The 72,089-nt window shown below is 37.4% G+C and overlaps 3 protein-coding genes and 1 pseudogene across 3 annotated transcripts; 1 reads left to right on the plus strand and 3 right to left on the minus strand.

The window, feature by feature from the left end:
• The first annotated feature begins 15,054 nt into the window (after nucleotides 1-15,054).
• On the plus strand, nucleotides 15,055-18,592 carry LOC107791101 (protein trichome birefringence). The gene is made up of 5 exons (XM_016613097.2): nucleotides 15,055-16,361; nucleotides 16,705-16,897; nucleotides 17,002-17,195; nucleotides 17,290-17,448; nucleotides 17,641-18,592. The coding sequence occupies exons 1-5, from the start codon at nucleotides 15,316-15,318 to the stop codon at nucleotides 17,990-17,992; spliced, it is 1,944 nt and encodes a 647-aa protein (XP_016468583.1). The 5' UTR covers nucleotides 15,055-15,315; the 3' UTR covers nucleotides 17,993-18,592.
• Nucleotides 18,593-22,753: 4,161 nt separating this feature from the next.
• Nucleotides 22,754-25,466, minus strand: LOC107791100 (homeobox-leucine zipper protein HAT14-like; annotated as a pseudogene).
• Nucleotides 25,467-41,165: 15,699 nt separating this feature from the next.
• On the minus strand, nucleotides 41,166-42,403 carry LOC107791096 (uncharacterized). The gene is made up of 2 exons (XM_075247717.1): nucleotides 42,206-42,403; nucleotides 41,166-41,825 (listed from the first exon to the last, which is right to left on the minus strand). The coding sequence occupies exons 1-2, from the start codon at nucleotides 42,401-42,403 to the stop codon at nucleotides 41,166-41,168; spliced, it is 858 nt and encodes a 285-aa protein (XP_075103818.1).
• A 64-nt stretch (nucleotides 42,404-42,467) lies between these two features.
• LOC142178376 (uncharacterized) lies at nucleotides 42,468-44,172 on the minus strand. Its single transcript, XM_075247718.1, has 4 exons — nucleotides 44,010-44,172; nucleotides 43,267-43,872; nucleotides 42,863-43,222; nucleotides 42,468-42,757 (listed from the first exon to the last, which is right to left on the minus strand). Exons 1-4 carry the CDS (start codon nucleotides 44,170-44,172, stop codon nucleotides 42,468-42,470), a joined length of 1,419 nt encoding a protein of 472 aa, XP_075103819.1.
• Between the last annotated feature and the right edge of the window lie 27,917 nt (nucleotides 44,173-72,089).

Consider the following 72,089-nt stretch of genomic DNA (forward strand, 5'->3'; position numbering starts at 1 on the left):
TGGCAAGATGTGAAGAAACGAATTTGGTGCTAAATTGGGAGAAGTGTAATTTCATGGTCGAGGAAGGCATTGTCCTTGGCCACAAGATCTCTAAGAATGGCATTGAAGTCGACAAAGCAAAGATTGAGGTGATTTCTAAACTTCCACCTCCAACTTCAGTGAAAGGCGTGCGGAGTTTCTTAGGCTATGCGGGGTTTTACTCACGTTTCATCAAGGATTTCTCTAGAGTGGTGAACCCGTTGTGCAAGCTTTTAGAGAAAGATGCTAAGTTTCACTTCAATAATGATTGCATAAGAGCCTTTGAATTGTAAAAGTTCAATTTGACAATCACTCCCATTATCACCGCTCCTAATTGGAGTATCCCTTTTGAGTTCATGTGGGATGCTAGTAATGTAGCGGTTGGAGCTATTTTGGGGCAACGCATCAACAAGAATTTTCATCCGATCTACTATACTAGTAAGACCATGAATGGTTCCCAAGTTAACTACATCGTTACGGAAAAAGAGCTCCTTGCCATTGTGTTCGCAATTGAAAAGTTTCGCCCGTACTTGATGGGTGCGAAAGTTATTGTCCACACGGATCATGTGGCACTTCGCTATCTTATGAGCAAAAAAGATTCCAAAGCTCGGTTAATGAAATGGTTGCTTTTGTTGCAAGAGTTTGATATTAACATCCAAGATAGAAGAGGAAGTGAAAATCAAGTGGCGGACCACTTGTCTCGTTTGGAGGAGGAGAGGCCGCATGATGACCTTGAAATCAATGACTCCTTCCCCGATGAGAAACTCTTGGCTATTTCAATGAAGGATGTGCCATGGTTTGCGGATCTAGCAAATTTCCTTGTGTGTGGAATTATCCCGAATGAGTTCTCTTCAAACCAAAGGAAGAAGCTCAAACGGGATTGTCAAGATTATTATTGGGATGAGCCATACCTTTTTCGGATTTGTACAAATGGGGTAATTAGAAGATGTGTACCGGAAGAAGAGCAAAGTGATATTCTTGGGGCTTGTCATTCTTCGCCATATGGTGGTTACCATGGTGGAGCAAGAACGACGGCCAAAGTGCTAAGTTGCGATTTCTATTGGCCCACCCTTTACAATGATGCAAGTTATTTAGTGAAAAGATGTGATGAATGTCAAAGGGCTGGTGGAATCTCGAAAAAGAATAAAATGCCTCTCACTACTATTTTAGAGATTGATATCTTTAATGTGTGGGGTATTGATTTCATGGGTCCTTTTGTGAGTTCTTGTGGAAACACCTACATCTGGGTCGCGGTTGATTATGTGTTTAAATGGGTTGGGGCTATTTCTCTACCCAACAATGAAGCGAGAAGTGTGGTGGCGTTCTTGAAGAAGAATATTTTCACAAGGTTTGGTAATCCGCGGGCTATCACAAGCGATGGGGGATCGCATTTTTGCAACAAGGCTTTTGACACTTTACTTAGCAAGTATAGTGTTACTCATAAAGTTACGACTCCCTATCATCCACAAGCTAGCGGTCAAGTGGAAGTCTATAATCGAGAGATAAAGAGTATCTTGTCCAAAACAGTGAATGCTAACCAGACGAATTGGTCCAAGAAGCTCGATGATGCATTATGGGCTTATCGGACAGCTTACAAAACACCTATCGGAATGTCTTCATACTGGTTGGTGTTCGGATAAGCTTATCATCTCCCAGTGGAACTTGAGCACAAAGCCATGTGGGCTCTAAAGAAGTTGAATCTTGATTGGGATGTAGCCGCTAATTTGAGGGTTACACATTTGAATGAATTGGATGAGTTCCGAAACCATGCTTATGCAAGTTCGCCCTTGTACAAAGAAAAGATAAAATATCTGCATGACAAATATATTTGAAACAAAGAGTTCAAAGTGGGTGATCTTGTTCTGTTGTTCAACTCACGGTTGAGGATGTTTCCCGGAAAGCTAAAATCTAAATAGAGTGCTCCCTTTGAAATTGTGGGTATGCTTTTGGTGCATTTGACTTGAAGAACAAAACAATGAGGTATTCCAAGTCAATGGTCACCGGGTGAAGCACTATTTGGGAAAAGTTGGTGATGGCCATGTTGTAGCAGTGATTCATTTCAAATGATGGTAATCTGCATCATGCCGCAACGTTAAATCATGCGCTTATTGGGAGGCAACCCATGTTTATTTTTATTTTCTTTTCTTCTTTTGTAGTTATGTGTTATTTTTTGTGCTAACTGGATTTGAAGTGTGTTGCAGGATTGAGTGTACTTTACAGAAATGTTGTCTCGCGGCTGCATTTCAGAATTGTGTGGCTGCAGAATCCCAGCTCCTGCAAGATGAAAAATTTTGTGGACCGCACATGGAATTGCACGGCCGCAGAACCTCCCAAAGGGCGTTTTTGTCTGAAATTTCCAGCCTTGTATAAATAGATGAGTTTCATAAAATTAGGTCAACCTTTGACATCAGCAAGTCCTGTAGCCATTTTTCTTTGCCTCTTTTGGGAATTTTCTATACTTCAGAGTATTTTACTGTAGATTTTATCATTGTAACTTTGCAATATGAGTTTAATTAGTATCTCTTCTTCTATTTCTTCAATTTAAAGGATGAGTAACTAGATTTTTACTAGGGTTGTCACCCAACCCTAGTGTGTAAACCTTATGGGTATCTAATTTAGTGCTTGTTTATGATTGTGTATTTATTATTTAGCTTTATTTATGCTTTAATTTATGGAATTAATGGTTGCAAACATTAGTTCATGCCTATTTCACTTAGTCTCGACTTGAGAAAGAGAGACTTAGTCTAGAAAAACTTGACTAACAATAAATTGGATAAATCGAAAGATTGATTAACCCAATTAAAGGGTTCAGCCTAGAGATAGTAATAACCCGACTTAAGCTTTTATCAACCGTTTTGTGTGATACCCATTTGAACTTGAGAAAGCCAAATTGGACAATACCACTCTCTGACCGAGAGGTATTGAGTGGGTATTTGAGAGTTGATAGCTATAATACACCCCGATCAGCAAAACAAACATTAAGATTTTTATCCCATTAGGCGAACACCTAGGTGATGGTCATAGCCCTAGGCTTTTTACAAATTTGAAAAATAACAAAAATAATCCCTTGCAATTAGAAGATGTATGAAACGGAACTAAACCTTGTTCACCATCATGTTTACTCCCTCCATAGCATTGACTTACCTAGGATTTTGCACTTTTTGAAGTTGAGCCTTTGCTAGTTGATTTATGGTGGTAGTCAATTCGGCTATGACTTGCCCATGGTCATGCAACTTTTTGTGGAGGTGAATCACGTTGGGATCACCTTGTGGAACATTAGCCCGAGATTGCCATGCCGATGATGTGTCCGCCATTTCATCTAAGATCTCACATGCCTCCGCATAAGGTATAGTCATGAAGTTCCCACCGGCAAGTTGATTCACTACACATTGGTTGGTTGTGTTGATCCCACGATAGAAAGTTTGTTGAATCATGTTCTCCGTCATATCGTTGTTGGGACATTCTTTAACCATCGTTCTATATCGTTCCCATATCTCGTTTAGTGGTTCATTGGGCTCTTGCTTGAATGCTAGAATTTCATCTCTAAGTGTAGCCATATGCCCCAGAGAGAAGTACTTAGAAATAAACTTTTTCGCCAATTCATCCCAAGTGTGAATGGAATGGTTCGGTAAACGTTCCAACTAATTTAAAGTTTTTCCCCGTAAAGAGAAGGGAAAAGGCCTTAGCCTCAATGCATCCTTGGAGACATTTGTTTGTTTACTCCCCCAACACGTGTCCACAAACCCCTTCAAATGTTTATATGCATTTTGACCTAGAGCACTGGTGAAGAAGTCTCGTTGCTCTAACAAAGTGAGCATCACATTGGTTATTTGAAAGTTGCCCGCCCTAATACGGGGCAGAACTATTGCACTTGCATATCCTTCATTGGGCAACACCCGGTGTGGAACCGCTCTTGGTGAGGTGGGGGTGGAACGGACATATTGTCGTGAGGCACTCGACCTTATCTATTGGCTTGAGGTTCAAGAGGAACCTCATCCATTTGATCATCATCAATGTTCACATCCCCCAAAGCAATATTTCCGAGCTCATTGTTTGCCATGGTTAAACCTATATTTCCCAACACGTTAGTAACAAGGAAGGAAAAGAAGATATTCCAAAAACACACCCAAATATATAGCTAATACCGTTTGTAACTCCCCGGCACTGGTGCCAAATATTGACTATCACGCACAATGTACACCTCAAAACAAGGTATAAAATGGTCGATTGCAATTATAGTAACCCAACAAAGAGTCGGGATCGAATCCACAGGGAGCTAGATGGGAGTTAGGAGTATATATTCTAGTGCGTGAATTTGAACTATCTTAGTTTGCACTTCCAAAAAATGGTTTTGTTGCTATTTCTATTTTAAAACTAAAGATTGCAAAGTAAAGAAATAAAACTAGGATAATTGTTTTTGTTGTTTTTCAAGTTTGTAAAAAGCTTAGGGCTATGACCATCATCTAAGTGTTCGCCTAATGGGATAAAAACCTTAATACTTGTTTTGCTGATCGGGGTGTATTATAGCTATCAACTCTCAAACACCCACTTAATACCTCTCGGTCAGAGAGTGGTTTTGCCCAATTTGGCTTTCTCGAGTCCAAATGGGTATCACACAAAACGGTTGATAAAAGCTCAAGTCGGGTTATTACTATCTCTAGGTTGAACCCTTTAATTGGGTTAATCAATATTTCGATTGACCCAATTTCTTATTACCCAAGTTTTCCTAGATTAAGTCTCTCTTTATCAAGTAGAGACTAAGTCAAATAGGCATGAACTAATATTTGCAATCATTTAATTCCACAAATTAAAGTATAAACAAGACTAAATAATAAACACTCAATCATAAACAAGCACTAAATTAGATACCCATAAGGTTTACACACTAGGGTTGAGTCACAACCCTAGTAAAATCTAGCTACTCATGCTTGAAATTAAAGAAATAGAAGAAAAAAATACTAATTAAACTCATACTGTAAAGTTACAATAATAAAATCTACAGTAAAATACTCTAAAATTTAGAAAACTTCCAAAATAGGCAAAGAAAAATGGCTACAGGACTTGTTGATGTCAAAAGTTGACCTAATTTTATGAAACTCGTCTATTTATACAAGGCTGGAATTTCGAACAAAAATTTCCTTCGGGAGGTTCTGCGGACGTGCAATTCCACGTGCTGTCCGCAAAATTCTTCATCTTGCAGGAGATGGGATTCTGCAGCCACACAATTCTGAAATGCAATCGCGAGACAACATTTCTATGGTCCGCAGATTTAGAACTTCGGCCGCAATCTAGTCTTCTGCGGTCCGCACTTTTATGTCTGCGGTCGAACAATTCTTTTGCGGTCCGAAATTCTAAGGGACTTGGTACTTGGAAATTTGCACACCCTCTGAAGTTGATCTCAAGGTCTTCTTTGAGACCCTTTTGTTGCCTTGAGCTCGGACTACTCCTTTTTTATTCGAATTTCATATCGGGAGTCCAACTTCCAATATTCCTGCAATTTTGCACTTTGCATTAGTTTTAGGAACAGAGTTTAATGCTTTTAGACTAAAACCAAAGCAAAAAAATGCTAATAAGTAGTCAAAATCCCCACTTATCAGGAAGCCACTGATGAAGGGGCTTCCCTACAAAGGAGACAATGACCTTCATCAGCTCAACAAAATGCACAGTCCGAAGAGCTTATAACCCCTCTTATTTGTTTGATTCCTTTTAGAGTTGGGAATTTTAGAAGTTGGTGATATATTGATGGTACGACCTTCATTTCGTGTAGCCATGGTCTACCAAGAATTATGTTGTAGCCCATGTCGTCGTCTACCATTTTAAATAAGGTAGTCTTCATGACCCCTTTGGTGTTCGTGGGAAGCAAGATCTCCCTTCGGATTGTCACACTTGCTAAGTTGAACCCAGTGGGGAGTTTTGTTGACGGAATAATGCTTACGGTTAGCTTGGCTTGTTCCAACACTCTCCATTGGATTATGTTGGCTGAACTTCCTGGGTCAACCAAAACACGTTTAATCTTGAAATCTTGAACGTTAAGAGAAATTACCAGGGCATCGTTGTGCGGCAGTAGAAGTCCATCAGTGTCACCATCCAAAATCCACTATAGGTCGTGATGGAGCCTAACGCCGCCATCAGGCAAGCCAATAGTGATTGATCAATTTAATTACTCATTTTATTACTTTTAAAATCATAAATTTTAATAAGGAAGGAAGTTTATAATTTTAAATCCATGGGAACGTACAAAAATTGTAGTTTATAAGAGAAATGAAAGGCGATGATAATATACCAAATCGTAAGCATCAGCTAGTATATCTTAAAACCCGGTGTCACAAGTGCATGAGCATTTACTAGGCAGTACAACAATAATAATACAACATTTGTCTGGAATGTAAATAGGACAGAATAAAGTAAATGGTATGATGAAGACTCTGTGGGCTGCGATACGTAGCCTGGAATGCAGCTCACCATAAAGTCTCCTCAGCAGTTACGCCTACGCGCCAAGATGACCACCAAATGAATCTGTCAGATCCTGCACATTTAGTGTAGAAGTGCAACATGAGTACGTAAATCAACGCGTACCTAGTAAGTATCTAGCCTAACCCTAGAGAAGTAGTGACGAGGGATCGGTATCGATACTTACTAGTTGTCTAATAAATCAATATGGTAAATTATGAACAGATAAGAAGCACAATAGTAGTAGTGAGGTAAATTTGTAACTAACACAATCTCCAAAAAAAAATTGAAACGATATCAATTTCTCATCTCGTATTCTATCTCAACAGCTCAGAAAATACCTAGTGCCAATATCAAATAAATAAGAAATACCATATAAAATGCAAGGCATCAGTGGAATAAAAAATCTCGTGAATATTCGGACTGCTAGCGATATAACGCACGATTACGCCGAAGTCGTACGACCAGATTTCAAAAAACTGTCGAGGCGATCGGCCCGATCCCATCATAACGTGTACACTGTCGAGGGTCGAGCGACATGAACCATAGATGCATCTATTATACTGCTGAGGCGAAAAGCCCGCTCCCATAAGAGTGTGGTACATAATCCTGCCAAGGCATTCGGCCCACTCCACAAGAAAGGAAATGAATTATTGAATTATGAGACACGAGCTTACAGTACAGTATATGAACACTAGGTGAGTATAACCTTTACCGTTTCTCAAATAAATTTCCAACAACTCAAGGTAATAAAGCTCGGCCTAATATATATGTATATATTTCTAAATCAAGTTCAATTGTAATTTTAATTAATTAAGCCAGCAGAATGAATTTAAATATTTCAAATATTACATGGTAAAGTCCTAAGTCTACCCGGACATAAACATGCTTTAGTTACGTACGGACTCTCGTCACCTCGTGCGAAAGTAGCACCCACAACTAGTAGCACATAACAATTACATCACCTAGGGGTAGTTTCCCCCTTACAAGGTTAGACAAGAGACTTACCTCACTCCGAAGTTCCATAACCGGCTCCAACGCCTCTCTAACACCTCAACTCAAATCCAAACGTCCCGAAACTAGTCAAAAAACGTGCAAATCAATCAAAATATACTTCAATACTTATAATTAATCAATTTATAACAATTCCCAACTCTGCTCGAAAAGTCAATAAATTCTACTCTCGGCCCACGTCCTCGGATTTCGAAAATTATTGAAAATAAATATTACCCACAACTCATATGGTATATATCCATAAAATCATCCAATTTTGTCCATGAAACGACCCTCAAACAAGGATTTACCATTTCTCAACTTTGGGGCTCAAAATCCCAATTTTTACAATCCAAACACCGATAAAAATAATAACCAAACGAAAATAATCATGGATAAACATCAAAATAAAGTTCATATGCCACGCTCGAATGGACCAAATTCTGGGCGCCCCACTAGTGCTGAAGGGCTCGGACTCAAAGAAGTACACCCAGTTGCCATTCAAACCGAGCGCAGCACCAGAGTTGATTCTGAAGTGGTTCAAAATGCTAGACATACTGAAATATGATGGAACTTTGGACCCCCAGGAGCACATCACCACCTATACAACGACGGTGAAAGGAAATGACTTGGCTCAACATGAGATTGAGTCAGTCTTGTTGAAGAAGTTAGGAGAAATCCTCACGAATGGGGCCTTGACATGGTACTCCCACTTACCCGAACACTCAATAAATTCCTTTGAGATGCTCGTATATTCTTTCATCAAGGCCCATGACGGGGCCAGGAAGGTCCACGCCCATAAGGCGGACATATTCAGAATTTCATAAGGAGAGTTTGAGTTATTGTGTGAGTTCGTGATCAGGTTTTAGAAAGAAAGGATGATGTTACCGGTCGTGCCACATGAATTGGCAGGTGAGGCATTTACTAAAGGGTTAAACCCGAGAACCTCCGACGTATCCCGGAAACTAAAAGAGAGCATGCTCGAGTTCCAGGCAACTACACGGGCAGATGTCCACAACCGTTACGAATCAAAGATAATAATAAAGGATGATCATCTCGGGTTCGCAACATCAACTAAGGGTCAGGATCGAGAAAAGAACAGGGATAAATCAAAGGATGATTTTGATGCAGATTGGCAATCTTCTAAGGGCCGGTTTTTGACCTACGAAAGGGCCGAAGGACGCAACAACAGAGGGTTCTGATCAACGGATAAGTTCGCTCTCGATAGGAGAACTGACCGTGGCCGGAACAACTGGTCATTGCAAGACAAAAATGTATCGGATTTTTAGGATTTCACTTATCCTAGGTTGTCGGAGTACAATTTCAATATCAGCTTAGTGGAGCTGGTATCGGTAATGAGAAACATCAAGGAAGCACGGTTCCCGAGGTATATGAGATCTTATCCCAGCCAGAGGGATCCTAGTTTATGGTGCAAATATCATGGGACTAATGGCCACCGAACTGGGGACTGCCAACATCTGCGCGAGGAGGTGCAACATTGTTAAAGAACCGCCATCTCAGGGAATTCTTAAGCGACCGGGCTAAGAACAATTATGGCCGCAGCCGAGACAATGCAAAGCCCTCGAAGATAGGAGAAGATCCTCCTCAACAAACGATTAACATAATTTTTGGGGGGAACGAGGTCAAAAATGTAACTTTTTCAGCGACGAAAAAAATAAAAGTGTCGGTGAATCATAGCAAGAGACTCCGGGAAGTCGTCGAGGACGACATCACCTTCACAGAGAACACGCAATGTAACGACCCGACCGATCGTTTTGAGCTCTAGTGCATCGTTCGACAGTGTAAGGCCTTGAGCAGCTTCACTTCATGTGTTACAACTTGTACATATGGTCGGAATTAGATTTTGGGAAGTTCGGATTTGATTCGGAAGGAAAATTCTAATTTCGGAACCTTAAGTTAGAAGAATGGACTAAGGTTTGACTTTTGAATAAACTCTCAGAATCGGAATTTTAAGGTTCCAATATATTCGTATGATTATTTCGGACTTGGGCGTATGTTCAGGTTGAGTATCGGGTGGTCCAGAAGCATTTCGGCGCTTAATATAGAAAGTTGGCATTTTGAAGGTTTTAGAATTTCTTAAGTTTGATTTGAAGTAGAATTTGGTGTTATCGATGTCCATTTGAGGTTCCGAGCCTTGGAATAGGTTTGTATCGTGATCTGATACCTGTGCGTAAAGTTTGGCGTCATTCCGGAATGTTTAAGAATGAATCAGACGCATTCGTCAAAGTTTGAATGTTTGGAAGTTTAAAGAAAGGTTTCGATCGTCGATTCGTAGTTTTGATGTTGTTTGGTGTTAATTAAGGCCTCAAGCAGGTTTGTGTTATGCTTTGGGAATGGTTTGTGTAATTGGACGTGGTCTCGGGGGCCTCGGGTGTATTTCGGAGGTGTTTGGGTTGTGTCGCGCTCTTATTTGATGTTTCTGCGTCATTTCTTTGGGCATAACGGTAGATATATTGAGAAAATTACCTTTGATTTGTAATTGTATTTAACCATTAGATCCATATTGTAATTACAGAACAATAACAACAAGAATCGTCGAATTTCGATGTCGTATGAGAGAGTTATGCCTATTTCTCTGTCGGACAAAATTACTGGTTTCTGGTGCGAGGTTTTGTTCTTTGCGAACACGAGAGAGGTTTCGAGAAAGTGAAGAATGATTTATGGGTTGACCGGTCAACACAAAAAATTGCTCTTCGCGAACGCGAAGGTCTCCCGCGAAGGCGATTGTTTTAAACCGAAAAGTTTAGTATTTTGGGCATATCTTGAGTTCTAAAGCTCCGTTTGAGGTGATTTTCGTGGAAGTGTTCTCGTCTAAACAAGGGGGTAACCTTTTGCGTAGCTTGATTTGCGGGAGCATCGGGAGGAACAAGGCCTCTTCCATTCGCGTTGTTGGAAGCACCTGACAATGTCTGCCTTAGCTCTATCATGGCATGGTCTTGCCGAAAGAGATGGCCCATGATGGCCTTTTGCTGTTCTCTCAAGATTCTCACCGTTTTTGCAACGTGCTCGTCTTCAGCATCATCAGGAGTCGCCTCTCGTACACATCGAGGGTATCGACCGCCATGAACCGACGTTGCTACATCCTCTTCATTGCGAGTGTCACTAATCGAATCCTCGTGTTGAGGCAGATTTTCTTGTAACTCAACGTTGTGTGCGATGTTGACATCGTTAGCTTCCATTTTGTTTTTTTACGTTTTTTTGCTAAGAAACAAAGAATCAAACATGTTAGTAATAGATGCAAGGATCAACTCAATTACGCAGCTGTCTAAGCCCCACGGTGGGCGCCAAACTGTTTACCCGCAAAACGCTACCAGTTGAATTTATAGCATGATTTATAGACAAGTGAATTGATTTGATCCTCAAAATGGTAAATGAATTAAATAAAATGCAAGACATAGCATTGAAATCGAGATAAAATAGCAAACATATTGGTTTTGGGAGCAACGCTTCCGAAGGCAACAATATGAATAGCATTAGACAGAAAATAAAGTATTACTCGGCTTGGAATAATATTTAGCATAGGTTTGTCAGAATTTTCGTGTTTTACAATGGTTGTTGAAGCCACTATTTATAGCTATATCTAGGGAACAAGGTATTGGGATCAAGCCCTTCTTAAATGACAATAATGAGGGTTATTGATGAATATGTAATGGCAAGCCATGAATGTCAAAATTCTCTGCAACAACTATGTTATTTAATACTGAGGAATATTTTTCATTAAATATCATCTGGTGACAAACATTCATTTGCTTCCGTTGACTGTGTTTCCTTCAAGATCTTCCCGGTGACAACTAAAGCTATTGTCCTCGGACCTGATTTCTACCCGCTTCATTTTCCATCTGTTTCCGGTTCCACGTGTCACGCTATCATATGATCACTTAATATAAACCGATTTTACCCTATTTAACGATATGTTACTATATCAGCGCATTTGATTGAGAGGTTTATTAGTTCACAAATGTATGAGTTGAGATGTTCAAATGGGAAAATTATTAGTTCCTTTACCGGGTTGGCAATTAAGTACAAATTTAAGTGGGTAGAAGGTCATTGTACTTACATAAAATTGTTAAGTATTTGAATTTTCAAAATCTTCGTACATCTAATTATGTTTGACTTAAATCCATAATAAGAGTATATAACTAATATATGCTACGGTCAGATAATTCGTCCTATTTCATTTCCCTTAATTGCAACACTGTCTATATTCTATACTCTCATTCTGGTTGGGCATATTTTGGAAACGTTATTCTCTAGTACAAGTCATCAAATAGAACATGGTACCCATAGAAAAATAGAACAGCCTTATGTCACGTCCTTAGTCATTAAATAAGTACACGTGCGACACTTGACAACTCACTCACGATCTTGCACAACTTGCTCACGTTCTTGTTATGCCAAGTCAGCCTTACTATACTCAAGAACGCTAAGGAATGTTAGAACATAGGAGAATTTCTAAAGGAAACTTTTGTATTAGAGAGAACTTGATTGTTTTGCTTGATGATTTACAAATGAATAACTCCCTTTATATACTAGTTTCATAGGGGCGAGTGGGTAAATAATAATTATTACACAAGGCCCTTATTATTTACAAGTAAGTCACTTATCTAGAATATTCTACATAGCTAGAATCTTCTAAGGACTTTCCTAGCAATTCTATGGGGTTCTAAGGTCTTTTATGAGAAATTTTCATATTTCTCTATAACCTTCCCACATGTGCTAGTCTATTTCATATGTAAGCTTCCATATGGAAAAAATATAGGACAAATGACACCTACGTAGCAGGATGATATGGCAGGTCATGACACTCTCCCCCACCCAATTTTGTGCGGCACTCGGCACAAAGCATCGACATGTACGCGCGCACCTCGCCTTGGCGTCGCCGGAGATCTTTGTTCATTATCCATGATGCTCTATGGAGCGGTTCGCCTTCCCATGTCACAAGGTACCAGTCACCTTTCTTCTTGCCCCATTTGTACTTTGGACGGCTAGCAATGATGGCCTCGATCCTCTGCCCATCGGATGTCTCTCCTTACTCTTGGCCTGAATCTCCCCATGACTCGACCAAGTCTAGCAGCTTCTCAAGCATCGGACCCCTACTTTCATTCCCTATTTGGCTGCCCTCCATGGTCCCAACCTTGCTAGCAAACTTGACCCCTCTGCTTGGTGCCTCATCTAAGTCCGATAGCGTGCCATCACTTTGTAACTCGCCATCCTCTTCAACTATGTCCGCCCAACGTTTATTGCTACCACCATGCTTCATTTGCATGTCGCCAAGATAGGATTTGGAATTCCCTACTTTCGGCTTAGATTCCAAGCGCATCCCTTCAATGCAGACGGTCCCTCCTGTGTTACCCTTGAGTGCCTGAGCAAAGTTTCCGATCATTGTTGCAAGTTTTCCCAACTCTAGACATTCATTTGCCCGATGTGATCCTTTGCTCTGATACCACGTTGTCACGTCCTTAGTCGTTAAATAAGTACACATGCGGCGCTCGACAACTCGCTCACGATCTTGCACAACTTGCTCATGTTCTTGCTATGCCAAGTCAGTCTTACTACACTCAAAATCACTAAGGAATGTTAGAACACAGGAGAATTGCCAAATGAAACTTTTGTATTAGGGATAACTTGATTGTTTTGCTTGATGAATTATAAATGAATAACCCCCTTTATATACTAGTTTCATAGGGGCTAGTGAGTAAATAATAATTATTACACAAGGCTATTATTATTTACAAGCAAGTCTCTTATCTAGAATATTCTACATAGTTAAAAGCTTCTAAGGATTTTTCTAACAATTCCATGGGGTTCTAAGGTATTTCATGAGAAATCTCCATATTTTTCTAAAACCTTCCTACATGGGCTAGTATATTTCACATGTAAGCTTTCATATGTTAAAAATATATACCAAATGATACCTAGCATGATGAGTAGCGGCGGGTGATGATACAAGCTCCAAATTTCCATAGCTGACGTCACGAGCCAACCGTTCCCTTTTTAGTTTTGGTACTGTCTAACTAAGCCTTAATGATTTTGACTAGACTAGATGCCCTCGTGCTTAGTCAGATCTACTGGTAAACTCAACTTTAATTAGTTCCATAGTATCTCAAAAAGTTTCTTACGTCATTATTAGATCTATCAAATATTTTCCATCCAAGGTAAAGTATGCTTATATCTATAAAAGACGGTCAAATACACAAAATATCTGTATTCACCTTTAAAGGTAATTCGAACAAATGATCACATCCCTAAAGATGTATACACAGCCTAATCTAGTATAAATATTAATGACGACTTTCACCAATCGAACTCATGACAATTTTACCCCTTTTATACGTTAGATCTTCGTAGTCCTAAAAACAAAGAAATGCCGTCCAAAATTTGGTACATCTATAATATTAATATGAAGAAGAAAAAACATTAATTAATTCCAAATAAAAAGAGAACAAAAAAAATGCCGCACGGTAAGCCAGAGCAGCACCCAACACATACAGGTGGAAGCATTTGAGATCTGGAGTTTTTTTAAAAAAATTGCTTTTTTCTTTTTCTCCGTTTTAAAATGCTATCTTCATCTAGTTGTTAGAGTTTTGTCTCCGAAATTCTCTCTGATGTTAGCCGCCAGTGGCATTCCTGCTAATTATCTCAAAACAAGTGGCATTTTACTCAAAGTGTCAACACAACATTGATAATTTTCTGAAAGGTAAACTAACTTTTACTTTTTTCGAGACTACTACGCCGACGCCTTTCACTTTACCCTAACACGAAGCTTTTGTGAAATTATAATTACAACATTCCCGAATTTAGTATAGTACTATAAGTTTAAAAACATATTAATCGTATTTTTTTCGGTCCATAATAAATAAAATTTATTTTTTAATATTAATTAGTAATAAAATTAATAATATTAATTTTTATTATCTCTTCACATAAACACACCTAACATATACTTTAATATTATTTACTTCAAGGGCAATATAAGAAAAAAATAATTAATTTATTTTTAAAATTTAAAAAAATAACTTATTTTGGACTATAAAAAAAATTAAAAAATTACTTATTATGAATCGGATAAAGTATTTCTTTTAACATAAAAGTTCACAAGTAAATCAAAAGATTCATTCATTAATTTTTTTCCTGTTTTTGTATGGATACATCCCAGTTAAGGATTTTTTCCTGCTTTACTCCAATAGGCAAAAATATCTGATTTTTTCTAACTTAGTGGGTGAACTTTTTTGTTTAATTTCGAAAATTTTAATCTTCGGTCGGTGTTTTTTTTATACGTCCTAAAAAAAATATTAAATATGAAAAGTTTTTAACTGTTTAATTTTTATTTATATTTTAAAATATAATTTTTTATTTATTTAATATTTATTCATATTTGAGATATTTATAGTCTTCAAGAGTAATTAATATTAAGGATAAAATAAAAAAAAATAATTAATTTAATCTTAAAATTTTAAAATAATAAATATTTTAAGATAACTATTTTTGAAAATTACTATAGATAATTTGAGACAAAGAATCATTGTACTATGTTAAATGAGATATTAAAAGAATAATGACAAATTCAGGTTTAAATTTGATGGGTGTTTTCTCCGTTACACATAGGTGTTATAACTATCTTTTTACTCACTCTCTGTCTCACATACATAGAAACACAGATTAAAAAGAGTCCATACCACACACCAATACTTCCAAAATCTCCCCTTCTCTCTCCATTATGAATTTGCTGTTTCTTTCTTATCTCTACTCTACACTCATCATTTACTCTTCTTCTTCTTTTGCCCTATGCAACAATAGATTTTGATCTATAATTCTCATTTCTTGCAAAAACCAATGGCTGAAACAGCAAAATATGCACCTATTAATGGTGGAACTCTGGTTACAGACTTGAAAACTCACTTCTCACTTCTCAAAACCAAAAGAAGTATTGCATGTGCATATGGTTTTGTGTTTGTTTTCATTGTTGTCACCACTTTCTTGGCTTTTACTCCTAATCCTAATAACTCTTCTTCTCCATGGTTTACTAACATTTTATCATTAAGCACTAGCAGAGAAGAAGATGGGACTTATAGATCTCACTTCTCTTCAATTTTCTCTAACCTTTTCCCAAATAATGTTCCAAAAACTTCAAACACCAAATTTGAGCAACCCCATTTGAATAAAGAGCCATCAATTGGTCAAAAACATACTCATAATAATGAGTCTCATGATAAAGTTGGAATCTTGGAAAAGCCCTTTAATCAAAGTGCAATTTTGGACCCAAAGCCTTATGTAAATGTTACTTTACTAACAAATTCTTCTGTGTTGAGTTATAAAGAATCCTCAGTTGTGAAGAATCAGACTCAAAGTAAAGATTTTGATGATAAAGTTGGAATCTTGAAGGCAAATCAGAGTGCAATTCAGGCTGCTAACTCTCCTTTGAATGTGAATCAGACACAAAGTAAAAATTTTGATGATAAAGTTGGAATTTTGAAGGCAAATCAGAGGATAATTCAGGCTACAAAGTCTCCAGTTAATGTGAATCAGACTGAAAATTCAGTACCAAAATCCTCTTCTGGGGACAAAAGTGCAAACGGGAATGGAGAAAAGGGAATTATAGAGAAGGAAGTGAAGAAAAATTTCACTTCTTCTTTGGTGAAGAAGCAGAGAAATGGGACAAATTTGGATGTGTCAGTGAAGAAAGGAGATGAAGATTTGGTTAAGTCTTTGTTGAATTGTGATTTCTTTGATGGGAATTGGGTGACAGATGAGTCTTATCCTTTGTACAAACCTGGTTCTTGTTCTCTTATTGATGAGCAATTCAATTGTGTTGTCAATGGTAGGCCTGATAGTGGTTACTTAAAGATGAAATGGAAGCCCAAGGCCTGCAGTCTTCCCAGGTAAATTGTGCAATCTTTGTGCTCTTAAACTTTTTTTTTTCCACATTTCTAATTAGGAATTTATTTTGATGATTGAACTGCAAATATGAGACTTCAAAGATTCTGTGCTTTTAGAATTTGGATGTACTTAAGGAGTTTTATAGCTAACGGAGTGTGACAAGTTCTGCTGTATAAACTAAACTATGACACCCTTTCATTTTGATAAAGTTAATCTCATTCATCAATTATGTAATGTATATGCAGATCATTACAGGTATATGTGCTATGTTTTCTTGATTTAGGGAATTTAGTATCTTTGGCAATGGTTAATTGTTCTTATGGTAGATTTTGGAATGATTGACAGATTGAATGCCACTCATATGCTGGAATTATTAAGAGGTAAGCGGCTGGCATTCGTTGGTGATTCTCTCAATAGGAACATGTGGGAATCCCTTATTTGCACTCTTAGAAACTCCGTCAAAGATCAGAAAAAGGTTTATGAAGAATTTGGAAGACACCATTTCAGGACAGAAGCTTCGTATTCATTTATATTTGAAGTAAGTTATCTGATGTAGCCAGATTCATTTGTTACATTAGACTTCACCATCATATGTTTATAATCTTATGAAACCTTTCAATTTTGATATGTAAAATTTTTCAGGACTATAAATGCAGAGTGGAGTTCTTTGTGTCTCCTTTCTTGGTTCAACAATGGGAAGTTGCAGATAAAAAAGGAGGGAAGAAGGAAACGCTTCGGCTTGATTTGATTGGAGAGTCTGCTGAGAAGTATAAAAATGCAGATATCATAGTCTTCAACACCGGTCACTGGTGGACTCATGAGAAGACTTCCTTAGGGTGAAATCTGTTGTGTTTTTCAACATACATAATCAAGTTGTTTACTCTTAAATAACTGTAGATTAAACAATGTTGAAATTGTTGAATATTTCAGGAAAGACTATTATCAAGAAGGAAGTCATGTGCACCGCCAACTAAATGTGGTTGAGGCCTTTCGAAAAGCATTAACAACATGGGGAAGATGGGTCGATGCTCATATAAATCCCAAAAAGACAGTTGTTCTCTTCAGAGGTTATTCTGCTTCTCATTTCAGGTAATAACACAAAATTTAAGACCAAATCACATTTACTTGTCGAAAGCTCGTGTTCTTTATTGTTATTATTAGTACCACTTCGCGACTACTTAATCGATAACAACAATGTCATAACCTAGTTGTTGATTTTCCTATTATCATGTATCATTGTTTTCATCACCATTTACCGTAAAATATACAACCCTTTCACAGTGGCGGGCAATGGAATTCTGGCGGGGCGTGTGACAGTGAAACGGAGCCAATAAAGAACGACACATATTTGACACCGTATCCATCCAAGATGACAGTATTAGAGCAAGTCTTCAAAGGAATGAAAACTCAAGTTTCCTATCTCAATATCACAAGAATGTCAGACTATAGAAAAGACGGTCACCCATCGATATATAGGAAGCCGAATTTGACAGACAAGGAAAGGAAATCACAATGGAGGTATCAAGATTGCAGCCATTGGTGCCTCCCTGGTGTACCTGATGCTTGGAATGAGCTGTTATATGCTGAACTTTTGGCAAGACAACACCAGAGACAACAGCAGAAAAAGTCATAGGTAAACAAACACTTACATGATGCCCATGTTCATTTGAAATAATGAGTCAAGCCTATAGAAAATGTCCAGGCTTTTTTGTCTTTTCACATGTCTATATAGGAGAAAAGAACAAAGAAACTACCTGAAGAAAATCCAAGAAAGAGTACTCTTAGGGGTCGTTTGGTTAGAAAATAAGTTATCCCAGGATTAATTATCCCGGGATTAGTTATCTTACTCTAACATAGGGATAAAAATAATACTATAATCCCGAGATTAGTTATACCGCGGTTACCAAACGCTGGATAAACTCATCTAAAATCTCAGGATTAATTATCATTTATCTCTTTTGCCAAGCGAGCCCTTACGGAGTAAATTATAAGTATATGAGAGGGAGAGGGAAGTTTCTCTTGAAACAAGAGATCTGTCCTTATTCCTTACTAGTATTACAGGAGAGTAAGGAGGAAATTTTGCTGTTAAATTATGTAATTTTCTTTTGCTATAAAGTATTTTCAAGTCTTGAGGGCTCGAAAAGTGTAAATTCTCAGTAATTTTATTTATTGAATAATTTAAGGAATTGTACTAAACTACTAGTAAATTCTTTTAGTCCATCTTACGTGTTAATGGTTGTGGAGTCATGAGTTTCTTACCTTTATATTACATTATTGTATCTTGTCAAAGATGTGTTCAAGCTTTTTTAAACATAGCATTTTCTTAATTATTTGTTTTCCATTAAAGGGGTTTTGAATAATTGATGTTGACTATGACATCTGCGCTTGACTGTGACGCTAATCTTTTTATGCTTTTCATGAGAGCTTGCGTGTCACTCTAATAATTTGGAAACTAATTATGTATGTATTAGAGTACTTTGTTAGTACTACTTTAGTACCTTATATATGTTTTTCACATGGGATGTTTTGACTATGAGTTTTCAATACTTGTTTGAATGTCGAAAAATGTGGGTGTTCAGCATGTTGTTGAACTATCTTAGCTAAGGGATTGTTTGGTTTACTTGCTAGTTATGCGACGATCATAAATGCATGAATTATTTATACATTGATTAATAATGAAGCAATTGTTATGTTGTGATTACTTATTTTAAAAGGCATTTTGTCTTTAAACAGTTTAATTTGTGTATCGTTAACACATAGGGGTCGCTTGGTAGGGTGTATAAGAATAGTGTTGATTAAGGTGTATTAGTAATGCAGAGAATAGTAATGCATGAATTAATAATGCAAACATTAGTTATGCAGAGATTATTTTTTATCCATAGTTTGGTGTAGTGTATTAAAAATTAAATACATTGCATAATTTTTAAGAAAATTAGTTGTTTACAAAAATGCCTTCCATATTCCATATCCTTCTATATTCCATACTAATGCATGCATTAATAGCTTTGGTATTGCTAATACCATGGTTTGCTATGCATTATCTGTACATAGGATAATACAAAATATGATGTATAACAAATGCTTGTATTAGTTATACATAAGTTGAAAAAATGTACCAAACAAAATATTACTAATATGCAAAGCTAATGTATGCATTATTTTTTCGAACGCACTCCATCCATTTCATATTAGATGAGGTACTATTTTTTTAGTTTGTTCCAAAATAAATGATACATTTTTAAATTTGAAAATAATTCAACTTTAAACTCTTTATTTTACTCATTTTACCCTTAATGAGAAGCTTTTGTAACAACATAAATGTCATGGCTCTATAAAATTTTTACCCCTTAAGCTTTTAAGATCACAAGTTTCAAAAGTCTTTTTTTTCCCCTTAAATTCCGTACCGAGTCAAACTACCTGATCTAAATTGAAATGGAGTGAGTATATGGATTTTTGCGAGCGATTATTTCTTTCTTCTGCATACAATCAACTAAACACTTGTGCTCCATATTATTTTATGTGAACTTTTATGCTAAGATTAATTATGCCAATATAACCAACCGAATGACTCCTAAAAGTTCATAGTTCGATAAATATCATGAGTTTGTGTTGATATTAGTTATGTTAATACTTATAGGTGTGGATAAATTTTTACCTTATTGATTATATCAGTGCAAAAGGTGAAAGAAGAAAAAAGCATGTCACTCGGACTATGATTGTTGTGTCTTAGTCACGACTCACGAGTTGTAGTAGATGGACCTAAAATTATAATCAGGGAGCAAGATACAGACAAGTGACATTGTGATTCTAACCAAGCTTCTAAAATTAATTTATTTTGATTTTTTTTTCTAAAGTATCTTTTTAGCATTTTTGAGCGGTATTAATATTTGATCAAGATTTTAAAAATTATTTTTATGTGTATTTTCTGATAGGCTAGGTGGAGTAGTCGAGGTTCATCAAAATATTTGACGGGTTGTCATAATTTTACGAGTAATGATAATTGGCACGGAATTTTTATGGTTGCTTTATTTTTGTGCAATTGGCTACAAAATACTAGCACCAGAATTTTTCGCATTGTAGCTGAAAACTCTGGTGATTATCAGGATTCTTGGTGCTTTGAAATTCTTACCAGCATGCTTTAAAATTGACTACTTTCCTAAAATTTATCTTAACGGGATTAAAATATAAATGGTAGTTTACTCATTTATGTTTGTATCAAGACTGAACATTTAGATTTACAAAGACATCTAAATGGGCCTCCAAACTGGTGATTTGAAGCCCATTCTCTGGTGGAACTTGTAAATATGTTGGACCTCACCATGCTGATGATAACTGATCTAAAACTGTAGTTCTTACTTGAGTTGAACTATATTGCCGATGTTGTTGCACCAAATTCGTCTGTTTTCTGGAGGAATTGTATACATACGCCCCCGGTAGAAATGATCCAGGTAGCCATTCTAAAGGGGTGTTATTTAGAAATTAATCAGTGTGTTCTGAATTTTGCTTGTACTTGTTGGACATCATTATCAAGAAAACTAACTAGTTCTGGCTAAACCCTAAATAGCATTTCAATTCTGTTTTCCCTTTTTGCTACTAGTTCTTGTTGGACATCATTATCAAGAAAACTTCTCTTTGTGAACCATCCAGTCTCTAATCTCAAAGATTCTGAAATTAACTCTGTTGTTAGCTTTCAGAATGTACCAAAAAAAAATTGACACGTTTTGAGCAGCATTTTATTAATTAAGTAAAGAAAGAAATAAGGTCGGGGGTAATATAAGATACACTATTCATAGATTAACAGTTCAAACCCATAAAAATATTCAATTTTTTGAAAAAGGGTTTTACATTTGCCCCATATCTAACGGTGGATAGCGAAGATATAACCTACTTCTGTCACCTCTATTTTCTGTCGATGGGTTATCGCACAATCTTTCAAATTTTTACTGAGTTTAAATTCTATGTACTACTGTATAAAAAATATGTACATAATCAAATTATTTATAAAGTAATATGTTATTCTCTCCAATAAATACTTGCACAAATATATATACACATATCAGACACAACATGCTTCTACTATATATGTGTATCACTCTTTTATTGTCTTTCGTGGGAGGGGGGCAAGAATGATTAAAGAGTACTGTCCACCTTTCCATGATTTAAAAGTTCAAACAAGGTATAAGGTTGATGTCACATTTATGTTGGAAACCAATATCTTGTGAAGTAATAATAAATAAGTTTACGTACTGTACTCTTTAACTTATCATTAATGGCTTATAGGGAAAACTGTCTCCTGATTTTTCTGATCTCTGTAAATATGTTCTTTGTACCTCATTGAGCCATTATTCTCCTTACTATTGCATTTATTTCTCTTGACATTTTCTTTTTAACCGAGATATATAGTTTCTAGCATTTGATTTGACAAACGAGAAATTTATTTAAAAAATCTACCTTATTTCGCCAGAAATGAACATGTCATTTCAATCTTTTACGTTTTGTGATCTTGTATAGGACGATATATTAAACTTATATACAACATTGTTTTGCTCTATATTTAGTACTCGATGACTTAGTAATTTTTTTGTTTGCATATGCTGTTATAACATGAAAATAAACTTCCATTGATTTTCTTTAGTAAATTTGTATGAACTATACCGTTTTAATGTACCTTTTCACCATTTTCATAAATTTTCCAATTTTGGCATATATTTTTATTTTTAAAGATTAAAAGATATATATGCCTCGTATCTTGAGCACCCTCATATGATGAAATTTCGCACTCCTTGTCCTTCTCTTATTAAACATTATACCCTATTATATTGATGAAAGACATGATGAAAAGAATTTATTGGCAATTTTCCGCTAACTTGAGAAAATAAAATCCAATTTACTCTTCGTTCTTCTTCATTCTCTTACATTTGAATTTTGCAATCATTATTTTAAAATATTTTGTCACTATCTTTGATAGATGGAAGAATGGATCTTAAAGTTTTTAAAATTTCACTAATCGGCCTTCTGACATATTATAATGATATTAATAATATATTTTCGTTAATACTGCGCCTATTGAAGTTCGAACAGATGCCAGCTGAAGTCCAAATTAAAATATATTTTGATCATCTCATAAGTAATACAGCTTGAATAAATATTTTGATAATCTTGCTAATCATATATGGCAAGTAAAGAATGGTTTACACACCCAAAGCATTAGCGATACTTAATTTGGATTATTCATCGAATAAAGTTGAGGAAAAGTAACTTATTCTTTCTTCTACAACATCAATTTTGAGCAATACATAGTGTTTTTTTCCTCCTAATTAAAATCTCTAAAATATTCCTAGACAAACAAACTTCCTCCCAATCTTAAGTCCCTATCTAGTTTTAAACTCGCCATGCATGACAAAGTATAGTTTATAAGAAAAGAAAAAAAGGAATCTTTAGTTGAAAAATAACAACCAAAAACACCTATGTCAAAATCCTAACATGTACATTTTGTTAGGGAGTGTTTACCTATATAGAATACCAAATACAACAACAACTCAGTATAATCACACTAGTGGGATTTAGGTAGGGTAGTGTGTATGCAGACCTTACCCCTACCGTGGGGTAAAGAGACTGTTTTCGATAGACCCTCGGCTCCCTACCTCCAAGAACTCACCGCCTTGCTCTTGGGTGCTTGAACACCAAATAAAATTAAAAAAAAGAAGATTATGAAGCAGCCTGAGGAGCCTGAACTTGGGCTGGTGAAAATGGGAAGGGTCCTGGTTTAGCCAGAGTAAGCGTCGTGTTTGCGGCGGCGGCGGCAGAAGCAGCGGCAGCGGAGCTAGTGGCGGTGACCACGCGTTCACAAGATGGGCACATAGTGAGAGTGGTGGCAGGAAGCTGCATATAAAAAGGTTGAGAAGATTTTAAAGCTCTTAATTCTTGAAGCTCTTTCTGCAGTCTCTTATTCTCTTCTGTCAGTGTCTCACAGCACTTCTTTAAATACTCACAATCTACCTCTGTCTGCTTCAATTTTGTCCTGTCATTTTTTCAAATAAATATCTTTCTTAAATACACAAACAATAATGTAAAAATTGTCAATATTGTTTAATCAATGGCAGTAGGCTAGTTATCATTTTTATCAAACTACGAATTAATTCTAAGTGAACTTATATATTGTGTACATACTTTTTACATTGTCATATACAGAACTTAAAACTAAATACAGTAACTTTTACTGCCATACTAATGCTTACCTTGCTCTTCTGTTTTGGAACCACACTTCCACTTGTCTTGGACGAAGGTTTAACTGCTTTGCTAGAGCAAGCTTCTGTTTCTGCAATTACAGTTTTGTATTTTCCAAAACATCAAGAATAATACCAAGAAAATGAATTTAAGAAAATAACATCTAACATATTGTATTAAATTATTAATACTGTATAGATGATTAACGTCATGATTTTAGGATTTAACATATATAAGCTGTATAAATCAATATGTTATAGCGGATAAAAAGTCAAGAAAAGAATGATAAGAAGTTTGACTTACTGGATTGAGAGTGTTGTGTTCTTTGAAGCTTTCTTCAAGAAAAGCAGATTGTTCTTTTGTAAGTCTAAGCTTTTTTCTGGCCGAACCATCTTCTTCATCACTAGCTCTAGAAGAAGAATTACCCCATCTTTCTACATCTCCTTCACTCTCTCTCTTCCCTAATAACATATTTCCATTTCTGTATATTGGAATGTTCACTTGAAAAGTTGATATTGCACTGTTCGGAGATGACAACGCCGCCCCTTCCTCAGCCTCCTCCGCCACTAACTGCCGCCGGTTCATGTTCAACACCTTTCCCGCTGGTCCAGGTTCAGCAGCTACTGTTGAATAGTTCGTAATATGGAAAAGGTGTTAATCAAAGAGTTTAACTTAAATACTTTTGCAGTTAATCTACCTTTTTTTTTAAATTACAAATCTCATTTTATATAAAAGATTACTTGTAAATGTTTTTTTTGGATTACGTGATAAAATAGAAAAGACATTTGTTTCAAAGAAGTCCCTAACCTTTTGAAATCATGTTCTATAAATAAGAAGGATGTTGACACTTCATATAGAGAAGAAGATCAGACAAAAATTACATCAACCAACTTTAAATAACTGTAAATAACATTCATGTTGTATCTCCAGAATTAAAGTGTTCTACATCAAGCTCTTTTTTCAATATTTTCCTATTCTTTCAATTTTCTAACAAAAATCATAATTATGTTTGATAGACAAAGGGATCACACAAGTAACATGCTATAACTTCAAATCTTTTCTAAGCCCTAGGAGCAATAAGATTTACTTAAAAAGAGCAAACAAAGATGGTACGTTTGATGTTTTTTTGAAAAACCTCACAAATACAAGTATGTATAACATGGTAACACCCCATCACCAATGGCAGAATTAGAATTTTTACCAAAAAGATCCAAAATATAATGAAGAAAACATACAAAGAAGCTATCAACATATAATATATATGCATAAAGAATGAAATCTATCTATCTATATAGTGTAATTTTCTAGCGAATGGGAGAAAGGGTGACTCCTCCCCGCGACACACAACCACCCACATAATCCATATGGCAGAAAATTTTAAAAAAATAAATTATGCTAAAGCTCAAGTTGGACAAAGAAAACAACAAACAAGAAGAAAGAAAAAAGGTTGAAGGGGTGAGAGAATTTACTCACTGTTTTCAGTGAGCCAAGGAAAGTGAAGCTGTGAAGATGTGTCCCTAGAAACTGGAGAAAAAGGCAAGAGATCAAGCTGAAGCAGTGGATCTGATGACCCTTTACTTTCGTGATCTTCCTTTAAATCCTGGCTCCGTCTCTATTTATTTTTTCTGATTTTATCTTCATTGCACTTACCTAAACCCATGCAGAACCCTAAATCTTTGCTGCTATTCAGCTTCTCATGTAAAGAAGAAGAAGATGATGACTTTTCAAGAAACAAAAATGATTTTGGGGTATCCCCTCCTAAGCTCAAAGCTAACTCCATGGAAGAAACAAGAAAGGAACTTTTGGATATGGGAAATGGGAATTTAGTTTTGAGTTAAAGAAGGGAGAAGAAAAGGAGGAGTTGAGGGTCAATTTAAAAGAAGGGTTTGTCCAATCCTTCTTTTAATAGTACTTTTACTATGTGTACTTACCACACAGTGAAAGATAACAGGGAATTAAACCTCAAAAGGCTCTTTAAATTCTTTATTTTTTTTATCAATCTGATTTGCGGAAAATATACTCGTGGAAGAGCGCACGTGAATTGATATAAATATACAACGGTTATACTTACCAAGCCGTTGTATAGATCATACCAGCATAATATGTTAAGTGATTTAAAGCGGTGATAATATAGCGTGAACTTGTTTAATAGGGTACGGATATTAAGAAAAACATAAAGATTTTCCAAGGTTGTAGTCTTAAAAATATTATAATATTTGTATGGAGGTAACTTATGATTTGAAATATGTTATAATGCTATAAAAACTTATTATTAAGAGTAAAATAGGAAGTTTAAATCAAAGTATTTTTAAATTTAAAAATGTATCATTATTTTTTAAAGGGTTAGAAAAATAGATTCACATAATTGAAACGGAGGGAGTACTTCATTGACCATAGTTACATGAGAAAAATATATATGCAAACACATGATATGCATCTATTAGTTCGATATACCTACTTGATACCATTAGGCTTTCACCGTAAACTATATTGATTATACGAAAAAGTGTACAATATCTGTATACATATAACTTAAACCGTTCTCATATTTGCATCTGTATACATATAACTTAAACTGTTCTCATATTTGCTGCGTGCTCGGAGTTTCAAGCTATTGAGGCGATTAGTTATAGTTTAAAATTGTGCGTGGTTAATCTAAGTGAGTGAGTTAATTTGATCAATTCACTTATGAATAAGTTCACAATATTCATTCAATGCGGCGAGTTTATTAAATGCCGATCATGGCCCTCTAATCTAGCCGTCACAACTTTCGCCTCTAAATATAAAATTAAATGTAAGCCATTTACACGTTTAAATTATTGTTTATCCGTAAAACGGTACAGTTAAATTTATATGTGATTTATAGACTCAATGGGGGCCATTGAAGAATGTGTAACGACAAGCTATTAATGCCATATTCTCTGTACCGTTATAGAATATGTACTTAATGTTATAGAATATTCTCCATTGAATGTTACCGGGTGACAGGAATTTATTTGTCTTTATGAGCAACATTCCCTTCGGGGACAACCGAGATTGCTGCCTCCGGGCTTGATTTCCACCTGTCTCGCTTTCCACATGTCTCCGGTTTCACATGTCGCTCAATTATGCAAGTATTTAGTATGAACATATTTCGCCCTATACAAATAGTCCCCTTGCTTTCCGGTGTCACATCCTTGTATCACCGGGAAGTTGGTGAAGATACCTTTCTTGGCGGAAAATTCTCTGACCCCCTCAGAAAAATTTCTAACGGCTGATTAGACGCACGCCTATGCGCATTTAATGCCCCAAGCACGCGCCATCCCATGATTCAACAACACTTTTGCCGGTTCTCGAGGTAATCATGGCCACGATTTTAGCCGCCTATTCATTTACTTATATGCATCAATCTTCTTCTTTTACACTTCATAATTTTTCAAACTCTCTCAAACTTTCTTTACTCAACTCACTCTTGCTTTCAACCTTCTTCTTGAGAGAAAACCCTTATTTCCCTTTGTTAACTATGGCTTCTTCTTCCAAAAACTCTAGTTCTTCAAAGAACAAAGAAAGTACGGATGTTGCTGCTCCTCCTACGGTGAGCACCATTATCCCCAGAAAACTTACTACGACTAAGGATTTCGAAGAGAAGTCCCCTTCTGCTAACTCCCGCACATGGGCTGTTGGAGTATATCCTTCTTCCATCCGTCCTTCTTGCATCCCTGTCGTGAAGGAAGAGTGTGGTTGCCAAGATTTGAACATCATTTTTCTTGACCTAGCGGAGCGGGTAACCTTATCCAAGAAGGATTTTACGTACGTTTACACGTACCCCTTCACTTTGGGCCCGTTCTCATTGAGCGGGGGGCTTGACTCCGTTATCTTGGAGCTTTGCTTCCGTTACCAGGTCTCCTTGGCACATGTGAGCCCTTCTATGTGGTGGACGGTCGCCTGTCTTTGGCGTCTATGCCAGGAGACGGGGGAAGAGCTCTCCCTGGCTCGACTGATGAATTTATTCCCCCAAGATTTTTTGTGGGGGAATGATAAATTTGAGCAAACGTGGTCACCATGCTCTACTCACCAGCATAGATAATGACAATGATCATGGATGGATGGAGCGATTCGTTGTAATTGCCACCAAGGACATCATCCCGGCCACAACTCCATCCTTTCCTGAATCATGGAATCGTACACGTAAGTGCAACGTATGTCCTTTCTTCTAGTTAAAGGTTGTTCCATTCTATCATTGATCCTTCTTTTTCATTATTTCAGCAACTCGGTGGACACCATCAGGGGTCGAACTCTTGGACCAGTGAGTCCAGAAGATTTTGGATCTCACCACGACCGAGACCCGCCGGTGGAAAGAATTGGCCCTCAAATACGGGAGGAAGGCCAAAATCATGGTAAGTTGATTCTCGAACTTATCTTGTCTTCATCCACATATAAGAAAATCGGCTAATTTTTCCCTTTGTTGAATTCAGATCTTCTACAGGGATCTATTACCGTCCCCGAAGAGGACGTTTTAGCTGATCCCACTGATGCGGTGAGGTTGCTGCAGGAGGAGTTCACCCGAACGGGTGTCACCGAACCTATTTCCGGTGCAAGTGCTTCCTCTCGGAGTCCCCGGCTGGAGAACAAGCAACCAAAAAGGCGACGTTCCTCTACAGCCGAGGGTAAAAATAAAAAGGTAAACATCGCCGCACTCGAGCCAGCTATAGACACTGTGGTGATTGATGGTGATGGAGAAGCCAGTGATAAGGGGGCTTCTCTACATAGAAGACAATGGCCTTCATCATCTCAACATAATGCTCAATCTGCTGAGCTAATAATATCAATCGATGACGACACCCAGGCGCTCTGGGGGAGTTTGATATGGTGGAAGATGCCAACTCTCGTTTCTGAGTTCTAGTCGCTGCTCCTCAACCCACAACGCCATCAACTTTACCTCCTTCCTCGCCAATCATGCCTTCGCCACCACCAACTGCTACATCATCTCTACGGGCCATAGTCACTCGAGAGGATGATGTCCCTCCTCCCCAGTCCCCAGTCCACGGAAATTTGGGGCATAATTATTTGGCCCCCTCCGAAGATCCTTAGAGGAGGAAGAGTGTTTCCTTCTCGGTTTCTTCCAGATGCCATTTGTTGTCCCGGCCAGTGAAACTTGCTAATAACGGAAGCCTATGGCTTGAGAGAAAGACAAAAATAAGATACATCTCTCGAGAGAGAATGTATGATAAACAAGGCCTTGCACAACGCAGCAACGGTACTATCTTTATTCCTTCTATTGATTCTTCTAGCTTCGCTAAGACAAGATTTTTGATTTGAACTTTTGTTTTGAAGGATAATTTTCTTTCTTTCGAGGGTATTCAAATGTTGATCCTTGACAAAGAGAAACTCACCTCCGAGCGGGGTCAACTATTGGTCGAGCGGGATCAAATTGCTGCCTGCCTCCCAGAACTGGAAGCACAAGTTGCCGAGGTCGTTGAGTTAGAGGCTCGGTTACAGCAAAGCGAGCAAGAGGTAGTAACACTCAGCCAAGAGGCCACCCTGTTAAGGGTACAATTTGAAGAAGCCAAGGCAAAGTGGGTCGAGGTTCAAAATGTCGTTCTTGCTGCTACCGATCACGAGGTTGCCTCTACTGAAAGACTAAACAATTTGGAGACAGCCTTGAACTCCAATGCTAAAGAAGTTGTTGCTGCTGAGGAGAATCATGCCACGATGGAGGAGAAGTATAGGAAGGTCATGGAGCATAATAAAGTTTACAACTCTACTATCCGTGACCTCGACGTCAGCCTTCGGGCCATTAGATCTGAGCGGAATAACCTTTTGACCGAGGTTGACCAGCTTAAGGAAGAGCTTTAGCACCGAGCGGCCTCCCTCATTGTTGAGAAAACATACTCTATGTATAACATGAGGAGAAAAACCTTGGAAGAGGCCAAAACGGGTGTCATTGACTTTGATGCCGAAATCGCCAAGGCCCGCGAGCTGGAGTTAACTGCCTGTAGGGGTCTCCCGGTCCGACTTGATGCGACTGATTCCTCTGGTTCCAGTTTTGAGTTCTCGTGAATTGAAGAAGAACTTGAAGGAGATGATGATGATGAAGGTCAATACCTCGAACCGGCGGCCGACCCACCTACTTCTCCTGGGGGCGCAGATGCTTCTCTTCCCCCGGATTCCAGTGATGCAGTAGTTTTGCTTTTTGCTTTCTTTCCTTTTTGTTTTTTACTTCATACTTTTGTAATCGCGCTGCTTGGCACGCTGTTATATATAAGTACTTTTTTGTTTAAGTATTGAGCAATTTTTTTCTCTTGCATCAAATTATGCAAGGTTTCGGGTGTATTTTTCCCTGATAGCATTTGGATTCCGGGCATAAGTTCTTCTGGAATCAACCCTTTACTGTGAGGGTTTCATAAGAGAAGGACATTTTATGTTTACTGTGCTCTTGAAGAAGACATTTGATGTTCATTCCGACACTAGAATTTGAAGTATTTGTTTAAATTTCAAATGATAAAATTAATTCATTGTTCGGACAAGAAACAAGATAAAACTAAAAGGACTTTACTTTATTTCTTCCATTTTCAAAAGTACATAAGCATTCGTTGTGCTAAAAAGAAATTGCCACTACTTGTGGCTAATTTGTGCAACTTGTTTCTATGGGGCTGGGCCGCGCAGTCCCCGGTCCCGATGATACAACTTTATTCCCAAATTTCGTAGTCCCGGTTCATGTGGCAATTGTGTTGCCGTATTCTTATATCATTCCCCCGCTCCCCAATGTTAGAATGCGAATTTGAATACTTAAAGTCTTACTCCTTTGAAGATTCCACTAGTGAATGGTTGGATAATCTTTGGTTCGATAGCAAGCTTTGCTTCCCGTTAGGAACTTTACTACAGAGCCAAAAATTACCTAACTACCCTCCAGTGACTTGCACTCGTGAACGATCGGGTAATTTTTGGCCCGATAGCAAGCTTTGTTTCCCGGTAAGAACTTTGCTATCGAGCAAAAGACTATCTAACTGTCCTGTAGTGGCTCATTGCTTGCATGCCTTGCCATTTAAAGGTCTTATTTCGACTGACGAAGCTTCCTTCGTAGTATATTTTTCGTTGCTGCCTCGTTAAAAACCTTTCCAAAAAACCCAATTGGGACAAAAACTGGACGAATGGAAAAAGAGTGCAGCACATACTTTTAGTATAGACGGTGCTTATCAGCAATAGTATCATTTGAGGTGTACCACATTCTAGTTACTTGGAAACTTTACTCCGTCTTGATTTTCCAATTCGTATGATCCTTTCTCGGTGACAGCTGAAACCTGGTAGGGTCCTTCCCACGTTGGACCTAGCATTCCTGCATTGAGCTCCCGGGTGTTTTGAGTTACTTTCCTTAAAACCAAGTCTCTTACATTGAAATAATGGAGGTTGGCTCTTTGATTGTAATATCTTTCCATTCTCTGTTTTTGGGCCGCCATCCTTATGTGCGCCAAGTCCCTGCGTTCGTCGAGCAACTCCAATCTGACCAATAATGCTTCGTTATTTGTTTCTTCATCCGCCTAGAAATATCTTAAAATAGCTTCTCCTATTTTCATCGGGATCAAGGCTTCTGCTCCGTATACGAGAGACAAGGGAGTCTCCCTCGTGGTCGATTTTGTTGTTGTTCGATACGCCGATAGTACTCCCGATAATTCTTCGGGCCATATGCCATTGGCTGCTTCCAATATATTTTTGAGATTTTGGATAATAACCTTGTTTGTTGATTCTGCTTGACCATTTGCGCTCGACTGATAAGGTGATGATATGATTCTTTTGATTTTTAGGTTTTCAAGGAATTTTATGGCCTTTGCGCCTATAAATTATGGCATGTTGTCGCAGGCTATTTATTTTGGTATCCCGAACCTGCAAATTATATTCTCCCACATAAAATCTACCATTTTGCGCTCGCCATTTTTGTGTGTAAGGACCAGCTTCAACCCACTTAGAAAAGTAGTAAGTTAAAATTAGGAAAAATCTTACCTTACCGGGGGCGGCGGCAGCGGACCGACTACGTCCATTCCCCACTTCTTGAATGACCAAGGTGATAGAACCGAGTGCAATGACTCTGCCAGTTGGTGTACCAATGGTGCATGGCGTTGACACTTATCGCATTTATGAACATAATCCTTAGCGTCATGTTCCATCTAGGGCCAGTAGTATCCTACCCTAATCAACTTTAATACCTATGAGTCCGCACCCGAGTGATTTCCACAGATCTCTTCATGAACTTCTCTCATGATGTAATTAGCTTCCGAGGCTCTTAAGCATCAGGCCAACGGGCCTTGAAAAGATTTTCTAAACAGTTGACCTCCCCTAAAGCAGTATCGAGCTGCTTTTGTGCGCAGCGCCCGTGATGCCTTGGGATCTTCAAGTAGCTTTTCATGCTCGAGATAATCAATAATATCATTTCTCCAGTCCCAGAACAAATTGGTTGCGTTTACTTCATAATAGCCGTCTACGTCCAATACTGAATACATAAGCTGCACGATCGTACCAGAGTCCAATCCTTTCATTTTCTTGGACGATCCCAGATTGGCTAGTGTGTCTGCTTCCGTATTTTCTTCTCTCGGGATGTGGGTAATTGACCATTCCCTGAACAGTGTGAGAAGATCCTGGACTTTTACTACATATTGTTGTATTGCGTTCCTCTTTGGCTTCGAAGATCCCGTAGACCTGATTTACTACCAATTGGGAATCACATTTGATTTCTATGACCTCGGAGTCCAGTCCCCGGGCCAGCTCGAGTCTTGCAATCAAAGCTTCATAATCGGCTTCATTGTTAGTCAGAGGAACAGTTCTTATGGCCTGCCTTAGGGTTTCTCCCGAAGGCGTGATTAGCACTACGCCGAGCTCGGACCCTTTCACATTGGAAGCCCCGTCCGTGAACAAGATCCAAACTCCCGACGTCGATTCCGACACCATCACTACTTCTTTGATAGCCAAAGGTAGCAGTCCCGGACTTAAATAGGTCACAAAGTCGGCAAAAACTTGTGACTTAATCGCAGTTCTAAGTTTATACTCTATCTCAAATTCACTCATTTCGACTGCCCACTTGGCCAGTCGACCTGAAATTTCAGGTTTGTGAAGGATATTCCATAGGGGAAAGGTTGTCACCATGGCTATTGGATGACATTGGAAATAAGGCCTAAGCTTCTGAGAGGCGACCGCGAGAGCTAAGGCCAATTTTTCTAGATGTGGGTAGCGAGTTTCCGCTCCCGTTAAAATTTTACTAACATAATAAATAGGAGATTGCGTACCTTCGTCTTCACGGACTAAAACGGTACTTACTGCTACCTCTGAGACCACTAAGTAAATCAACAATTGTTCGCCTTCCTTCAGTTTCTATAATAATTGAGGGCTCAACAAATACCTTTTCAAATCCTTCATAGCCTACTGGCATTTCAGAGTCCATTCAAAGTTGTTCTTCTTTTTGAGAAGCGAAAAGAAGTGATGACATTTGTTCGAAGACCGGGAAGTGAATTTGTTTAAAGCGGACAGTCTTCCTGTCAATCTTTGAACCTCTTTCATGTTTGATAGTTGGTCAGGAATGTCTTTGATGGCCTTAATTTTATCGGGATTGACTTTGATCCCCCTTTGTGACACCAGGAACACTAAGAACTTACCAGAGATGACTCTGAATGCACACTTTTCGGGGTTAAGTTTCATGTTGTGCTTCCTTCGGATGTCAAAGGTTTCTTGCAGGTGTTTAATATGATCACTTGTGTTCAAGGAGTTATACAATATATCATCCATGTAAACTTCCATGATTTTCCCCATTTGTTTCTCAAACATTTTGTTTACAAGCATCTGATAAGTGGATGCGGCGTTCTTTAGCCCGAAAGGCATCACATTATAGCAATATGTGTCGGAGTTTGTTATGAACAAATATTTTTCTTGATCCTCTAGGTTCATCTTGATTTGGTTGAACCCATAGTAAGCATCGAGGAAACTCATTAACTCGTGCCCGGCCGTCGCATTAATCATTTGATCAATGTTTGGCAATGGGAACGACTCTTTAGGGCATGCCTTATATAGATCCTTATAATCTACACACATGTGAAATTTATTCTTCTTCTTGGGAACTACTACTACGTTAGCTAGACAGTGAGGATACTTTACCTCCAGTATTGAACCGATATCAAGCAAACGAGTTACCTCTTATTTGACAAATTTATTTCTGACCTCGGCAATAAGGCATTATTTCTTCTGCACTGTAGGGATGTTAGGATCCAAACTTAACTTTGCACTACCACTTCTGGTGGTATACCTATCATATCTGCATGCGACCACGCAAAATAGTCAACGTTAAATTTAAGAAATTCTATGAATCCTGACCTGAGCTCGGGGTTTAGTCATGCCCCCAAGTCGAACTTCATTTCCAAGAACTTTTCGAACAATGCGACTTGCTCGAGTTCTTCCGCTGTAGACTTTGTTGTGTCTATTTCTTCTGGTACATGAAATATCTTGGTACCTAATAAGGGTCCGATGACTCCTCCCCCGTGTTGTCTTCTTTTGATTCAGGTGTAGGCGTCGGTTCCAGTAATTGCTATACCGTATGTTCTTTCCCTTTGCTACTAGAAACTGAGACCGTGTTCATCTCCCTTGCCGCCGGTTGGTCTCCTCATATTTGTTTAATTCCCTCCGGAGTTGGGAATTTCAGTAGTTGATGATATGTTGACGGCACAACCTTTATCTCGTGTAGCCATGGTCTCCTAAGGATAATATTGTAGCCGATATCGCCGTGTACTACTTCAAAAAGGGTCGTCTTCATTATCCCTTCGGCATTCGTAGGCAACAGAATCTCTTCTCGGGTTGTCACGCTTGCTAAATTGAACCCGGCGAGGAGCTTTGTGGCCGGAATGATACTTTCGGTCAGCTTGGCTTGCTTCAGCACTCTCTATTGAATAATATTGGCTGAACTTCTTAGGTCCACTAAAACACGTTTAATTTCAAAATCTAAAACATTAAGAGAGACTACCAGGGCATCGTTGTACGGTAGTAAGAGTCTATCTACGTCCTCCTCTGTGAAGGTGATGTCATCCTCAATGACTTCCCAGAGTCTCTTGCTATGGGTCACCGATACCTTCAATTTGTTTGTTGCCGAGAAAGTTACACCATTAATCTTGTTACCCTCGAAAATCATGTTGATCGTCAAACGAGGGGGATCTCCTCCCGCTTTTGAGGGTTCCGCGTTATCCCGATTGTGGTCGTATTTGTTCTTAGCCCAGTCGCTTAAGAATTCTATGAGATGGACATTTTTCAGCAATGTCGCCACCTCGTCGCGTAAATACCGGTAGTCCCCAGTCCGGTGGCCGTTGGTCCCATGGTACTCGTACCATAAATTAGGATCCCTCTAACGTTGAAGTTGTTTCGGATAGCCTGGGGAAGGAGGAGTCTCGGGAGCCCGATATCTCCTGGTCCGACAATGATCTGTTATTCCGACCGCGATTAGCTCTCCTATCAGTAGTGAATTTATCAGCTGACCGAAAACCTCTGCCGCTTCCTTCGGCCCTTTCATAAAGCAAAAATCGACCTCTAGAAGACCGTCGCTCTGTGTCGAAATCATTCTTTGATTTCTCCTTATTCTTCTCCCGGTCCCAACCCTTGGTTGATGCCGGGAAACCGAGCTGGTCATCCTCAATTCTTATCTTTAATTCATACCGGTTATTGTACTGTTGTTGGGTTAGTCTGTACTGCTGATTTTGAGGTCCCCATTGCTGTCCACTTGCCTCTGACCCCCAAAATTATTGACGTAATTCATGTCTTCTCTGAAGCCGTTGTTATCATTCTCTCCACTCTACAAGCAAACATATGACTGATTTATGCAGGGAGTGCATGGACTCCATTTGTTGTGTCAACAATATGAACCTGTTTCGTGCCCATCTCATCAATTTTCTTTGTCAACAAGCTCATCCGGGTCATGAGAGTGGCTATGTTTTCTGCATTTGTATTGTTTGGGTCAAGAGCAACAAAATACACTATTGGAGTGAGTGTTATATCCCTCGCCATTCAGCCTGAATTTTGAACCATATTGTCAAGAAGAATCTTACACTCTGTGAATGATTTACTCAAGAATGCACCCCCGGTTGAAGCGTCTACATTGGCCTTCAGACTGTCAGCCAAACCCATATAGAATCTCTGTCCTAGCATCTGATCCGGGATGCCATGGTGTGGATACTTCACCAACATGCCCTTAAACCTCTCCCAGGTTTCCTACAAAGTTTCAGTTGGTTCCTGCCTGAACTGCAATATCTCATCAATTTGCCTTGCAGTCTTGTTGGGTGGATAGAACTTGTTTAAGAATTGCTTGACTAGTTCTTCCCAAGTAGCAATGGAGTTTATTGGAGCGAATTTAGCCAAGTTTGAGCCTCTCTAGTCACTAAGAATGGAAACAGTAACAATCTGATTGCTTCGGGTGTCACATTCGGCTGTCTTTGAGTGACACAAATTGATAAAAAATTCTTCAGATGTTATTGAGGGTCTTCGATGTACGACCCAGAGAACAACCTTTTATTCTGCAGCAAGTGCAACATGTTGTTGGTAATTTGAAACGTCTCTGCATGTATCGGAGGGACTGTAATTGCAGTTTCCAGATTATCAGCAGTTGGTTGCGCCCAATCATATAGAGCAGCTTCTGGCATAAGAGGTGTTACCACTCCGATGTTTGGGTCAACTTGATTATTTCTATTGTTCCCATTGACGTTCTCGACGTCACCCATTTCGATTTTGATTTGTTCATTCTGTTTTAGCTATTTGCTCTTCTTGTTAGCCCAATTTAGTGTACGGAATGCTTTCTCAGGATCTAAGAAACCTTCAAATAGTTCACCAGTTCTCAAGGAGCATCTAGGCATGCACCTGAGGCACAAAAGAATTCAAACGTGAGAATTTCAATGGAAATATTTTTAGTACCACGAAAAATTGATCTAAACTAAAAATCCTAGCAGTTCTTTCAAGTTGTAACGAATAACACCGTTAGTTCTTCGGCAACGGCGCCAAAATTTGATCACCGCCAACTATACCTTATAGAAAGGACTAAGCGGTCGCTGCAAAAATAATCCGGTTCAAGAGTTCGGAGTCGAATCCCACAGGGAACTAACCTATTTGCTACAACTTTTCAGTTCAATAATGATAAGCTCAGACAACTTTCAGAGTTCAAGAATTGATTTGTGAATTAAAAAATTATTTAACTAAGTAAAAATGACAATAAAAACTATCAATTAGGAAGTATGAGGTTGAATCACGGATAAAAGGATTTAGGATTTACGATTTCCCTAATTGTCGAATTAAGTCCTGGCACGTTAGCTATAATCTACCTGTAACACTCTCTAAAGATGATGAGTTCTTGTTTACCGCAATTATCTCTCGATCAATTACGATAATTTACTATAAGTATTCTCTCGAACTACTCTAGTTGACAATTTGCACAACTCATAAATATCGCCCAAAGTTTCGTTATCTCTAATCCCGCTTTTCAATTCAAGTAAAAAATTTTATAACTTACTCAAGAGTGGCGTTGTTCAACAACAATCTAATCAAGTATTCTTCTCAAGCAACACAAGATAACTAGACACGATTAATCAAGGGCCCTTCAATTAATCACAAGAAATATATAGTTGAACAATTAAAGAGTAAGAACGACTCAATTATATCAAAACGCAATCAAGACTTCATCTAACAATTGGTTCCATCAACCCTAGATGATGGGTTTAGCTACTCATAACTGTTTAAATAATCATAGTAATATCTAAATGCATTAAACTACAAATTAAAGGAAAGCAGAGCGAAAAACTCGAGTGATTCGTGCTTCCGAAGTATTCTGTAGCCTCTTGCCTCTTTAATGATGTCTAAACCTTCAAAAACTAACTTTTAGGGGTACTTATAGGGTAAGGGCCGGATTTACATGTCCAATAATAATGAGGACTTATAAACATTTTTTCGGATAGCATTGTTGGCACCTTGCACTGCCTGTAACACTGTCTGTAGCACTGTCTTTTCGGCGCAAGGCACTGTCTATAGCACTGATGACAGTACCCTGGACAATGCCTTGCACTGTCTATGTCTATGGCACTGTTGTTACTGTGCAAGGCACTGTATGTGGCACAGACTTTTCGTTGCCTTGCATGCCTTCTTTTATTGCTCCATTTTGTAGCTCTGAGGTACCATTTCATGCAACTTTTCTCCAATTCATGTCCAAGCATTGCTACACATGAAATAAGCTCTATTAAGCGCAATCGTCGCACAAATTATCATCCAAACAAAAATCAAGTAGGGTAAATAATGTCAAAATATATGGAATTATCTCACGACATCAACAACTTGCATAGATGCAGGTCAATTCAACTATTCTCTATATATTACTCTCAATTTATATGACGTACTTTGATTTGACATGATATTTAAGAGTAAAAGATAGAGACTTTTGAAACTCATGATCTTAAACATGTCATAATATTTGTATGGTTAGTACACATTTACTGTTTGTGGATTTAATCATTCCATAATATTTGTGTGGCTATAGTTTAAGTTGTATATATTGACGGTATAATATATATATATATATATATATATATATATATATATATATATATATATATATATATATATATATATATATATATATATATATATATGACCAAAAAAATTATAAATATAATTACAAAGTAAATTCATGATAAAGCCTTGCTTGATAATCTGATAAAAATAATAACTGACTTGCACTATCACATTTTAAACCACACTCATAGTGTAAAGAATATTTGCATTATCAGTATATATAGTTAAATTAAATTCTTACAAAATATGCCACGCTCTGTCGCTCTCCCTAGATATTGAATATATTTGCTGCTTATACGGCCACCAACATCATAAAGAAAAAACAGCAAATATGACTTAAAAGCAACAAATAAATGTAAAGCGTTGTTAATATCGTTTGATTACATTAAGCAGTTAATAATCACGCTGAAAATATTATACGTAGGGGCCAGTAGCCATAATGAAGGATGATTAAATGACCAATCATTAAAGGCCAAACCATCATTTTTCCATCTTGTTATTACAAATCTTTAAACGTGACATATGTGCTGTTCACCGTTAATAATTTCCATGATTTTGATTTGCATTTTATTGTGATTGTCTAAATCAGGATTGTGACTTCACATTTTATTATGATAGTCTAAATCATGAAAAATAAAGACATCATTGGAGACCATATACTATAAATGCCGAAATGGTATCCAGTAAAAATAAGAAAGAGAAATGTTTTTTTTTTTTTTGGATCTCTTACAAAACATATGCACAATTTTCAAATACAATTGGAGAACATAATGTGTTTTGTTTGATTCACAATAATACTAAAAAATATCTAGAAATAAATTAGTGGGGTGGGGGAGAAAGCAAATATTTTGCTAATGTTGTGTTAGCAAAGAAAAATGATTCCAATTTTCTTTCGTTAAGAATTTAACGCATGTATTAAGGCGTGAAATTCAAGAAAATTAGCTGACAAGTTTGGGAGAAGGGAGGATAAGTGAAGTAATGTGAGAATTTTTAAAAGGTAATTAAAAGTTTGGTCGGATTTTAAGATGGAAATTTGACCATAATTTGCCCTCTCTCCCGACCATATGTTTTATCCAGCAGACAAACAGAACACCTTTTGCTAATCCAAAACAAAATGTACAAACAGTAAATCATAGAGTAGACTCTCTACAATTTTTTATTTTTTTTTTAATTTGGTCAAAACCATTATCATTCTTTTTAGCAAACTCACCTTATTCTAATGCTTTAATTTTTTCGTCTCAAATTAACAGTAACTTTAACTCAAAACAATTATCCTAAAATAATTGTCACTTTAGAAACTCAAGACTAACTTTATTGGAGTAGTTATTTTCACCTTTATCCTTAATATTAAGAAGAATACACAATATTTAAGAGGAAAAAATTAATCTACTTTTATTAAATAGGGGTAGTTTAGTAAATGATATTTTTTATTTATTATTTTCTTATTAAGTACGGGAAAAACTAAAACAACAGTTAAAAAGAGATGGATGGAGTAAATGATAAGTATATACGTTCAACTTTCCAAATGTTTTTCATGCTTGAGGAGTAAATTGCGTGTGAATATTTTTCTTAAATCATCACGCTTACTTACTTACTGTCGGATAATGTAGTAACTTTTCGAGGGGTAGAAAGTACAATAACCATAACTCATGTATGTGGTCCAAAACAGTTTGGGCAAAATTTGGGTTGGGTTTTAATGAAGAAACGAGAAAATGTGGGGGGGTTATAAAGAATTGGGATGGTGGTCCACACAAAGCATGGAGTTGGCTGATTGATTTTTTGAAGAAGGGTTCTTTACTACTCTTGCAGAAGTATCTTTAGAGTATAGGTCAGGTTTGTCATGCTTTTGGGATCCTTGCAATTATTGAACTCATGCACACTTTAATGATAAGAATGACAAGCTCCCATTTAAATAACATATACTCCATCCGTTTCAATTTACATGAACATGTTTGATTTGTCATAAAATTTAAGGAAAAAATAAAATTTTTTAAAATTTGTGGTCCTAAATAAGTAAAAAAAGGTCTAGAATATTTGTGTGGTTATAAAAGCTTTTCATTAAGGGATGAATTGGAAGTGTAAGCTAAATTATTTCTAAATTTAAAAAAGGGTCATTATTTTTGGAACGGACCAACAAGAAAATAAGTTCACATAAACCGGAACGGATGGAGTATATATGTATGAGTTTGAGTTGTATGCACCAATAATATTAAAAATATTTATATAATTAGATGACTTATCGTAACTATAAATTAAAAAATAATAATAATTTGAAATCAATTAATAAAGATGATAACTAACCTTACTAATAGTTAAAATCCATCAATAATTTGAAAATTCTTTATATTATCTAAATCTTTTTTTTTGGTAATTAACTTTCTTTTGTATTAATCACCAAAGATGGAACTGTACAAATCCATAGTCAAGCTAACTCAGCTGACTATCTCAAAGTGTAAAAACAAACATAGCATACCTATTTACATATAGCACTAATGTATCTATTATGTTCCTATAGAAGATTGTTGTATATAACTCTTAACTCGAGTAGCTACTCTAACGTTGCAAATATATGCTATCTCTCTTGCAAGAACATCACTACTTCAATACTTTTGCTCAAATGTACGTGTGTTTCTTTCAATCTATATTGCATATGAGGTCTCAGCATATATCATTCTGAATATGCTAGCCTTATTGGACTTCCCTTTCCCTTGCTTGATGATCCACTGGAGGTGTTGGTCCCAGCAAGTGATGATCATTGGTACACTTTGAATCCACTTCATGACTTCCTTCCACAATTCTATAGCATATGGACATTACACAAAGAGGTGCTCCCTTGATTCAACCTGACCTTGACACATAACACCATGAGGGGTGACATTTAAGCCCCAGTTGAATAGCCTATCTTTAGTAGGTAGTCTTCCATGGAGTAACAACCACATAGTGAAGACTACCTTTGGTCTTGCAGAATTTTGAAAGACTAGACATTTCCAGCTCACTCTTGGTAATTCTCCTAACAGTTGTAGGTATATTTATCTGATAATGCTTTTGTTGTGATCACTTAAGTTCTGTGCCTGCAACATGGTAACTCTTGATCCAATTATTCTTCTCACCATCCAACTTGCTTGATATGGGATTGGCATATGCTGTAGCTGCTGCTGTTTGATGTAGTAAGCATTGATCCACCTTATCCATAATTTTTCTTGTTTGTGAGCTAAGTCCCAGCATATTTTAGCAATTGCTGCTTTGTTCCACAGAAGAAGGTTTATGAGATTATGTCCACCAGCTGACTTAGGGGTACATATCTTTTCCCATGCTACTAATGCCTTCCTGGTTATTGTGTTAGTTCCAGACCAGATGTAGCTTCTGCAGAGTGCCTCTATCATTTTCAATACCTTAGCAGGCAAGATGAACAATTGAGCCCAGTAAGCTTGAATGCCAAAAATAACAGATTGAACCAACTGCACACGACCACCATAATATAGCTTTTTAGCAGTCCATGAAGAGATCTTGGCTGTAATCTTTTCAATCAAAGTCTGCCATTGTATGAGAGCTATTTTCTTTATAGATAGAGGAATGCCTAGGTATTTGAAGGGCAGTGATCCTTGTTCAAATCCCAGGTGAGCCAAAATCTGCTCCTTCACATCTTGTTTCACCCTACCAAAATACACTGAACTTTTACCCAAATTAGCCTACAAACCTGATGCTTCAGAGAAGTGAGAGAAGCATTTGTATAATGTAACCACTGGGGATAGATTACCTTTGGAAAACAACAAGAGATCATCAGCAAAACTCATATGAGTTATGTCCAATTTCCTACACCTGGGTGATACTAGAATGTAGGCTCCTTCTTAAGCTCATGCAAGGATCTGCTCAAGTACTCCATCACTATTGCAAACAGAGAGATAAGATCTCCTTATCGAAGGCCCTTGGCAGCATTGAAAGGTTATGTGGTTTCTCCATTCACAAGGATAGTATAGTTGACTGTCTTGATGCATTCCATTATCCATTTGATAAACATGTCAGGGAAACCAATCTCCTCCATCACCTGTTATAAGAAGATCCATTCTACTGAGTCATAAGCTTTTTGGAAATCAATCTTTATCATACACCTAGGTGATATCTGAGCCCTAGTATAGGATTTAACTAGTTCATGAGCTAGGATGATATTGTCAGCAAACTTTCTACCAGGAATGAAACCTGCTTGAGCTTTACCGATGATGAATGACATGACTTTCTGCAATCTAGAAGCCAAGATCTTAGAGATCATCTTGTATAGGATTTAATAGCAGGCTATTGGTCTATATTCTTTGACTGTGGTAGGCTTAGTCACTTTAGGAACTAATGTAACAATAGTGCAATTTTGTTTCCTTATAGATATTTCCAGTTGAGAAGAATTCCTTTATAGCATCTGTGATCTGATTGTTGATAATGTCCCATGCTCTTTTGAAGAAAACTGCATTAAAACCATCAATACCTGGAGCTTTATCATCACCAATTGCTTTAATACTTTCAACAATATCTTGGTTAGTTACCTCTGTGCAGAGATAAACTCTTTGCTGATGAGACAGTGTAGGACCATTCTTCATGTATGATCTGTTGATAGCAGGCAAAGAATTGGCAGCTGATCACATTAGTCTTTTATAGAAATCCACAATCTCTCTTTTGATGACTTCAGGGTCAGTCAACTTGTCTCCTAGTAGAGTTGTGATTTCTGTAATCTGCTTACTTTGAGTTCTATCCTTCATTACTGCTGTGAAGTACTTAGAATTGGAATCTTTAAGTTGTATCCATCTTGCTCTAGCTTTCTGTTGCAGGACACTCTCTTCAATTAAGGACCACTTCTCAAGATTGAGTAGTGTTTTCTTCTCCATATCTAATAAATCATCATTGCAATTCAGTGAAATCTGCTCTTGGATAACCCTCAAATCTATTCTAGCCTTCTCAATTTTTTGAGTGATGCCCCTGAATTTCCTAGAGTTTAAAGCTTTCAAAGCAAGTTTCAGGTCTTTCAATCTTGTCCAAACTGATTTCAAAGTACCCTGTGTACTATGAGAATTCCACATGCTAGCCACTATTTGAGAAAAATCTTCATATGTTGCCATATGTTAAAAAATCTAAAAGGCACTCTACCAGTCCATATTGAAGATGACAGTGTTAATAGCATAAAAGCATGGTCTGAAATTTGAGGCAAATCATAATTTGTTTCCACATGACCCCAAGACATCATCCATTCATAACTGCCAAAAACTCTGTCCAATCTACTGCTGACTCTATCTACTCCGGGCTGCTTATTAGACCATGTATAATAGTCACCCTTCCAAGGTAGTTCTGTCAGTGTTGTATGTTGGAGGCAGGCAGCAAAGTCTTGAATTTCTGAGTAGCATACTGGATTACAAGATAGTCTATCACTGGGGTATAGTACTGCATTGAAATCTTCAGCTATTAACCATGGTATTTCTATACTCAGTGATAGTAGTTGTAACTTATCCCAGAGAGCTCTTCTTTGTTCCAGCCCATTGTATCCATACACTACAGTGAGTAAACAATCTATATCACATCTTCTACTTTTTACCAGACAGTGAATCATTTGAGCATCATCTTTAATACCAGTAATAATGAAGTGACTAGTATCCAATAGTAACCAAATCCTTCCATTCCTAGTATCCTTATAGTTTGTCAGTATACTCCATCCAGGAACAATAGCTTTTGAGATCCTTTGAGCATTCCCTTCCTTCACTTTAGTTTTTACAAGACCTATTAGCTTGATTCTATTTCCCCTAATATACTCTCTAACCTCCTTCTATTTATACCTTTTATTTATACCCCTTATCTTCCAGAACAACCAATTCATCATTGTTGAATAATAGTTCCACCTCTATCCCCAGGTGGAATGTGCTCCTCATGTCTACTTGTTGATACAACTTCAAACCTATTCCTCGCTGGGATGGGAGTCAAAGGTGGGAAGTTGATGAGATTAAGCTCAGGGCTTTGCACTGCTTTACCTTTGTCATCCTGCCCCTCAGCTACAGGTACCATGTTGTGGTGATTATTAATCTCCTTAGGATCACCTTAGGATCAGGTGCCTTTATTGTTCCTCTTTGATCTACAACTTTCACTTTGTTGCCAATTTGCTGTTGATCCTCAGATGAGATTACATTCTGAGGACCAGGTGCATTATGTATAGGTCCTTTGGTTCTCCATTCCTGTATGACCACCTTGTTACTCCTTATTTATTTTTTTAGTCTGGATGGGCTGTTGCATCATAGGTCGTGGCTGGTTGGAACACTTGTGTCCCACAACCAAGCATTTGTCATAATAAGTAGGTTTCCAGTCATAGGTAACAACTTGCAGAAACTTCTTTCCAGTAGGATCCATAGCCATAATTTCAATTGGCAATTTTGTTGTAACATTAACTTCAATAAGCATTCGAGCAAAGGATACTCGAGTCTGCTTAGTAGTGCACTCATCAGCAAATACAGTGGTCCCAATTACACTAGCAATTCTGCTGAGAGAGCCAACTCCCAAACATGACATAGGCAACTTAGGAAATTTGACCCACAATGGTATGACAGTGGGAAATTCTTCCGTGAAATCAAAGTCGGGAGTCCATGGTTTTAGGATGATAGGCTTATTAGCAATTGAGTAAGGACCAACACATAGTATTTCTCGAGCATCTGCAATAGTTTGAAATCACATGCGACCAGTGCAAATTGATGTACCGTTTCATCGCATTATACCCTGGTCCATCCCCTAAGATATAAGCAATCAACGCACACCTCAATTTGTTTTCTTTCTCTTCTACCTCTGATTTTTCTAATTGAACCATAGGCTGGCCATCAACAATTTATGGTGGAATATAGGATCGTGACATACCATTAGTAGCAAATCGATTCTTCTGGAACAAAGTTGTCCATGGAGCTTTAGGTGCAGCTTTATTTACTATCACTACCTCTTCTACTACTGATTTCTCTGACGAGCCTAGAGTGTTTACTTGATTTTGAGCTGGATTTACCAGTTTTACTGTTTCATTAACTGGTACTGTTGAAGAGGCTGCTAAATGACCAATTGTCATTGGATAAGTTAGATCTAGTCTCTTAGAAATGTCAGGATGAGTCGAAGTAGAACCAATTCACATGCAACACCTCCATTTGCTGGATCTGCAATTGGAACTGATGGAGGTGGGGTTGCTTTCTCCATCGGTGGTTGATTTTCAGTTACCATCGAGCTTACAAGAGTAGTTAACAGATGTTTTCTAGGTCGACCACGCCCTATGCCTCTCCCTTTCGCCATGGCTAACACAAGCGGTGTACATTAACTAACGTGCGCCGAGAGCATGAGGAAGGAGAGAATCTAAAAGGGTGGTGCTTGCATTTATGTTTATATTATCTACATCCTAAATGTGTAGATACTGATGGAATTATTGGAAAGGAATTAGTGAGGGTATAAAATCATAAATATATATTACATGGAAAAGCTACCCCCATTGCCCCTTTCTCCTACCAATAAAAAAAAAAGGGAATTTGAAAATAAAAAATCTTACGGTCTCTTAAATGGTTAAACACAACATCTTGATAACGATAAGGGTTGAGGATTAATACATAATTGTCTCTAGTATTGGTTTGGGCAAAGCCTTGTGCCTATTGCTTAGATGTTATTTACCCGAAAAATCAGATAGAGTTAAATTTGTACGTAGTTCTAAGGGTATGTGGTATAGCTTGATACAAATCGTAAAGAGAATAGAAATATCCAATCTTGACTATAAGAACAAAAGAAAAAAATTGTTGAAAAGAGAAAATAAATGGGCCATATAAGATGAAGTAAGAGAGCTCAAAGGATTGATCTTTCAATATAAGGAATAATCTTTTGTTCCAATATCTGAATATTGCCTCACGGAAACAACAATCATCCCTTTTTTAGTGGAGAGATCCTACTTTAGATATAATAAAAAATAAATAGTGGGGAACCCATGAGGAACTAACTTTTTCCTAATTCCTATGAGGATTCTCTCTCCTAGTGTGGTTGCAACGGCTCTTGTCTGTGAGCTCGATATTGACCCGAGCTCGATTCTGACTCGGAGTCTGGTATTGATTCAGGGTCGGTGTCGGTCGGTCTATGCATCTTAGGCTCGATCATTTCGCCTCGCTCCGTAGTTCGATTTGGATACGAGCTCGATAATGATACCGAGCTTGTCATTGATTGGTCCTAGAACTCGAAACTTGATGACCTGGTTTCGGACCTCGACCTGGTATTACGAAGCTGCCTTTCGATCAAAGTATTATCATACCGACCAGTCCGTAGGACGGACTAATCAGTTTTGACCGTATACAGATGTATACGTCGAGTCGAACTAACTCACTGAGTTGAATTTAGTTTAAATTCGATATAAAATTATTGAGTTAAAGATAATTATAGCTCGAACTGAGTTAACTCAATAAAAGTTCAGTATTGCATATAATGAACTTCATTGCAAGTGTTGATGTAAAGTTATAAGTATATACGTCTTCATTTGAACATAATAGGTTTGGCTTAAATTCGAAATATATGTTAAAAATTTACTATTAAGTATATAATTGATTCCGTAACCAGTAAATCAAATAAATCATGATAGAATCCTAAAATTGAACCCATAAAATTTAAATATTACATCAGTTTTTATTATATTGTTAGATTAGAAACAATTCGGCCAAACTTATAAGGTAGCTGAATATATATATATATAGCTCAAGAATCAGAATTTTTCGGCCGGAATTTAAGAAAAAGTGCAATAGTTAGCTCATAAAAGTTATAAATGATTTTCACGAGAGGCCTTTTGCCCCCTACAAGAGGGCAAAAACTAGGGAGGCGCCTTCATCCCATATCGCTATGTCTTATTAATTCTATCAAATCAATTGCTACTTCATTAGCTTAAAGAAAAGAATAAACAAAAGAGAGGATAGATAAGGACCTAGGGGCAAAAAGGGTTATATTTTTAATATGTATGTAATGCTAACAAGTAGTGTTACATATTAAAAACTTCATACCTAATATTTTAGGTATAAATAGCAATTTAGAATTAATCATTATCTAAGATCATATATCAAGTTTGTAATTTTATCTTGAAATTTAGGCTGACTGAATGGAAAAAAGTTCAGTTTAGGGTTTAAAACCTTAATGCTGACTGAATGGAAAAAGTTCATTTTAGGGTTTAAAACCCTAATGCTGACTAAAGGAAAGAGTTCAGTTTAGGGTTTAAAACTCTAATGCTGACTAAAGGGAAAAAGTTCAGCTTAGGGTTTATATTATAACATAACATAATAATCGATTCCGAAAAGAATCAATTTTTATAACAAATGACTATTATATAAAAATATTATTATAAAGATGTCTGATTGTATTAGGATAAAAGAAAAAAACAGAACAAGCTCATGAAAAAATAGAGGAGTTATGAGGCAAGAAAAGAAAAAAATAAGAGGTACTATGTAATTTGAGAAAATACTCAAATATAGCAAATAAAATGTATTATGATTGATTAATCATATTATTTTCTTAGTTTTACATTTGAATGAGATGTCTAGAGGACAAAAAAGGGGAAGAAGATACAATAATGAGAGATACTCATGATTAGTGAAATCTTTTCCTTAATGATTTTCAATGTGGTAAATCAACACCAAATAAATGAAAAGGAAAAATAAAAATAAAAATAAAAATAAAAATAGGAAAAATGATAAACGAGTATGTCACGTGAGTGACACATGCAATAATTGGGTAAGGAAAAATTTACACCGAAGAATGGGCAAGATGAATGATGACCAACAAATACTAGGCAAATTCATTGGCTCAAGGGTAGAAATAATTATTTGCTGAAATTAAGATGTGAAAAATAATAGAGAGTTGTGATGGGGACAGCTGCACCCATCCATAGCAGACAAATTCCTAAGTAGCAATCATTTGTACACTACATCTTTACTTTCTTGCCACCCAACATTATCTAATGCCCTCTAGTACTAAGCAACCTATCAAACAAAAAAGAATTATTATTATTTTAGTTTTTGATTATTATACCAATTCACAAAAAAGGGATTTGACTCCCTTCCATTTCTCATTCTCTCAATTTCTCCAAATTCATATTTAGATTTGTGACCCTTGTCCTCTTTAAATATTAATGGTCCAAATTTATTTAACTATCAAATAGTCTTAATCATGGTTAACATGCCTTTATTTTAGGGAAAAAAAATACTCTCTAACTTTAGTATGAAATCTTCATCTCCAAAAATAATATTAAAACAAAGATACACAGACTAAATGAAGATAATATGTAACTTATTTGCCTACTTGGCAGATATTTTAACCACACACAAAAACAAAATTGAATAAATTGATGCAATATATATCTAAAATTTGACATTATCGCCTCTATTTGTTTTTGTTTTTGTTGAGAAACATTCTTAAATGTTGTACGTCATTGGATCAAAAAATGCATAAGGTAACTGAGTCCATTACTTAAATGATGGTCACTTAACTATTCAAAATTATCTTGTAAAGTGATTTTTTATTTTATTTTTTTGTAACAAAAAAATTACTTAATTATGCTTATACCACTCAGAAGTCACTCAACCTGATTTCTTAAATTTTTGATTGTCAAATGCTAACTTTCACCTCTAAATTATCAATTTTTATCTTTTTTTTTTAATACATTTTTAATCAATATTATGGATTTACCTATTGAATAAATAAATTTTGTTTAAAGATAAAAAATTAGTTCCTAGCATATATAATATCGGAATGATAATATAATTGAGCATAATTTTCAAGAATATATAATGCATATTATAAAAATATATTTTTTAAATAATTATTTTCTATAGTACGTGTATGGAATATATATTTTAAAATTTTTATTTTCTTTCATTCTCATTTTTGTAAATAATTGTTTGAGATTTTGTTGTTAATATCAAAATTTTTATTACGACCAAATTGTTCTAATTAACTTTCTACTATGCTTAATATTTTGTTATTCCAACATTATATATGCTTAAATACTATTTTTTTTAACTTATAAATAATATTTGTTTATTCTAAGATAAGTCCATAATATAAACTAAAAAGTGAAAATTATAATATTAAAAAGCTAAAAAAAAATATCAAAGTTGATAATTTAGAGGGTAAAATAGGTATTTGGCGATAAAAAGTTTGATAAATTTAGTTGAGTGACCTTCTAGGTACTATAGGCATAGTTAAATGACTTTTTTTTAAAATAAAAAAATTTCGCCCAATTTAGGAGGATCTATAGTATTTTCATACTTTCCCTCCAGCGTGACTCGAACCCAGGACCTAACAGTCATGGGTGGATGTGTTTTACCAATTGAGCAAATCTCACTTGTGAGTTAAGTGACTTTGCTGTTACAAACAGAAGAAAAATAACTTTGATAGATAATATCGGATAGTTGAGTGACGATCTAAGTAATGAACTCTAAGTTAATTAGTTTTTCCACCAGCAGAAACTGAACGGAAGCCATGAAGTCACCCATTTATCATAGAACAAAATGAAGTTGAAACGTATTTATCAATTGCCAAAATCAACGTTTTCGTATTTTGTTAGGCAGATACTTTAATATTTTTGGAGACAATGATTTCTTACTAAAGTTCTAGAGTATATTTCCTAAAATAATGGTAATATCAACTTTATTAACCATGATTAAGACTATTTGATAGTTAAATAAATTTGGACCATTAATATGTAAAGAGGACAAGTGTCACAAATCTAAATAGGAACTTGGGGTAATTGAGAGAATGAGAAATGGAGGGGAATCAAATCCCCAAAAAGGGTTAAAAACATTGGCTATTTGTTCCAATGTCATTAATTTTTGGATCAAGGACATGTTAGTATTTTCTTCATTTTAATTTATGTAACACTTCTTTTTAGTCTATTCCGCCAAAAAAAAAAGATTCTTTTTTATTTGAATATAATTAAATTTCAAAAGGTTTTTTACTTTGTTAAACTTCATAACAATCTGATAACCAACGTAAACTAGGTTGTTTGTGTTTAATTAAAATAGAACAACATGACTAGTGAGATTTATATAGTGAAGACCAAATAGGAATTAAGGCGTTGTTATTGGAACGTGCTACTCCATTACATAAAAAGATGATTTAACTTTTGGTGAAAAACAAGAGAGTGCTGGCAAAATGTTAGTTCAATTAAGAAGCTTTGAACCAACAAGGTTCGGTGGAACAATAAGTATTCCTTCATTTTTAGCTAAAGATTTCAAGTTCGAGTCCTTCGGTATAGAGTCACCTTTGTTATGAATCAATTTATCCCCCAATATAAAATTTTTCGGCGCAAATCCGAATTTAGTCAAACTCCAATATGAGTACCGAATATCGGATGGAAACCAAAAGAAAAAGCTTTGAGATTTATGTTGGTTTCCCATTTGGGGGAGTAAGATTCGGGCTAAGTGAATTCGCAGAGTTTGAAGAGACAAAGCAACAAACTCTAGTACTGTGATGGCCAGAGTCAAATTCTGTCGTCATAAACCTTTTCAATCTTTTGTCAGCTTCTTTTTCTGATAAATATCTAAATGCAGGTTTAAATCACTGAAACAGAAGCTTTATACCATCTTTCCATTTGTTCTATGATCAGCTTTGTGCTTTGATTGCTTGTTTATATTACTACTATAGGACTAGTTGCTTACAAATGTCGGATTTTTCAATTATCAAACTAAATTAATGGTGTCGAGTTTTTAAATTTATAAATCAAACCAAACCAATAAAGTCGGGTTTTTTATTTCTCGGTTTTTCTCGGACTTTTCGGTTTTTTTCGAGTTTTCGATTTTTTTCTCGGTAAAGTCTTAATAACACAAAATATGTAACTTATGCTCCAAATATTTATTTTAGTCCTAATAGGATACAACTATATAATGTATTTTCCAAGAAAATAAAATAATAATATGAGATGAGCTATAACATTGTACTAAAGTATTCAATAACATAGATAATAAAATCACACAAAGAAAATATTACTAATTAATACACAATAATATTAATAATTAACATAATCTAAAAATACTATATAGGTCGTGCTAAAATAAGTAGAACTAATAAGTACTATTAATTATACAACTAAGCATAAAAAAAGATAAACTAGGTTATACATTTTCATTATAAATCAATGCAAAACTAAAAAATAGATATCCAACACTATTGTCATTCATAGTGTTGAATTGAATTTCCTTTATTAACATTAGTATTGATTTGAATTTTATTTGACTTACTACCTTTATGGGCTATAAAATTTATTGGACCATTCAAGAATGTTAAGTTCAAATTTTAAATAATATTTTTAAAGATAAAACTGTGAACAAGTTTAAGAAATATTTATAAATTATATTACAATAAATATTCATATGCATAATTTTTTTTTTAAATTGTATAAATATAATGTCGGGTTGGTTTGATTTCGGTTGACTTTTTTAGTTAAAACCAAACCAAACCAATTATGGTTGGGTTTATTTTTCCAACACCAAACCATAATGTCGGGTTGATTTATCGATTTTCTTGGTACACCCCTAGTACAAAGCTTCCACTTAGTTTGCTATATTCAACACATTTATTCAAGAACTTTTCATGATTTGCAGTGGAGTTGATTATTTTGTGTTCTAATGTCAAGCCATTTCAAAATTATGCATCATGAAAAAATGCATTATATGTCTAACTAGTAAGGAGGCCAATGACAAATATCAACTATCTATATATTATATTAAAAGCACGAAAATTCTTAACGAAATGTTGTTCGCATTTTTTATCCTTAAAAATTAGATTTCACATTGGACAAAATTATCATTTATTTATTTTCCTAATTTTTAGAATTGTAAAATTAACTAAAATTTTACTTTTTAAATCTTTCCTTATTTAAATTATGTAAAAAGATCATAATATTCAGGACTTTAAAATCAATTAAATTGTATTACCTTATATAAATTTTTTCTTACTTGAATTAGGTAACACAATTATAATTCCTTCTATATTGTTATTCCTAATATTTAAGACTATTAAATTAAATAATTTTTTATTAATTTCTTTTTAACTATATTGAACTTTAAATTAATAAGATTATTATTATTATAAAGAAGGATATGATAGCAAGAAACTTTAAAACGATTCTAAAATTTCAAGGTCAAGAGAAGAAAATTTTCCGCAAAGTTCTAAAAGGAAACAAAATAATGACGTGTGTTTTCTTTCTTTCTCTATTTTGTTTAAAAAAAAAATACTATTAGAAAGTACGAAACCAAAGGCTGGTTTTTACGAAAATAAACAAAAGGTTCCCATTAGATTTAATCTAGGGATGTCAATGGTTCTCTAAAACTCAATTGAACTTATTGAACTGAACCTTTCCCTCAATTGAAATATCTAGGGATATAAATGGTTCTTTTCCGGATTATTTTAAATTTTTCCGTAATATTTCAAACAACCTGTTGGCTTCGGCTTCGGATTCGAATTCGAATTTGGATTTGGTCAAAGATCGATTGATTGATTAATCTTATTGGACAAAATTCCTTTCAATTATTTAATTAATTAATTAAATAATTAACGAAGAATTCAATCCGGAATAACCCATGACTCACGACCCGATCCGGTCAGGCCCGTTTTCTTTCCCGAATTATTTTAAATTTTCCCGCAATAGTTCAAATAACATGTTCCAACAGCCATGGCTGTTTCTGAAAGGTTGCAAACCTTTTCAGAAACAATGCCAGCAACTCTATAAATATACTTTGAATTCCAAAATCTTTCCTTACGAAATTTTCTGATCTTCTTCTTCTTTTTCTGCACAAAAAATTTCAGTGTGTTTTACAGCCTTCGAGTGACTCGCTGTTCACTGGCGTTTTTGGTACCAACACTCTGGTGAGTTAAATCGTTCTATCCTGGGAGGATATATTCCAGCACCTCGGGTACTTGAGGGGAATAATTTCCTTAAGGACACACTGTGTATTCAGTGGGCTCGATTTATTCCTATACTGTTTTTCCAGAATTTATTTCTTTAAATAAGTGTTACTAACTTTCTGTTTTATTTATATATTTCAGAAAGTTTAATGATTTAATTGTTTATTACAGTAATACAGATTTATAACAATCTTAAGGAAATTATTTTATTATATTCTGTATTTTGTTTGTGGAGATTAAAACCTCTGTAGTTTTTTACTCCTTCTAAATTTTACTATTCTGATTTGAAGAACATAAAAACTTCATCGTTTTTATGTGAAACAGTATATAAAAACTTCGGTTTTATTATACATACTATTTTTTGTTAATAATAGTATTGTTTACTATTCTGATTTTGTCATTAATTGAACTCTTCTGTTGTTTACAGTGAGAAATGGCAATTGATAACGGAAATTCTTCTGCGACTGTTGCGGCAACGACGATAGCCTCGTCAAGCCGGACTGCTGTTCCACCGGCAGAGAAATCGGTGAAATTTTTCGGAGTCAACTTCAAAGGATGGCAGCAAAGGGTGTTCTTCTGGCTTACCGCACTTGGTATGCAAAAATTCACTAGTGAAGAACCTCCAGTGCCTGCTGCGGACATGTCGAGAAATTCATAATTGTTGAGGCGTGGAAGCAGGCAGATTTTCTTTGCAAAGGCTATATCTTAAGCGCTTTAGAGGATAATTTGTACAATGTGTACAGTGCGATGAATACTTCGAAAGAATTATGGGAAGCACTTGAGAAGAAGTACAAGACTGAAGATGCATACTTGAAGAAGTTCGTGGTTGCCAAGTTTCTAGGCTATAAAATGATAGACAGCAAAACTGTTGGAACCCAAGTTCAGGAGCTTCAACTTATTTTTTATGACCTTATTGCTGAAGGTATGGTCGTGAATGAAGCATTTCAAGTGGCTGCAATGATTGAAAAATTGCCTCCTTCGTGGAGAGATTTCAAGAACTATCTTAAGCACAAGCGCAAAGAAATGAAGTTGGAAGATCTTGTGATTCGTCTCAAGATTGAGGAAGACAACAAAACAGTCGAGAAGAAGTCTCGTGGAAATTCAACGATCATGGGAGCTAATATTCGTTGAGGAGACTGCTCCAAAAAGTAAGAAGAGAAAGAGGTCTTCTGGACAGACTAAGGAGCAGAACAAAAAGAAATTCAAGGGCAGCTGCTATAATTGTGGAAAAATCGGTCACAAAGCCCCTGATTGTCGTCTCCCGAAAAAGTATAAGAAGAAGGGACAGGACAACATAGTGGAGAAGAATGATGACATTGATGATCTGTGTGCAATGCTTTCGGAATGCAACCTAGTTGGAAATCCGAAGGAGTGGTGGATTGACTCTGGAGCCACTTGACATGTTTGTGCTGTCAAGGAAGCATTTGCGACTTACTCTACTGCTGGTCCCGAAGAAGAGCTTTCCATAGGAAATACTGCAACATCCAAGATTGAAGGTTATGGGAAGATATTCCTGAAGATGACTTCCGGCAAGGTGTTAACGCTCAACAGCATTCTTCATATTCCTACTATTAGGAAGAATTTAGTTTCTACTTCTTTGCTTGTTAAGAATGGATTCAAATGTATATTTGTTTCTGATAAAGTTGTTGTAAGCAAGAATGAAATGTATGTTAGAAAGGGCTACCTCACAGAGGGCCTCTTCAAACTAAATGTAATGGTTGTTGATAGTATGAATAAAATTTCAGCTTCTTCTTATTTATTGGAGTCAAATGATTTATGGCATATTCGTTTAGGACATGTCAATTACAAAACCTTGCGGAAGTTAATTAATTTAGAAGTATTACCTAAATTCGAGTGTAATAAATCAAAATGTCAAATATGTGTTGAGTCTAAGTTTGTAAAACATCCTTATAAGTCTATTGAAAGGAATTCAAATCCTTCAGACTTAATTTATACTGACATTTGTGATATGAAGTCGACACCATCTTGAGGTGGGAAAAAGTATTTTATTACTTTTATTGACGATTGCACTCGATATTGTTATGTTTATTTGCTTAATAGTAAGGATGAAGCAATTGAATCATTTAAGCAATATAAGAATGAAGTGGAGAATCAATTGAATAAAAAGATCAAAATGATTAAAAGTGATAGGGGTGGAGAATATGAATCTCCGTTTGCAAAAATATGTTCGGAATATGGAATTATCCATCAAACTACTGCACCTTACACACCTCAATCCAATGGAATTGCGGAAAGGAAAAATCGGACATTAAAGGAAATGATGAATTCTTTATTAATAAGTTCCGGATTACCGCAGAGTTTGTGGGGCGAAGCTATCCTTACAGCTAACCGAATACTCAACAGAGTACCCCACAACAAAACGCAATCTATTCCATATGAAAAATGGAAAGGAAGAAAACCCAACTTGAAATATTTCAAAGTGTGGGGGTGTCTAGCAAAGGTACAAGTTCCTTTACCTAAAAGGGTTAAAATCGGACCAAAAACTATTGATTGCGTTTTCATTGGATATGCTACAAACAGTAAAGCATGTCGGTTTTTGGTTCATAAATCCGATAATCCCGAAATTCACGTTAATACGGTAATGAAATCAGATAATGCTGAATTCTTTGAAAGCATCTATCAGTATAAAACTGAATATGAGTCGTTAAGTGAAAGACCTAAACAACCTCGGGAAGAACCAAAGAAAAATACTCCAAGTATAGAAGATCCAAGGCGTAGCAAACGTCAAAGAACATCTACTTCCTTTGGACCAGATTTTGTAACATTCTTGCTTGAAAATGAGCCTCAAACTTTTAAAGCAGCTATGTCATCTTCTGATTCAGTGTTCTGGAAAGAGGCAGTCAATAGTGAGATTCAATCAATTTGGATAACCATACATGGGAATTGGTAGATCTTCCTCTGGGAAATAAGCCTTTAGGTTCGAAATGGATCTTTAAACGGAAAGTGAAAGCTGATGGCACTATTGACAAATATAAGGCAAGACTTGTTGTCAAAGGTTATAGACAAAAGGAAGGCCTTGATTACTTTGACACTTACTCGCTAGTAACGAGGATAACATCTATTAGGGTGTTAGTGGTACTAGCATCCGTGTATGGTCTTGAAATCCATCAAATGGATGTTAAAACAGCTTTCTTAAATGGAGAATTAGAGGAAGAGATTTACATGGAACAACCTGAGGGTTTTGTGGTAACTGGTAAAGAAAAGAAAGTGTGCAAAATTGTTAAATCGCTTTATGGACTTAAACAAGCACCCAAGCAATGGCATGCCAAATTTGACCAAACAATATTGGCAAGTGGGTTTAAAATCAACGAGTGTGTTTACATTAAAAACACTCCAGGTCATGAAGTCATTGTTTGTTTATATGTTGATGACATGTTGATAATGAACAAAAATATGGCAGATATAAATGCTACTAAGCGCATGTTGGCTAGCAAATTCGATATGAAAGACTTAGAAGTTGCTGATGTGATCTTAGGAATCAGAATTCACAAGACTCCACAAAGTCTAGCATTATCACGGTCTCACTACATTGAAAAGGTACTTGACAAGTTCAAGTATTTGGATTTCAAAATTGTCAAGACTCCAATTGACGTGAGTTATGCACTTCAAAAGAATGAAGGTGAAAGTGACTCACAACTGGATTATGCAAGAGTACTGGGAAGTTTGATGTATATCATGAATTGTACGCGACCAGATATAGCATGTGCTATTAGTAAACTGAGTTGGTTTACAAGTAATCCCAATCACATACATTGGATGGCAATGAAATAAGTTTTGGGGTATCTCAAACATACCCAAAATTACGCTTTGCATTATAACAAATATCCCTCCATGATCGAGGGATATAGTGATGCAAAATGGATTACTGGATCATCTGAAGTTAAATCCACGAGTGAATATGTTTTCAAAATTGGGGGTGGAGCAGTGTCTTGGAAATCATCCAAACAAACGTGCATCGCCCGTTCTACAATGGAATCTGAATTCATAGCTTTAGATAAGGCCGGTGAAGAAGCTGAATGGCTTCGGAACTTCTTGGAAGATATTCCATTTTGGCCCAAACCTTTGGCACCTATTTGTATATATTGTGATAGTCAAGCGATAATAGGCAGGGCAGGGAGCGTTATGTATAATGAAAAATCTCGTCATATACGACGGAGACACAATACCGTTAGACAACTACTCTCTAGTGGTGTTATCACAATTGACTATGTAAAGTCAAGAGATAACGTGTCAGATCCACTTACAAAAGGCCTATCTTGAGAGGCAGTTGAAAGATCATAAAAGGGAATGGGGTTAAGTTCTAGGACAAGTCATCATGGCGGTAATTCTACCTAGCAGATTGGAGATCCCACGAGCTAGGTTCAAAGAGATCAAACAAAGTTATAAATTACGGTTCAACATTGTCAAATAACTCAACCCATTCTCGTGATGAAGACAATGTTCAGAAATCGAGGTAAAGCATTAAGGCTTTTTGATGAGTCAACAAAGCTTAAAGGTTTTTTAATGATTTGCTAAGTATGGCAGGATATGACCAGATAGTGTGTCTATAGGATTACACGTTTATAAATCACCTACGTGAGTGTGAAGTGTAAGCCGCTTCAAGGGGAATGAAAGTAAAGGCCCATTCTCTAAGCACTTATGAAACCAAGCGGTGTTCATGGTTGAAACGAACACAACCGTGAGAACCATAGATGGTTAAGGATTGATTGTGTGACTTATGTTGTCTAGGTATACAACAAAGCTCGACGGTTCAAAAATATCAAATCTACCGATTGACCGAGTATATCCGATATAAGTTCACTACGGAAAGTTCAAAGGAAAACCTACTTATCCAGATGCAATTAATTCTTGCATGTAAAACACACATGCGTCCGTGCATTCCTTTATTTTATAGCCATTCCCCATTCGTGTGGGGGATTGTTGAGATTTTAAGCTTGTGTAGCATAAAGAGGGTGAATGAGAAATGGAGAAAAAATAAAATATTTGAGTTTCCCTCCTTGGCAAAGGGACATTGTCCCATATTGGAGGAAGAAAAGACTTTTGATAGGTATATATATAATTGCTCTTATTCTAGCTCTTAAAAAGTTAAGAAGAAGGCAAGCCTCGTGCCGTCGTCGTCGTCGCTCGGCTCGGCTTCGGCTTCGGCTTTGGATTCTTCAAAGATCGATTGATTTATTAATTTTTTTGGACAAAATTTCTTTCAATTTAAGATCGATATCGGGCTAAATAGAGACCGATAGAGGCCTCGATCGGCCTCTATCGAGGAAAGCTTATCGAGCCAAAAAATAGAAAGCCGGAATATCCGCAATTGGGCGAGAATCTTGGCGGAAATGACGGCGCATATCAATGAGAGGCCAATTAATTAATCTATCATGTTATTCCTTGTTGTATTTAAAAAATTATATTAAGAATAGAACCTCCCCACTATATAAATGGGGGTCTGATTATTTGTAAGGGAGATTCATTCAGATTCATAGAACATAAGGCAATATACTATCTTTTTTCTAGTTTTGATATTTAGTCATATTGTTCTCCTATCAGTTACTCTCCATTCAATTTGAGGGTGATAAAACTTGAAGGCTTGGGCTAATTCATTCATTCGTTTTGCATTCATTTCTTTTATAGTTTATTTCGATATTCATTTATATATTTTTTCAATTTGCACAGAATTATACTACATATCCTTAGAACTGCGTATAAATTCAATTGTCATCTGTTTTTTGGGTAAATAGTTTGGCGCCCACCGTGGGGCTAAAGATAATAGTGATTATTTGATACAAATCTTTGTAAAACACACCATTTTACATTTTCTCTGGAAGTATCTTTGATTTCAGGCTAAAAATGACGAACTCTCAATTAATACCCCTACATATGAACAACGAAACTAGCCATCAAGGGGAGAATAACGACGAGACGCCCAGGGATGGAAGGCCACCCGCTGACCCCGTTGAAACTCGGGTCGTAGATTCGATTGATGTTAATTCGCATGTGGCCATCGAAGCGAGCCAACATTCTGGTCCCGAAAATAGCATCCATGGTGAAATCCGATATGCAGTTCGAAATACCTAAAATGTTGGAGAAGACGAGATCAGCCTGCGTACGATCTTCAAAATACTACAAGTTCAACAGGTGGCGATAGCTCAGTTGCAGGGCCAAACACAGGGACCGAGCAGGGCCGAGCCTGGTCCACCCTAAGAAGTCACCCACAGAACGGGGCCAACTGTGGTAAGGTCGAATGAACAAGAATCGGGGACTAACCCCAAAATTATAAAGATGCTCGAGGAACTGACAAAGCGGATAGAATCAGGGGAAAAGAGAATCGAAGCAAACGTCAAGAAAGTGGAAACCTATAACTCCAGGGTTGATCAGATCCCGGGGGCGCTACCAATACTGAAAGGTTTAGATTCCAAAAAGTTCATACAAAAGCCTTTCCCCCCGAGCGCAGCTCCCAAACCGATCCCCAAGAAGTTCCGCATGCCGAGATTCATAAGTATAATGGAACGACCGACCCCAACGAGCATGTTACCTCTTACACGTATGCTATTAAAGGGAATGATCTAGAGGATGACGAGATCGAATCTGTATTACTAAAGAAATTCGGGGAAACCCTATCAAAGGGAGCAATGATATGGTATCAACCCTATCAATTCTTTTGCCGTGCTTGTAAATTCTTTTGTAAAAGCACACGCCAGAGCCATAAAGGTCGAGACTAGGAAGTCGGACCTCTTCAAGGTAAAGCAAAAAGAGAACGAGATGCTAAGAGAGTTTGTATCTCGTTTCCAAATGGAACGAATGGATCTACCACCGGTCACAGACGATTGGGCCGTTCAAGCTTTCACTCAAGGACTAAACGAACGAAGCTCAGTGGCTTCACAACAGTAGAAGCAGAATTTGATTGAGTACTCGACTGTTACCTGGGCCGATATACATAATAGATATCAATCAAAGATTAGAGTCGAAGACGACCAGCTGGGGGCTCCTTCTGGTTCCGCTACCAAAAGAGACATCGATCGAGAACTAATGGTGAACATGGATCGATACCAGCCGTATAATAGAGATTGTAGGGGCAACAAACATGGGCACAACTCTATACGAGGTGAGAGGAGAAGCGATCGAGGCCAAGTCTCTCAAGGGATGATCAGCAAGAATAGTTTCACCGGACCTAAGGAAGCACCGTGATTTGCCGGAGTATAACTTCAATGTTGATGCATCCGCCATCGTATCGGGTCACATCAAAGCTACTAAATGGCCTCGACCTCTGCAGACCGATCCAACCCAAACAAATCCCAATCAAGTATGAAAGTATCATAGCACCCTTGGACACAGAACAGAAGATTGCAAGCAATTGAGAGAGGCAGTAGCCCGGTTATTCAATAAAGGGCACCTTCGGGAGTTTTTAAGTGATCAGGCCAAGAATCACTTCAAAAACAGAGAGTTCAATAGACAAAACAAGCAAGAAGAACCGCAACACATTATTCACATGATTATCGGAGGGATCGATGTTCCCCAAGGGCCAGTGATTAAACGCACTAAAGTCTCGATCGTAAGGGAGAAACGATCTCGGGCTCAGGATTACATACCGAAAGGAACCTTGTCCTTTAACGACGAAGACGCAGAGGGTATTATGCAACCCCATAATGATGTACTGGTAATATCTGTACTCATGAATAAGACTCAAGTTAAGCGTGTGTTAATTGATCCAGGTAGTTCGGCCAACATCATTCGATCGAAGGTCGTAGAGCAACTCGGTCTATAGGACCAGGTCGTGCCCGCGGCCCTAATACTAAACGAATTCAAAATGGCGTGTGAAACTACTAAGGGTGAGATAACTTTGCCAGTAAACGTGGCCGGGACCATCCAAGAAACGAAATTCCACGTGATCGAGGGTGACGTGAGGTATAATTCCCTGTTCGGGAGACCATGGATCCACAACAGGAGAGAAGTACCCTCGACCCTTCACCAGGTTCTAAAATTCCCAACACCAGAAGGAATCAAAACAATCTACAAGGAGAAACCCGACGCATAGGAAATGTTTGCCGTCGACAAAATGATTCCGATATCATCACTCTCATCGACAAAAGGGTCAAATTTGAAGGAGGAGACCAAATAGCAATCACAAACACCAGCCTCGACCCAACTAGAAAAGCAGGAGTCTAACGAAGATGATGATTATGGGATCTTCGATCCTTCATAGTCCCCGATGATTTTGATGCTCCCAAATCAACGGTCGAAGAACTGGAGCAAATCACGCTAGTCAAACAATTGCCCGAACGAAAGGTATACCTGGGAACGAGGTTAAATCCCGAGCTCAGGAAAAAGCTTATTCAATTTCTTATAGCTAAAATAGATTGTTTCACTTGGTCCCATCTTGACATGACAGGGGTCCCAAAGGAAATCACTACCCATAGACTACGCTTGGATCCGAAGTTCCATCCAGTGAAAAAAAAAAGAAAACCCCAGTCCGAGGTCAAACATGCTTTCATCAAAGACGAGGTAAACAAGCTTCTTAAAATAGGGTCAATCCGTGAAGTAAAATACCCCGAATGGTTAGCAAACGTAGTAGTAGTCCCTAAAAAACGGAACAAGCTTAGAATGTGTGTATATTACAAGGATCTAAATAAAGCATTCCCCAAGGATTCTTTTCCTTTGCCTAATATCGATCGCATGATCGATGCCATGACCGACCACGAGATCCTTAGTTTTCTCGATGCCTATTTCGGGTACAATCAAATACAAATGATCTCGGATGATCAAGAAAAACCTCGTTCATCACTTAGTATGGTACCTACTGCTACAATGTAATGCCATTTAGATGAAAAAATGTTGGTGCCACTAATCAACGCCTAGTAAATTGGATGTTCGAAGAACAAATATGAAAATCTATGGAAGTTTACATTAATGACATACTAATTAAGTCCCTGCGAGCAGAGGACCATTTAAAGCACTTGCAGGAAACTCTTAGTAAATTGAAGGAGTACAACATGAAGCTCAACCCGAAAAAATGTGCATTCCGGGTCGGGTCAGTCAAATTTCTAGGGTTCATGGTATCTAACCGAGGAATCAAGATCAACCCCTACAAGATTAAAGCTATCGATGGCATCAAGGTGGTAGACAGCGTAAAAGCCGTGAAGAGGTTAACCGGGCGCATGGCTGCCCTGGGGCGATTCATCTCGAGGTCCTCCGATAAAGGCCACAGATATTTCTTGTTGCTAAAGAAGAAAAATAAGTTCACACGGACCTCGGAATGCCAGCAGGCCTTGGAAGAGCTTAAACGGTAATTATCGAGCCCGCCGCTGCTTCACACACCAAAGACAGACGAACAACTTTACTTATATTTGGCAGTATCGGAGGTAGCGGTAAGTGGAGTGCTAGTCCGGGAAGAACGAGGTACGCAATTTCCCATTTATTATGTCAACCGGATTTTAGGTGAGGCCGAAACTAGATATTCCCACTTAGAAATATTGGCGCTCGCTTTGATAAGGGCCTCTAGAAAACTAAAACCATACTTTTAATGTCACCCCATATGTGTTGTAACAACATATCCACTTTGAAATGCTTTGCATAAACCCGAGCTTTCACGACGGTTGGCCAAATGGGCCATAGAAATCAGCGAGTATGATATCGAATATCGACCCCGAACAACAATTAAGTCTCAAATTTTAGCAGACTTCGTAGCTGACTTAACACCGGCCCTAGTACCCGAGGTTGAAAGAGAACTATTGATAAATTCGAGTACGTCTTCAGAAATCTGGACCCTCTTCACGGACGGTGCCTCGATCGCGAAAGGGTCCGGGCTCGGCATCATACTAAAACCACCCACAGGCATCGTGGTTAGACAATCTATTAGAACTGTGAAATTGACTAACAATGAGGCCGAATATGAAGCCATAATTGCAGGTCTCAAACTAGCCAAAGTCTTGGGAGCGGAGGTGATCGAGGCCAAATGTGACTCCCTCCTCATAGTGAATCAGGTTAACGGAGCGTTCAAAGTTAGAGAAGACCAAATGCAACGATACCTAGATAAGTTACAAGTAACTTTGCACCAATTTAAGGAGTGGACTTTGCAACATGTGCCTCGAGATCAGAATAGTGAGGTCGATGCTCTCGCAAACTTAGGGTCATCAATTGAGGACAACGAGCTTGATTCAGGGGCTGTCGTGGAATTTATGAGATCAGTAGTTGAAGAAGGTCACGCCGAGATAAATTCTACAAGCTTGACCTGGGATTGGAGAAATAAGTACATAGAATATTTGAAGACCGGAAAGTTCCCTCAGATCCGAAAGAATCTAGGGCCCTACGCACGAAGGCAGCACGGTTCACTTTGACCAAAAATGGGACTTTGTTTAGGATAACGTTCAATGGTCCATTAGCGATATGTCTGGGACCGGGAGACACTAAGTACGCTCTAAGAAAAGTTCACTTAGGTATTTGCAGAAATCACTCCGGTGCTGAATCATTTGTTCAAAAGGTAATCAGAGTCGTCTATTACTGGATCGACATGGAAAAAGATTTGAAAGAGTTTGTTCGAAAATCTGACGAATGTCAAAAGCATGCTCCAATGATTCACCAACAAGGGGAACTGCTCCATTCGGTTTTGTCACCATGGCTATTTATGAAATGGGGAATGGACATCGTCATCCCCCTCCTATTGGCACCAGGTAAAGCTCAATTTATTTTGTTTATGACTGACTATTTTTCTAAGTGGGTTGAAGTACAGGCTTTCGAGAAAGTTAGGGAGAAGGAAGTCATCGACTTCATTTGGGATCACATCATATGTCGATTCGGGATGCCATTTGAAATTGTATGTGATAACGGGAAACAGTTCATCGGCAACAAAGTAACCAAATTTCTCGAAGATCATAAGATCAAAAGAATCCTATCAACACCTTATCATCCTAGCGGGAACGGGCAAGACAAATAAACCAACAAAACCATCATCCAAAATCTTAAGAAGAGGTTAACCGACGCCAAAGGAAAGTGGAAGGAAATTCTACCCGAAGTTCTTTGCGCATATCGCACAACCTCGAAATATAGTACCGGGGCTGCCCATTCTTATTAGTTTATGGCACCGAAGCTCTAATACCGGTCAAAGTCCGAGAGACGAGTATCCAGTTCTGATATACAACAAAGGAATCAAATAACAAGGCCATGAATACGAGCCTAGAACTATTGGACGAAATGCGTGAAACCCCCCTCATCCGATTAGCTGCCCAAAAGTAACGAATCGAGAGATACTACAATCGAAGAACTAATCTTCGATATTTTAATGTCGGGGACTTAGTGCTAAGAAAAGTCACCCTCAACACCCGAAATCCTAATGAAGGAAAATTAAGCCCGAATTGGGAAAGACCGTACCAATTTCTCGAGGTCACCGGAAAAAGGGTCTTACAAGCTCGGAACACATCTTGCCTAAAACGGTACTACTGCTAAGGTACGCCTTTTCTTCATTCTTTTCCTATTTTCAGATTAACACACGCAGGTGGTCGACAAGAAATGACAACGGGATTTTTAGCAAACAGCACGAAGTCCTTAGGTCTGAAAGCACGTGTTGCACTCTTTTTTCCTCAGTCTGAGTTTTGTCCCAAATGGGTTTTTTCAGCAAGATTTTTAAGGAGGCAACAATGAATCGTGCTAAATTAGAATCAAGCCCGATTATGAATCGGCATCGGAGATTCATTCGGCATTATCTGAGGGTCCTTTGCAATCAACCTCGAATACTGGGGGGCTACCCTCAGATATGAATTATCTTCGAATATCAACTATAGAAAGGAAACTACTTCATAAAAGGAGGATATCGAGAAATAGGATTTATTATAAGGGTCAAACGATCAAATTGAATCGTGCCCATATAGATTGCTCGAACCTTGTTTCGATCGAGAATAAATAGAAATATGTTCCTTGCAAACATCTTATGCTTTAAAATTAGCAGAATTTACTTCTTCTTCCTTCTTTGCAAAGATCTTCGTACTTTCGAATATAAACAAGCCCAAGGGCAATACTTAACCGGAATATGAACGATTTTTCCCTCATTTGGGGACTGCCATCCCACTCAAACAGCCCAAGCCATCGGGCCTCGAGAGTAAAAGACCTAATAGGCAATGCCCCAAATTCTAAAAGTCACGGCCACCCCACTCGGGAACTAATATCTCTGGCAAGCCCAGATAAAATGGGAGAACAAGCCCGATGGGTAACTACCGAACTAAAAGGCAACGACTGATTTAACATAGCTCAGAGACGTCCGAAATTCACAACAAAAACAGGCCTTCGAAAATGTTAGAACTTCGGACGACCGGTCCTAAAGGCTACCCTCGGCAAAATCTCTAACTTAAGAAAGAAAACAAAAGCAAGATTTGTTCGAACCCTCGAACACAACCTTATTATTTCGTGCTAAGGCATTTTCAACCTTTGTAAATACAAATAAATATAAGGAAAATTACGAGAGCCAAAAGGATAAGAAAAGCTATATATTTATACACAATAGTTTTTACAAAGGTCAAATCGGCCTAAATTTACAACGGCCAAAAAACGTCCTCAGAAAAAATGCAAAAGGAAAACAAGAAACCTTATGTCCTAAGTGGCTTGGTCTTCATCGGAGGTTGCATCTCCATCCTCAGTATTTTCTCCGTCTTCGGATTCACTTGAGCTGCTCTCGGTGTCTTCCTCAGGGAAGGCCAGCCTTCGGGCCCTGTCTTCCTCCACTTTGGCATTTTTAATTTTGGCCACAATATCGAAACCCTGGGCACTGACCCCCTCGGGAGCTTCCCTCCGAGCCTGCCATTTCACATATTGATCCATGCCCTTGTCCTTGGCCTGGTTGACTTCGACATCGACCCTAAACTGGGCCACTTTAGTATCAGCTCTTTTGTTAGTCTCGATCATCTCGGATCTGGCCACTTCAAGTTTACCGGCCAAGCTTGCCTTATCAGAAACGGCCAAATCCAACCGATGCTGAAGCTCCTTAATCTGCACCGAGGCCTTCTCTTTCGTAGCATGGAGTTGGGTCTCGGCCGACTCTAGTTGAGCTTGGACGATCTCTTAAACTCTTCCGCCTCGGCCTGTATCGCATCCACCTGTGTTTGGAGTCATTCGATTTGTTCTAACCTCTGTCGGGCCTGCAGATTTGGATTATTAGTAGTTATCTCCAATTCATCTTCACTATCGTGAAGTACTTGAAATACCTGCTCATCCATCTCGGCATGCTCATCCCGAGCCGTTGCCAAATCTGCCCGAAGCTTTTCACTAAGGAGTTTGTAGGTGTCACTCTTCTCAGTGAGGTTCTGAACCTCGGCTTCATGCTCCTCCCGAATTCGGAGTAAAGCCTCGTGATACAACACTGAAGCCTGCAATAAAGAAAGAAGATGTTAGAATGATCTACAACTCTAAGTGTAAAAGAAACAGTAGAGATACCCTCGAGGTTACCCGATTTAGAGCATTTTAAGCCTCCTTGAAAAGGCAAGCGGCTCCTACCGCGTTCATCACGGCTTGATCCTCTTCAGTCACCAAGGACCGAAGGTAAGTACAATCCTCACGAGAGGAGAGAAAACTCGGGCATCCTCCGGGACGGAGAGCAATAATTTCTGTCTACGATCGGGATTAGCACTTGGGGCTACGGCCGGGAATCGGTCTACCAGCTTTGGGCTCGATGAAGATCCGATAGCGCCCGACTATGATGCTTTCTTCGGTACTGGTAATCTACCAAACTCGATAATATCCTCCGAGGCAGCATACTCGAGCTCATCCAGAAAGCCATGAATATAAGTCGGCCCCTAAACACCCTCGTAAGATCGACTTTCCAACATGTTAACCTCACGGATCATAGCATCCGAAATCTGAGGGGATCCAGTAATGTCGATTATATCGAGCTCATCCCTCGAGATATTTTCTTCTGCCCGAGAAGTCCTACCCCCGATCTCTCCTTCGACCATCTCAGCTCGGGACGCGATGACCTCGGCTTTTCCTTGTTCAGGAATTATGGCCAGAGCTCCCATATCAACCTCCGCCGATTCGGAGGATTGTTGAATCACAACATTAGCCCACATACTGGCTAATTTCTCTTCTCCTTCTTTGGGCTCATCCCTTAATCGGCGGATCGAGTCCGGAGGTATGATACCGGCGCCCCTATTGGGTTTGCAAGATTTATTCGTTGGTTTTTTCTTTTTCGATACCGGGGAACTTAGAGCCTCTTTTATTTTCTTCTCTTTCACCTTCTTTGGAGCAGGGACCTCTTCGTCACCAGACGAGGGCCTCATGGCAACGTCTTTCCCAAGGGCTACAAAGGAAAAATGGGGGGTAAGCAAGAAAAAAATATCAAACGAAAAACAATCTAAGAAAGAGACTTACCATGACTACGGGACTCTCATCGACCCTTCGATAGTTCCATCCAAGCACACTCGGAGTACGGTCCCTACAAAACCAGACCTTCAACCCATTGTTTAAGTTCAGAAATCGAATACACTGTCCGGGCCACAGCTGTAACAAGTATAAAAAAGTGGATCAAGAAAATGAAAAGCAGAACCACAAAATTAAATGTTTGAAGTGGAATAATACTCACGATTCATGTTCAATTTATCAGAAAACGGTATGTCATCATCATGGATCAGGTCCGAAGTTCTAACTCGAACGAATCGACCCATCCAACCTCGGTCACGAGTCTCATCTATGCTCGAGAATGGTTATTTGGTGGCTCGGCGAGCAAGTTTGATTAGCCCTGCTCGATAGAGTCGGGGATTGTAAAGGCACATGAGGTGATCGAGGGTGAAAAGACACACCTCGATTTTGCTCGAAAAGAATTGGAGAAGAATCACTATTCTCCAAAAAGAAGGTGGATCTGGCCAAGGGTCACGTCATATCTCTTGACGGTTGATCACCCTACCGGAGCGAATTCCTCAGGGTGAGGCTCCGTCACATCCCCGCCACCGGCGGGTAGTGATAAAGACGTGGCCTCTTCTTGCAGCACTGTTTTGGAGGTTTTCGCCATTGATGATCAAAGGAAGAGAGAATTAGGGTTATATGCGGTATGAGAATTGTGAAGCAAAAGGATTTTATGAAGAAGATGCAAGAGTAAAGAAGAAGTTTTGAGTGAAAAGTTTTGAATGAATATAAGGGTTTGAATACTTATAACCAGGTAATGATGTTTCAAAACTAGTAGTGGCCGACCAACGACTAACATGCATTTAATGCTTTGGTAACTGAACCGACAGGACGTTTGTCACATATGTCATAATCGGGCTCTTCGATGACGTCGTCACCCACTGTGATGACCCAAAAAGTCATCTTTAAATTTAATAATTATTTCTGTGTTCTAAAAACTCGAAAAAAATTATTCATTATTCCTCGACTTGCGTGCGCAGTCCACAAATTTTTTCGAAAAGTGTTTATATGAAACATTGATTAAAATGTGTAATATAGCTTTAAAACTCAACTAAGTTGACTTTGGTCAACATTTTGAGCAAACGAACCCGGATCAGTGTTTTGATAATTCCGGTAGGTCCGTATCATGATTTGGGACTTGGGCATAAGCCCGAAATTTAATTTGGAGGTCCCTAACTCAAGTTTTGGCCATTTAACAAAAACTAAAAATTTAAAGGCAAAAGATTTCCAAAGTTGACCACGGATGTGACTTTTTGATATCGGAGTCAGAATCTGATTCTGAAAATTGGAATAGCTCCGTTATGTCATTTAAGACTTGTGTGCCAAATTTGAAATCATTCCGGAATCATTTAATATGTTTCGGCACAAGTTTTGTAAATGGAAAAGTTTGAAACTCTTAAGTCCGAATCAAGGTGTGAATGGTAATTTCGTTGTTATTTGATGTGATTTGAGATCCCGAGTAAGTCTGTATTATGTTACAGGACTGGTTGGTATAATTGAACGGCATCCCGAGTGATTCCGTGAGCTTCGGGGTAAGTTTTGAGCGAGTTTGGACATTTCGACACTCTAATGTTGTTCTAGAACTTTTGGAAAAGTGCGGACCGCAGAGGAAAAGTGCAGACCGCACAATTTTGAGTGCGGCCACACTTCAGAGGAAAAGTGCAGACCGCAGAGTATAAGTGCGGACCATACAATTTTGTGTGCGGCCGCACTTCAGAGGACAAGTGCGGACTGCACAATTATGTGTGCGGCCGCACTTCAGTGGTTCTGCAGGTTCGATGGTCCGACTTTGGAGGCTTATATCTTTTAATCCACAATGAATTTGAAGATTGAATCTAGTTTCCGGAAAGGTATAGCATTAATCATTTGGACATTTGTACAGAAAGTTATGGGCATTTTACTGAAGCCTGGTAAGCTACCACAGTGAAGTGCGGCAGCACTCAAAATTATGCGGCCGCAGAACTTGAAAATGTGCGGCAGCACTTGAAAATGTGCGGACCGCACATTGGGAAATTAGAATTTTGTACTATATAACCGAGGGTTTGGGTATTATTTCACATTTTGGACTTTGGGAGCTCGGTTTGTGATGATGTTTCGTGGGTTTTCAAGAAATTCATTTGGGTAAGTGTTTCTTATCCTATATTGATTATATTCCATGATTCCATACTCATTTACATCATGAATCCGTGAATTTATGGAAGAAAAATTAGATTTTTATAAAATCTTCCAAAAATGTAAAATTAAGATTTGAAGGTCAATCCGATGTGGGAATTTGATAATTTTTGTATGGTTGAACTCGCATTTGAACGGGTGTTCGAATTTTCTAAGTTTTTTCGGGATTCGAAACGTGGGATCCACTGTTATTTTTTAGATGAATTTCGGATTTGAGTCCGAAAAATTTGTAATTTCATACGAAATTAATTCCTACGATTTGTATTGAGTATATTGAATTGTTTATGACTAGATTTGAGGATTTCGGACACGAATTTGCGAGGAAAAGGTTTATTGAAATCTTGAATTTGGTTGCAAGCGAGGTAAGTGTCGTGGTTCACCTTGACTTGAGGGAACAGAACCCTTGAATGATTTGTTATATGAAATTCATGTGAACGACATATAGGTGAGGTGACGAGTGTCTATACGTTGTCAAATTTATTTGTTTGCATAATTATTTAAACATCATAAATTATTTTTAAGACACAAATTAATTGTTATAATAATTGTTTCTCCCATATTCCTTGTCTAATATTAATTGCTGAATTCATGCAATAATTGTTTTATCCTTATTTGATTTATGTGTCTTAATTGCTACTTGACATTTAGCATATTAAATATGAAATTATTTATTTTCTCCCTGATTTCCACAATTAATTGCTACTTGTCATTACTTTTTCCTAAATAATTTATAAATATTGTGTGCTTTGTTGCCAAATAATTTCTTATTGAATGTGGTATTTATGGGAGTATTTTTATTATATTTAATAATTGTTAATTTATATTGTTGGAGCGGGTTGCATGCCGCAACGAAAATGAAAAGTAATATATTGGGGGATCGGGTTGCACGCCATAACTGATTATATTTTTAAGATTATATTGTTGGAGCGGGTTGCACGTTGCAACCGAAATTTCTTGAAGAATTATATTGTTGGAGCGGGTTGCAGACCGAAATTTATTGAAGAATTATATTATTGGAGCGGGTTGCATGCCGCAACAGAAATTTATAGAAGAATTATATTGTTGGAGCGGGTTGCACGCCGCAACGAAAATTTATTGAAGAATTATATTGTTGGAGCAGGTTGCACACCGCAACGGAAATTGATTGAAATAATAATTGGTTATGATTGTCGAGTGGCTTCAACTATTGAAATGAGTTACCTGTTTTATTTCTATTAAGGTTGTTATTACTATTATTGCGTACAGGTTAATGTAAGTGACCTGCCTTAGCCTCGTCACTACTTCGTCGAGGTTAGGCTCGACACTTACAGAGTACATGGGGTCGGTTGTACTCATACTATACTCTGCACTTCTTGTGCAGATTTCAGAGTTAGTCCCAGCGGTGTACTGTAGATTTGCTCGGATTCAGCTACCAGTGGAGACTTGTGGTATAGCTGCAGGGCGTTCGCAGCTCTGAAGTCGCCTTCTACTTTATTTTAGCTGTGTGTTTTCTTTCAGATAACTTTATTTTATTCAGACCCTTATTTGTATTATTCTAGAAGCTCGTGCGCTTATGACTCCAGTTCTGGGATGGTATTCAAACATTGCTATTATTATGGATTATTCACTTTACTTCAGATTTTATTTTCTCATTATTTATTTGTTATTAATTAAATTTTAAAAATAATTTTAAAATGGCTAATATTATTCTAACGTTGGCTTGCCTAGCAAGTGAAATGTTAGGCGCCATCACGGCCCCGGAGGTGGGAATTTCGGGTCGTGACACCCACCGAGTCAGAATTCGAAAATTCATATTGTTTCTCGTCATCATCTTTTCGAGAAATGAGGGTACTATCTGTATACGGTCAAAATCGAGTTTGCCCTTCGTATTAATAATCGAGATTGGAATATGATAGACTAATATTCTACTTCGTGTAATATCAAGCCATGATCGAAGTTAGGTTACCGAGCTCGAGACCTAGAGGTCGAGAAAAATAGAGGCTGCTCAAGTTCGAGATTGGCCAAGATCGGGATCGGGTTAAATAGAGATCGGTCAAGATCGAGATCGGCTAAGATCAAGGTCCAGCAAATTAGAGACCGGTCAAGATCGAGATCGGCCAAGATCGAGATCAGGCTAAATAGAGACCGATCGAGGCCGAGATCGAGGAAAGCTTATCGAGCCAAAAAACAGAAAGCCGGAATATCCGCAATTGGGCGAGAATCTCGACGGAAATCACGTCGCATATCAATGAGAGGCTAATTAATTAATCTATCATGGGGTTCTTTGCTGTATTTAAAAAATTATATTAAGAATAAAACCTCCCCGCTATATAAAGGGGGGGTCTAATTATTTATAAGGGAGATTCATTCAGATTCATAGAACATAAGGCAATATACTATCTTTTTTCTGGTTTTGATATTTAGTCATATTTTCCTCCTATCAGTTACTCTCCATTCAATTTGAGGGTGATAAAATTTGAAGGCTTGGGCTAATT

The sequence above is a fragment of the Nicotiana tabacum genome, chromosome 24 (genome assembly GCF_000715075.1).
Source record: "Nicotiana tabacum cultivar K326 chromosome 24, ASM71507v2, whole genome shotgun sequence".
Taxonomy (NCBI): domain Eukaryota; kingdom Viridiplantae; phylum Streptophyta; class Magnoliopsida; order Solanales; family Solanaceae; genus Nicotiana; species Nicotiana tabacum.

Coding starts and splice junctions, on each gene's coding strand:
- LOC107791101 (XM_016613097.2), top strand. CDS start 15,316: ATGGCTGAAACAGCAAAATATGCACCTATTAATGGTGGAACTCTGGTT. Junction 16,362..16,704: donor AAGGCCTGCAGTCTTCCCAG/GTAAATTGTGCA, acceptor AATGATTGACAG/ATTGAATGCCACTCATATGC. Junction 17,196..17,289: donor CATGAGAAGACTTCCTTAGG/GTGAAATCTGTT, acceptor TGAATATTTCAG/GAAAGACTATTATCAAGAAG.
- LOC107791096 (XM_075247717.1), bottom strand. CDS start 42,403: ATGATCTCTAAGATCTTGGCTTCTAGATTGCAGAAAGTCATGTCATTC. Junction 41,826..42,205: donor TCCAAAAAGCTTATGACTCA/GTAGAATGGATC, acceptor TCAGGTTTGTAG/GCTAATTTGGGTAAAAGTTC.
- LOC142178376 (XM_075247718.1), bottom strand. CDS start 44,172: ATGGTACCTGTAGCTGAGGGGCAGGATGACAAAGGTAAAGCAGTGCAA. Junction 43,873..44,009: donor CATTCCACCTGGGGATAGAG/GTGGAACTATTA, acceptor TAAAAACTAAAG/TGAAGGAAGGGAATGCTCAA. Junction 42,758..42,862: donor AATGAAGGATAGAACTCAAA/GTAAGCAGATTA, acceptor TAATGTGATCAG/CTGCCAATTCTTTGCCTGCT.